Source organism: Poecilia formosa, unplaced genomic scaffold, assembly GCF_000485575.1.
Source record: "Poecilia formosa unplaced genomic scaffold, Poecilia_formosa-5.1.2 Scaffold64, whole genome shotgun sequence".
NCBI lineage: Eukaryota > Metazoa > Chordata > Actinopteri > Cyprinodontiformes > Poeciliidae > Poecilia > Poecilia formosa.
Window position 1 is genome coordinate 1,775,636 of NW_006800003.1, and position 72,089 is coordinate 1,847,724.

Here is a 72,089-nt window from a genome sequence, read left to right on the forward strand (position 1 = left end):
TTTCATGGTGGAAATCTATAATTTATGATCCCTGGCTAAGAGAGACTGTGAAATTCAAGCCCATGATTGTTGACTTTAGATATTATTTAGTTTTCTCCTTTCGTAATATGGAGGCAAACAAGCCTACAGAGTCTTTAGATTTCAGTGCAAGAAGATTTAGCGGGTGAAGTAATTGTTATAAAAACAACCCTGCGTTGCTGAAGTGTGATTAGATCTAATCAAGTGCAGATAAAGTGAGTAAATGGATCATTAAGCATCCGGTCCTTATGAATACAACGTAATTATTAGATGATTAGAGTAATTACACACCCACATGAATTTGAGGCCTGTCTTCATTATCATACAGTTCAATCAACTCCACCAGCAAAATGGAGCTGCCTGCTTAAGAAAAGATGCATAATGAGGTCAAAAACATACTGCAGGGATAAAATCGTGTTTCTCATAAAGCACCTCGAAATGCACCTTCAGTTATTTCCACAATGTGTGATTTTATGTTACTGACTAGCACAAGCAAGATCAAGACTCCCAGAATGAGAACTTTCTATAACTACCTCGTTGTTGTGAGGTACGTCTTCACTGGATTCCCACTTCCTGAGATGGAAAATTGTTCACACTCCTTTTCTTGAAAATGTTCAAATTTCAGTCAGACTTAAATGGGGAGCATTTTAACACAGGACCACACTTTAATCTAGACTATAATGTTGTAGCTCTGGTTATGTGTTTTGGCTCATTGTCCTTCTGGAAGGTTCATCTAGGTGCGCCCTATTCTTAGCTTTATCTATTTTTCCTTCAACTCTGATGAATGTCTCAGCATCCTGATAGGATGTCGTATTCTGGGTGATGTGCCACATTCCTTTTCTGGAACAGCTATCATCTTGCATGTAGTTTTGGTCTTATATTACCAGAGCACCTTTCTCCACATGTTTGAAACTGGGGATGGGACTTGGTATGGCTTACTTTCAAGAAGATGTTTCCCTCCTGATATGCACGAGTTACCATGCCCCAGTCAGTTTACGTAGATGTCTTCTTGGTCTGTCCCATAATATCCAAGTTAAGTACTTGGTTGTGACATGTCGCAATCCAAAGGATATGAATATTTTTGGTCAACCAAATGATTTTAATAATGTAACCTCAACATGACCAAAATACATACTTCAAAGTTCCTCTACATCAGGACGTCCAAGCAACTGGATGGCAATTTTTGTGAGCATAAAATAATGAGTGGAGTAGGAAGTAGGAGTAATATGAAGACAATTGTCACTGTGTCAATCAAAGTGATGTGAAGGGCAGGACCCCCGGGTGTGTTAAAGCATCTGCGATGTAGTGATGGAGGGAGAGAGAGAAAGCCTCTCTTCTCAAGCAAAGCAGACAAACAGTATAACACACACTGCGTATCTTGCATGCGCGTTTGTGTCTACACACCTCGGCAGAACAAAAAGACTTCTCTGCCATGCGTGGCCTTGAGAACCCTCTGTGGGTTTTGGGATCCCGGGTGGGTGGGGTGACGGGGATCTTTGGCTGTCCTTGAAGCTGCCTGTTTGTCTCTTTCCACACCGCCGACTAGCCAAACAGCAGGATCCTCCACCTCTCCCACGGGTCAGGTCCCTCTCAACCCCCAGTGAGCTTTGATCTGACACACAGAAGAAGGGGGTCTGAGAGGCCTTTGGGAACTCGACGCTTTGTGTATGCATGTGACGGGTTGGCAGGCTGAAAGCCAGAGGGGATGGTTGGATTCAGGTGAGGTCAAAGGCCATTGTCCATCTTCACTGCTCTCCAAAGCTTGGGGGGGTTGGAGGGGGGAATGATACAAAATCACATTTGGACACATTCAAAACTGCAGAAATTCTCAGTTTGATGTCATGTTTTTTTTTTTTATGTTTCACTCGTTTTCACTCCAATGCGAGAACCAAAAAGTAAAGATCTTTGTAACCTGATTGTTTCAACTCATTTTAAAAAAACAACTTTTGCATAAATGTTTAACAAAATATTTAAGTGTTCATGGTTATGGAGTGTTTCAGAAAACCTCTGACAAATGTATGAAATGATTGCTGTCCTGATCTATGCACAAAAACAGAAGAACTATGATTGTAAAATTATTAAAATGGGGTTGACTGCTATTGATTACTTGAATTTGAACAAAGATTCCTAAAAACATTTTTTGTAGATTATCATATATTAGCCATTAAAGTAACTGTCTCTTTATAATCAGACATGTTAGTTTGCAAAGCTTATGTAACAGATGTTACATGGAGCAAATGTAAAGACAAATTTCCAATCCAGCAAATTGTTGTTGAGCATATTTTGTTATGCTCAGAATTTTAAAAATATTTTAACCAATAAGTTTGTTGTCTGATTTAATTTAAAGTGAGATAGGAATCTCTTGAATTATAAGCACTGAATATATCTGCTTTTATTCGCACTGTTTAAGACAAAATTGATAAAAGCAGTTATTCAAAACCTCATCACAAATTAGTTTAAAAAAATTTCTGGTGGAATTAGAAATAATCAAATCTTTCTCAGACTAGTCTAAACCTTTGCTGGACTAGTCCAAAATGTTAATATTACATTAAGTCAGAAGAAGTATGCTGTTGAAATGAAAAATATACTTCAAAACCTAAATCTGCCCTAAGTATGGACAATATTGGATTTAATTACTTAACTGTATGTTTTGGTAGGACTCTGGATTGAGAGATTTTGAATGCAACTATACGCTTGTTATGAACTATACACAATTTAATTTTGTACTTCCATTAAATGAATAACATGTATTTTAAGTATATGTCAAATAGCAAATATTTGTTATTGTACCTGGGTGTTTGAGTCAATATAAACCAGAGTAGAAACTGATTTCAGAAATCAATCAATTTGATGGAAGTGCCTTGAAAAAAAAAAATCACTAATTTTGTTTAGTAAAAACCATAAATTCCAAAAAAATTTTTGGGGGGGGAATTTCATTCATGTAGTTGTCTTTTGCCATTCAACTCGTCACTTCCACATAAAAACAGAGCAGTGAAGACATGGAAATCTACATATATGCAACGCATTCAAACTATGCTGTTATCTGTACAGAAAAGATCAGCGTAATAAAACTTTTATCGACTTCTTAAGCTTATTTAAGACATGCTTTTCTTGGACTTACGCTTGTATAAATTACACTGTCAATTAGAAGAGACAAAACTTTCTACGTAAAATTCAGCTAGAGCTTGCATCCGTCTGCTCGTTTTCATTTCCAGCGAGGTAGCCAGGCTGTACACCTGCGCACTCCGTGGCTGCATGTCGAGCATCTAGACGTCCACATGTGCCCTTCATCTCCCTGTCTTTTCCCCACGGGCAACCTCTCCGACCACCACACAGCCATCAGTCCTCCACTCACTCCTGCCACAGGACAGCCCCCTTTTTGAAGGCTGAGTAATTAACGTGCCATCTGATACACCATCCAGCCATGGAGGCTCTCTCTGGGGTGGGGTGGTGGTGGTGGTGGTGGTGGTGGCACACATACGTGCACACCCACATTTGCTTTGAGACACGTTTGTCTCATGAACACACACACACACGCATGCAAGTCTGCGCAGACACTCTCCAAGGCTTACACGCACAGGTAATCCATCACACAGTGTTAACTGGCCAAGTGTTGCTGTCAGACGTGTGTTATGTATGATAGTGACCCGAAGGTTCGCCCAAAGAGACCATCATGAGCTGTAATGGTAATCCCCTCTCCACTGAGCTGACTGTGGATGCGTCATAAAACTAATCCTGAAATATCACGCCTGACTGAAAACCTCCGACTAATAATTAGAAATTTTATGTGAATGATTGCGAGTCGGGGTATTTTGATACTTAAACTGTTTTTGGGCCGCTTCTTATAATTTTTGCATATTTGTATTCATAGCTGCCTTTCAGTTATGATGTCTTTATATCTCAAATGTGATTTTTTTATTTATTTATTTTTTTTTTTGATAAATCAAGAAAACTAAATTATTCAAAAAGCAGGTTCACTCCTAAAAAAAACAAAAAAACAAAAAAAAACAAATGATAAAAATTTTAAATGTATGTGATCGGAAACAAATTACAGAAAAATGGTACTCTACATTACCAAACTAATGGAAAAAGGCTTTTTTCCTGTTTTGCACCTGTGCAAACAAAAGGTGTCTTCAGTTGCAATAAACAAGAAGGGATCTCAATAAATTTTTTTTTTCCTTCCTCTAAAACTTTTCGTTTAAGACGTCACGTTCTGCGTGATAAGCATGAAATCCCTTTGATTTCGGGTTGTGGTCACGGAAAGTTCAGGCCTCTTAGAGAAAAAGGTTGGATTTGGGATTTAGTTGCTTCGTCGTGGCAACCGAAGAGCCTTGACTGAATATTTTCTCTTGGAGGTTAAAGGTGACCCGGGGATGTCAAAATAAGACAGATGACGTGAAAAGATATCCTTCCTGACATTAATTTGGACTCGTGCAAACGTTCAAAACACGTACATGGTTTCAATAAAAGCCAAAGATTCAGCGAGATACGTGGATGAAAATAAAAACAAATAACGTGACAGCGAATAGGAACCACTTGAGCAAACAGTCGTTCATTTACACAAAGTTTCCTTTTTAATGTGGACATCGTCGCCACAGGGAACTTCCCCAGTGGTATTAAAAGAAGACGACACGAGAGAACAGGTAGGAGAATGTGGAAAAAAAAAAGGTCTAATCCGTACTTTGCAGGTGTGTTACACTGTTGTTGCCCCAGCAAAAGTTCACAACAGACTTGATGACAAAGGATTGGGCCCCACGTAACCCATTGTGGCCCAGAGAACAATACGTTGGCTGTGAATGGCTAATCCCTCTGGACTGCTGACAGGTCGGGCCTTAGAGCAACCAGGGGAATCATTTCTCCATTGGGCTGGGCTGCCGTCTGACGGGGATGGGAAAACCCGCGCTGCTTTTCTGAGCTTCGCCCTGAGCGGATACTGGGAGCCATTGTGGAGGAAAATATCATCTCCATTGTCAAGATGTGGTCGTCTTTGTAATGTCAGAAGATGAACTTGGGGAGAATACGGCACCGGAGGGGGAAGGCGCCGGATGAGACCAAGTCCATCTGTGTGAAACTGTTCAGACGGGTTAAGAGGGTTTTGCTCAAAAAGTCCTTGTCTCAAAACAGATTCTCCTGACCTCATTAGGATTACACATCAGCCTCGATCAAATCCATTCCTCATTCAAGCTACAAACATTTTCTCTCATTTTTTTTTTTTGTCTTTTTCATAACAAATGTATGCATAGATAACACCATAAAGGGATAGTTCAGGATCTTTTTAGTGAGTTTTTTTTCTTCTTAATGTTACAAGGAGCATCTCACTTGAAACAAGTGCCTCTCCTGGCATCTTCATTTCATATTAATCCAGTGTAATAGAAGTAGTTGTTCGTAAAGGTTAGAGGTTAAAGCTAGTGGCTCTTCCCAAGTGGATCCAAGGACAAAGTTGACTTCTACGATCACGTGGACGCTGATTTGTGAATCTTTAAATTGTTTGTCTTGTTTGGATTTGACGGTTATTTACAATAAAGCCAAAGACTATTTAGATGGCAAATGGTGGCAGGAGATGATGCGCCACCAATGCTCTTCCTGGGTGAAGCAAATACTGCTGGAGTGGGATCATTTTCACTGATCTGATGTAACGTTCCCTCTCCAGTGTGTTTTAATTGTTCTAGGATTACTGACCTACCAAAAATCACTTTCATAAAGTCTATATCTTAAAAAAAGCTATGAGGATAGTGTAAATTATGAAATGTGGCAAAAAATGAAAGTATTTTGGAGCTCAGTGGTTCTGGATAGTATAGAAAAAATTTATTTTAAAATTAAATTTTAATTTAATACAATTATTATGATCAGAAATACTTTACATGTACCGTTCTTGTTATGCGTTTCAACTGGGACAATCTTTTGTGATGCACCACTTCTGACCTCCACTTCCCCTGTTAACATCGATCAGGTTTTGTGAAGCTTACTACCCAATACAAACGAGACAATAGCTTAAAGGCTCATGAAATTGTTTTTGCATAAAATATTATATTTTTGAGTTTGAACTCATATGATGGTAAGAGTCCAAGTCAGTCTTTGCTTGCTAATGATCCCGATTTCTACTCAATGAAGCAGCCAAGCAAGTAAGACTACTTTCTGCAAGTAAGATCTGAACCGCCTGCAATGTACAGTTCCGATCAATCCCTCTGAGGTGAAAGTAAGTGAGCATCCAAAACAAGTCCGGAGAAGCAACCTTGTGGTGTGAATTTCATCGTTAGAGACACAGAAAGGTTAGGAGGCGATAATGAGCTGCAGCCACCGCCCAGTTCTTGTAAACAAGGCCCGGGCTGTCTGGATGACACCCTGAGAGCAAACACAAATATCTATTTCCTCTTGGCTCTTATTGGCAGCAAAGCACGAATCAGGACTCCACCCAAGCAGCTCAGGACTGATATTCTGTTCTCTGTCCTCCCGCCAAGTTATACTCAGACAATGGTGGACAAGACGGAGGAATGCCCGCAAGGCTGATGCGGACGCTGTTTCGTCAAGCTTTCCTACCTTTTCTTATCCCTCCATCTTTTCACATCTCCCTTCCAGTCTTTTCCCTGGTCTCTTTTTCTTTATGTCTTCTTTTCATAGAACTCAGCTCATCACGATACAAAGAGCGCCAGTCCTCCCCTGAGAGCAAGATCGTCAGTCACTCGCTGCAACCAAATCATCTGTGGAGTAGAGGAGAGTGTCTTCTACATGAGGAGCAGATCACTTGGCCAACAAAACCGTCCCTTTTTACACAAATATTGTGTACAGTGTATTTGCTTCAGATTTTCAGTTTAATTCCCAACAGTTTACACTTTGTTTACACTTCAGCAAAGAAAATCTTGGAAAGAAAACACTGGAGATCATTTTGTCTTCAGCTAAAAAGAAAACACAAGATATACAATAATAATTTAAAAGAATTACAACCAATGTCCCATAGCAACTGTTCCACTTATTCCATAGAGATTAATTATCTTGGAGCGCTGTTTATATTTTTGTCAATCTGCAGATACAGTGGACAATATCTGACCGAACAAATGTAAACATTAAAATCTTGTGTTGCATTGGCAAACGCCCAGTGATTACAAATATGTCACTCTTAGGTCTATGCACATGCTCCAAAATTATTACAAAAGTTTTTTGTTTTTTTGTTTTTTTGGTTGTTGTTTTTTTTCTGTCTCAGGTTCGTTTGCAATTGTCTTTGTTGCTCTGGGTCCTGATTTCATAGGACATTAGTGCTTGCAAACTTTACAAATAAATCTTATTAGTTTTGTGAGATCAGAGATTAGAGGTTAAAATGTCACTATCTGAAAAAAAGTATATATTCCCCCCCAAAAAAAGCAACGTGTCCATCAAATAAATATGACTGAAACGTATGAAATTTTAATAATCCTGGTCAAGTTAGAGTTGATAAGAAGTAGCAAAGCGTTCTAGGATTAGTCAGAGCACTTCGGGTGGATTCCTTCAAGTTTCAGGGAGCAAACTCGGTGCTTTCCTGGGTGTAGCTACAAAGGGAGCCTCGCTGAACTTCTCATGTTGACACTGGACACAAAGTACCTTCCTGTTCATGGAAATTATCTTTCAAATGAAAAATGTTTTTGATGTATGAAAACAGTGGAGCTGTGCCAGATCTTTTCAAACCGATGACTTAGAAATGCATTTGCTCGGAATTACTTTGTGGTTAAAAAAAACAACAACAAAAAAAAAACATAAACGTTTTGGATTGGCTCTGAAAGTTTTGTGGAAAGCGTAACTTCGTATGATGCGTCCTAATTCCGAGCAAATAGAACGCCGCTATCATGTTGACAAACGTGAGTAAATACTGACCTCTGCTGGACAAGAAAATTATAGTTCTCTGAAGTCTAATAATGTATCAGTAACATAACTCAGTGCTGTCTGGTAAAGATTCTGCACGAACTATCACTGTGAAACATTTGTCTAAAGGTGTTTTTCTTAAATACTGATAAATATAATCCAACTAAAGTAGGAGATAATTTGTGTTTCTCCATTTCTCCTCAAAGTAGACATCATTTGAAACGTGCAGCTGTCTATGATAAAGCTATCCTGTACTGAAATGTTTCCCCTAGAATCAATATGAAAAAAAATTCGGTAGCCGGCATAGACATAGGACGGATGAATGTTTGCAAGAAATGCAATATTCATATGACGTACAGATGCCCACGTCTATTCATTTCTTCTAAAAATGAAAAAAGACAAGATAACACACATTCATACCAGGTTTTCCAATAAATATGGCAGCTGCAGAGTTCAACTATCTGAATGACGCTGCAGTAAAATAAACCTAAACCTGAGAAGAAAGAAAATTAATTAAAACATTGTATTAACTGTTCTGTCTGCCTTTGTGATATCAAAGTCTTTGGAAGGGGGTGGGAGGTAGAAGGGAGTGGGATTGTTGTTGTTGTTGTTGTTTTTCTATCAATTATTGTTGTATCCAAGTGTTTACATTTTGAGTCAGTCTTGTGTTGGTTGTAGTTTCTGGGGGTCTCCTGTGTCTTCTTGCTGTATTCTGTAGCTGTCCCTGTATTTAGTCGTTCCCTTTTATTAGTTGTCCTCGGATGCCTCGAGCCTGCTCCTCCATCTTGCCTGTTACTCATCAGTAATCAATCACTCCCGCCCCAACCATCATGTAATAAACTCCTCTAGTATAAATGCCTCCTAGATTAGACAAATTGTCCTGTTTTGTTGATGCTTTTCTTCTTTATTGCTATTTTGTCCTCCCTCTGGTTGTTGCTCATCATTGCTCTCCTGATTTTGTTCCTTTGTGTTCTCAGCGGTTTATGTTACTGCGAGTACGTGTAGTTTTTTTTTTTTTTTTTTCCAATTCTTTTTCTACTCTGCTAAAAATGTGTTTCAATGTTGGAACATTTTTGATTAATTGCTGATGTGTCTTTTGCACAAATGTTAGGGATCAAAATTGACGCTTTGGCAAAAAAAAAAAAATGCATTGCAGCCTTTCTTGCTTTAGGATATTAGTCTTCATCAATACTGAAACACAACAGAAGAACTCAGCTTCATCGAACACAATCTGCGCTTTTTTTCGGTGGCATACTCTTTCTCCCACTCGTTTCGTAATCGTCACACTGGTTCCCATTTCTCTGATTATCCTCCCGTAATAAAATGGTAAGATTGGCATAAAATCACAAGGATCGACATTTCACTGTGTTGTATCACAATCAGGTCGTGTGAAACCAAAAAATGTAGACGGTTACGAACTCAGAGGACATTTTTAATTTGAAACAGGCTGTGTATAAGTCCAGAAGACGTTTATAACCAAACTCCAGCCATGACCCCAAAACAAGACAAAATGCTTTCAAAAAGGAACTCTCTCTTGTGAGTGGACCAAACTTTCTCAGTGATATTTTGAAAGAGATTGCATGCTTGATGTGAATCCATCCTGATGAATTTTTTCCCACCTTTCAGTGTTAGATGTTTGCTGTTCTCTTGTAAAGTCCAGATGGACAAACTGGATATTTTCAAGGAGGCATTTTTATTCTTTAAGCACTTTTCTAGCTGATGTCATCTTGTGGTTATTAGACTGTAGCCAGCATAATTAGAGACCTTAATTTGTTTTTTGTTGTTTTTCTGATCTAAAAAGTGTGTGGAGGAATCAGGTATCAATGTTGGGTGCAAGAGGCCACCAGGGTTGCATGAATCCAAAAACAACATGAGGAAGAGATGTCATTCCGAATTAATGTTTGTAAATTACATTTACGTCTTCAAAAATCTTTCCAAATAACCTTATTATGTATTTTGACATTGCTTGTCACCACTAGGTGGCAGCCTTGTAGCGTCAAAGACATGAACCTCAATGCGCCTTTCAATATAATTTAGAACGCAGCTTTGTTTTAGTATCCTTCACCATGCATCCTCCTTGTCATGAAAATGTATTTTTAGAAAATAATTTGTTAAAAAAAAAAACCTTTATCCTTTGAAAATGCACATCATGTGTGACAGAAATGCTAACTCCGCTAGACTCCGAGTTCTGTTGACATCTTGCCAGATTTGATTAATGGGAGCTCATTTTCGGTGCAGTCAAGTTGCACATCAGGCATTTAGAAGTCACTTTTACATTTTCGGGCCCCAACTGCAGGGAACGGTCCAAGAACAGAGGACAGTCGAGTGTGAGAAGGCAGCTCATTAGCTGCTTGGGTCCAGCAGTGACCGGTGTGTCCCAGGAGAACGGTTTAAGGATCTGGGAAACTCACCAAGATGGCAACAGCTGCAGCTCTGCACTAACCTGATGAAAACTCATCCTCTCTTCTCCCTGTTTCTGTGTTGAAACAGTTTTTTTGTCCGGGCGTCCCAGTAGACCGCCTCGGAAAAGATCTCGATCCATCTGTGCTCCCATCGTTGTGGGGTTTAACCAGATGAAAGAGCTGCAGCATCAAGAGATCACTAGTATCCATTCTGTCTACGAAGAGTGGAGGCTGTTGAGTGCAAGTTTGCACATTTGGGAATTGCAAGTTTGGCTGACTGAACACGATGCTCTGCCACTGACCTTCACCTTCTTCCAACTCAAACCTACAGGATGTTTTTATCCTTTAACTTTGTTTTGACTGAATTTTGAAAGTCTACATGGTCCAAGTTCTCAAGACCCCTGCTGGCAGATGAGATGTGAGGTCCAGACAGATTTTGAAAACAAACAAAAGAGAAAACACCACATGTGCTCCTCAAGATAGCTAAAGATGTATTTCCTGATATTTAACGAGCAGTCACTATTTTAAACATTTTCTAGAAGTTATGTGAGAAATAAAAGAATGTTTGCACCCGATATGGCGTATTACAGAATATTAAGAACGTCAGAAGTGGCAGACACATTTGTCCTTCTCATTTTATCGTAGGCTTTTTCTGTGTTTATTGTCATTTACCGCTGAAGTCTATGAATTAAAGAAAAATTCATAGACTTTATTTAAAAATGTTCATAATTTTCAGGAATGAACCATATCTGTAAACAAACAAACAAACAAAAAAGAAGTACACAAATATGCCAAAGAAAACAGGTTAACAAAAACAGCTGAAAGTATTTCTACACACAGACGAACCTTATTCCAAAAACAATCCCAACAAAGTCTCTGCTGAGCCTGGGGATCAGAATTGTTTCTAAATCTTTAAGGAAGGGCCTTGGGACAGGTGCAGACGTCTTTTCAGCTCTAAAAAGGCTAAAACTGACAGAAAAATAAAACTGTGAAAAGTTTGGGATACAGGACCAAAGAAATGACAGCGGGAGATTGGTGTATGATACAAATCCATCAGTTTGTAACCACACAGTTTACAGGCAATGGCTGTAAACTGTGCCGGACAAATCGGCAGTCCATCAGAGCACCAGCACAAAGTCCAACAGGGGACAACTATGAACTCTGTCACCAATCAGGTGAGCAAGAGTTTTCTCTCAGCTGTTTGAAGCTGTGGGCAGTGGAGCGCTGAGATGAGCTGAGCCATCCTCAAATGTTGCTTTGCATTGCAGAGGAGCTGGCTGAAAGAAGGCTACACTGGGGTGGCTGGAAATACTGCAGGTGACCATAAATACAACTCTTTATATAAAGACTAATGGAGGCCTTTTTTGTTTTCAGATTGTTTTCAAATCCATAAAAATCTATTGTGAAGCCCAAATGCACAATAGTGTTTTATTACCGTAAAGGGGTAGCTCAAAGTTTTGTTTTGTTTTGTTTTGTTTTTTTCTCAGAAGGGATTTTCAGTGACTTATGATGTGAAGCAGAAACACATCATGATAAAGGAAATGATTCAAACCAAACACTTTCACAACCGGCTGCTGTTACGTTATGTTAGTGGAGGCTGAGAGCTTTATCAATTTGCACAATCAGCTGATAATTAATTACTGAAATAAAAATGCCTTAGCACTTAAAACACAAAATCTGTCTCTTATGAAGCAAATAAAGAAATAATAAAATCCATTAGTGTTTTTTTTTCTCTATTTATTATTACACCAATGTAAATCCACAGTAACAAAATAGGCTTGGATTTGAATGTATTTGTGAAAATAGCACAAATTGTGTACCATAAGTTATTGCTAAAATGTTATAAGATGGCAATAAGATTTGAATAGCACTACACAAGCTTTGCGTATTTACCATAAACCTGTTTGTTTACTGATGTTAAATCAAACCCATGCTATTTAACGATACTCTGATTCAGCAAACAGACCAATATCATCACAAAAACTGAAAAAAAAAAAAACAAATTCAAATACAATTCCAAAACGCCTAAAGGCTAATAAACAAAGCAGGCCTGAACACAACACATGTACACAATAAAACATTGCAGTTCCTAGTCAAGAGTTGTTTAACTACAAAACCATAATATGCAGACAGGTGAACATGAAAGCAAATCTCAGAGTCAGTTCTGGAGATGCTTTTTTTTAGGTGAGAAGGGACGGACTACGCTGTAGTGCCACAAAGTCTTACAGCGGATGAAATGTCCTCCTCTGATCTTCCTGTCGACATGAAGGGCCACGTCTGAAACAATCCACACAGAACAATAACAGAAGAAATTAGATCAAATCTTACTCTCAAAAAATGATCAAAAAACATGAGACAGATGTGGTCATGATTATTTATTTCCCATTAAAGTATTTATTTATTTTTTTTACCAAGCACGGCTGTTGGAGAAGTTTCATACCAGACTGACTGGATGTGCAAAGCTGTCCTCCAGCCGGTCCTCCTGCAGGATCTGTCTGAGGTGACAGATGTAGCTGGACGCGAGACGCAGCGTGTCCAGTTTTGACAATTTGGTGTCTGCGGGAACCCAGGGCAGGCTCGTTTTCAGTCTAGAGAAAGCTTTGCTCAGCACTCTCATCCTCGCCCTCTCCCGAGCGTTGGCGGCGTTCCTCTGAGACTGCCTCGACTCCTTCTGGTGTGCCTTGGAGAGCCTGCTGTGGTCCTGCTGCATCCCCCTCTCCACACCCTCGTCTTCCAGATCTTTGTCCAAATACCGCCTGGCACTGAGGCGTGTGCTTTTCCTCATGCTTGCAGAGACACTTCCGTGGAATATCTCGTCGTCCTCGGGATCACTTGGAGTCGAGCCTGTTGACATGGCTTTTTAAAAGTGCAGCAGTTTCTTTTTGTTAAAGGTGAAAAACAAAAAGTCTGATTGGATCCTTGCCAGTTTAAAAATCCATGTAGTTACGATGTAGCTGCAGGGGGCCCAGAAGGCCAGCATTCAATGGACTTACAAAGTAATGAGTTACATTTCAAAAACTGAATGTAGACCCCTCAAATTTAAGTGTCGTGCGCTTGGTCTCTTTGCATTTCTCCTCCCCTTTTCTCCAAACGTCCATGACCCCAGTGAGATTGCAACTCTGTCTCTTTGTGGAAACTGTTAAACAGTTGACTTGCACATCTCCAGCCGAATAATTTGGCTAAGCACTGTGAATTAATGGCTGCTTTTGGGTAATCCCTGGTCACTGTCTGGGGATTGATGTTACCAAAGCAACACAGGATCCCCCGGTGTATTGTGCAGGAGGTTGCAACCTTCCCACTAGAAATGCGGCTGCTGCACACACATAGTAAATGTCCTTGCAGTTTGTTGCTCCTACAGATGTGCTTTAATAGAAATGTCTTAGGGAGCTTATCAAAAGCACCTAATCCTTTGCTGGTTTCACAGAGGGATTGGGTTTCTGCAGATGGAGCGGCCTTTCACACGCAGCCCTTGTGCACCAGCCCCAGCTGTTGGAGGTTCCCATGACATCTGGAGTGCTGGCATGACAAGGGTGTGGCAGATGCAAAGAGGCCCCATCTTCTTTCACATGTAGCAGCGTTTCTTTTTTAACTGCTGAACGTGCGGCGATTATGTGTTTGTTTTTTGCGTCCTCAAAAGGATCTCGTGTAACAATCAGCTTAAAGATTTGGTGTGGAGAGAAAAAGAGTAACACCTGTTGGGGAAGCGAAGAGGGCGCTGTTAAAAACCTGCTACCGAAGCGACTGACTGACCGGGAAAAGGTGACGGATTTGTGGAACGAACCATGTTTTTACTCTTTTTTTTTTTTTTTTTTTAGAATGTTTAACAAAATGTGCTTTGTGTCAACTAAAAAAAAAAAAGACGTGAAGAAAGATTTAGCCAAGAATGATCTACGTGCAACTGATATGTTTGTGTCTGGCTTTGTGGAACATGCCTTCATATTTGTCACAACACCTCCATATATATCGTACTTAAAAAGTAGCAAGAAGAAACCACTTGTCAAAAGGCAGTTCTGTGAAACACCAGATGCAATTGGTGCAGATTGCAAGAAAAGAAGGTGCTCCCTTAGACAGGATGATATTTCGGGGCTGCTCCGTAATGCCTATATGTGGCAGGAATCTAAAAATCCAAATAATCTTGAACACATTCCCTCTCCTCCCTCCCACAGTGAAAATTGCTGGGTGGTGCAGATGGAGAAATGTGTTGTGGGGATGTGTTTTATTCAGCAAGGACAAAAGGAGCAGAGGTGAAGAGAAGATGGATGGAGTTAAGTAGAGAGAAAGACAGCGAGGAAAACTTTTAGAGGTTCCAAAAAAAAAAACTTGACACTATAGGACAAAGATTCCTCTTCCACTGCATTACTGACTTTGATCACAACTGAGCTGCGATGGAACGATTTCGATTCAAGCGCATTGATGTCAAATGAATCGGTGGCAAAATTCGAAACTTTGAAAAAGTAACATTTACAGGCACCCTCCAGTCAACCTGACAGAGCTTTCCCATCAACTTAAATGTTTAATCTTATGAAGCATGTCAGTCATTTTAAAAGTAATCGACAGTTTTGTGACTCGGTCTTCCTTCTTTTCTAAGTCTAACGATGTTCCCTGAAGCAGGGACTCATTCCTTGCACATGTGCTTTTCCATGCAGCTTTCCAACAGACCAGCGATCGACCGGACCTTGCAGGGATTCCTGCTCTTAGCATATCCTTGGGTGAGTCATGACGTTGAGATATTGAGTTATGCCGGAATCATAGCGAGAGTTTCGGGCGGTCTGCCAACCCCATCCTCTATCACCGCATCCGTCAGCGAGGCGGACGGCCTGACTGACACCTATGAAGGTGCAAGCTAAGGGATTCTGCTGTCGGATTTACCGATCATCTGGTGAGCCGTCATCTTTTTTTTTTGTTTTTTTTGTGACGGACACAAAAAAGGCATCAGCTGTATGACATACGACATCATTCATCCTGGTGCTTCATTCACTGTCAGAGGGAGAACAGGCGGAGATAAAACACTGCGCTCATTGGTCATTCTATGCACACACTTCCTAGAGTAAAACGGGAAAAAAATATTACCCTAAACTTTGATGTAATTGATGGCTTTATGGTTGCTCTACTTGCCCTGGGGATAATTAAATCCAAGGCCAGTGGTAATAAATAACACTTTAAAGTGGACCTAAAGGCGGAGTAGGTATTTTTCCATCAGCAGAGACTTTGACGGGGGCTTGACCTCCACCAGAGGTCCGCTGCGAGAAGCAGAGGGACAGGTGCAGGCTCATGATGTCAGAGCCTGAACTCTGTTTGCGTCTCGTGGTTCCCATGATCTTCACCAAAGAAGTTTGCAGCACTGGACTCGAGGCGAAAAAAGCAAAAAAAAAAGTCAGATGTCTGATGTATTCATTCCTTACACTGTTCATGCGGTATCGTACGTGCTTAGATGAAAACTTTTAGAATTATTTGCAGCCGTGTTATGCAGGGTAATGTTATGCTTTATTTGGGAGTAGTGACAGAAATTAAGAAATATATTTTGTGAGAGTAGATGAGGCATATAGAGCAGTGGTTTCCAAACCTGCTCTTCAATTCAGCCCTGCCCTGCATGTTTCAGGTGTATTCTTACTTCCGTACACCTGACTTAAATCTGTGGCTGACTTAACAGACTTCTGCAACAATTAGTGGCAGAAAAGAGGTCATGCGGTCATTTGAATCAGGTGTGCTAGAACAGAGAAACGTCTAAAACATGCAGGGCAGGGATACTTGAGAACCGGATTTGGGAACCACTGCATTAAAGCATTACATAGAGACAGCAACAATAAACAACACAAGATTACATTCATTTCCATCCTGACTTATCCAATATTTCTTTCCTTTCCTTCCGTCTTTCAGAGAGCAAATATTGCAATTGAGGACTTGATCTTGATTTGAGCAATTACAGTCACACACATAGTTTTACATGTTAAAATGACAACTACACCTATGTATCAGTGGAAATTCACTGTGCAAATCAGAAAAGTTCATGCTGTGTAGGTCTCTCCTATTTGCGGTTGGCCTCGATGGCCTTAATCAGCGGGACCCAGCGTGACGTGCTGCGGCCCCTTGCTTTGCCATGACCCAAGCTGGGCCACATGCTGCCTTTCAGTGTCACGGGACCGTCGGACTCCTCGGCCTCAGAGGAGATTTCCATCTTCTGGATGATGAGCTTGAGCAGAGAGTGCTGCTTCTCCAACATGCCTGACATTTCCTTCATCCTGCCAAAAACGACGAAGCAAATGAAAACGGAAAACTGTCGAAGGCAGCAACTGTCCGGGTGGAGGTCTGTTAAAAATGTATGTCTCCGTCCAATCTGACTGAGATTGAGGTGTTTTGAGAATAAGATTAAGAATGTGGCAAAATTTCAGTACTGAGTAGTGCAACGTTTGACATGACTAAGCACTTGCGGGTGTGGCAAAAGGAGGATGTATACAGAATTATCAGGCATACATGCAATACATTTCAGAATAAAAGAATAAAACACGGACATATTTTTCCCTGAACTCCAAAATTATGCATTACTTTTGTAAAAAAAAAAAAACAAACAAAAAAAAAACAAAACATGAAAATACAATAAAGATTAGGGAAAAAGTGGAAAACCTATAAATACGTTCACAAGGCACTGTGAGTGTATCTTTTTACATTAAATACTACAATTATTCACCACTAGGGGACGCTCAGACATAACAAAATTAAGTGTGTTGCACCTCATAGCATTACCACCTTTCAGTGCTATACTATATTTTGCGATGGATTACTGTGTCCTGTATTTATGATGATTATTTCAAGCTTCCTTTGGCATCCCGAGGTAAATCATGCTTTTAAGCTTTTAGGCAATTAAAGAAATGAATTACTCGTGATCAGCTACTTGTAGGTGTCTCACCTGGCCTTCTGCTTTTTGAGCTCATTCTCCACAAACGTGCAGCTCTGCGATTTGGACTGCAGACGAGTCCAGACTTCGCTTCTTTCGTCCTCCCCAGAGATCATTTGTTTTAGGAAGTGCTGCAAGAAAGAGTGAATTTTCATATAAAAGCGGAAACTGACATGATTTTATTACAAACGTAGGCACGGCACACACCCTGGAGCACTTGCGATTGGGGTAGATGGTGACTGAGGGTTTGTCCACTCGCTTCATAAACCAGTAAGGGAGCTTGTCTTCGAGGGATGTGTGGAGATCAATCTTAGATCAGAGGGGAAACATAAACTCCACATTAGAAAACTAAACAAACGCAGTTAATCATTCTGAGACACATCTGCCACACTGATTGTTTTATAGCACTGCCTCATTGCCGGGTTTGTTTTAAGCATGGCAGAGCAGGATATTAATAGTTTACTTTGTAGTTTGCATTGATAGCACACAATTCAACATCTCCCGCTTCTTATAACGTTACTTGGACTTGATCCCAAACTTTAAAAAAAAAAAAAGGCCTCAATAACAATAAATTGTTACATCAACTGTGCACTTGATTTACAATCCTGGTGGCTTCAATGCACAGTCATGACAGTCCAAAATCAGAGTAAGCTGTAAAAAGCTGCAGCACATAAAACATTGTCAGGAGGGCCCATCTCCAAACTTACCTGCATCGCTATTCGTTTCAGGGAAGCGTTTCTTTGAACTTCAGCGATGTCTCCGACTGCTAAACCAATCTGCAAGGCAGAGCCACCAACGGAGCGTCAAACGGTGTATAGAAGCATAACGTGCTGTAAGCACTGTCAATTTAGTGAAAAAGATTTACATGAGGCATATTCCAAAAAACACAATGCAACACATGTACATGGGACATATTCTGAAAAAGGAGGAAAAGTCTGTTAAAGTTAAAGTAAGCACAGAGTTGTGGGTCACAAAACACTAAACAGTGGGGAATCTACAGACATTACATGAAAGACAGAAGTCATTGTCAAAAACATTTTTGCCAAAATTGCCACAAAAAAAGCAAAGCAGTGATCACGATTTTTTTTATTTTATTTACATAATAAAACCCCATCCATTATATAAATACTGTATTTATGTCATAGCTGGGGTAGTATTTGTCCTTCACTGTTAGACAGTTAGCTTGTAAGCAATTTTATAGGCATCAATAAAAAAGATGTATGTCTTGCAAGGAGGCTTTTGATGAGGCTGTTATGGCTCACTGCCCAGGGCAGTATTATCTGTGGGATGAACAAGTGCAAATATCTCAGCTATGATTATCAGGAAAAGTTTTGTCACCATGCTCCGTGTTAAAATGTATTTTATAAGCTTTACACAATTCCTTAACCAGTTTCAGAAACACCACAAGTAAAACTTTCTACCAGGCTACACTTCTAAAAAAAAAAAAAGTATGACCATTCTACTTAAATTTAAACAAATTATTGCTACTTCAGTAATTTTTTATATTACTTATGATAAATAATAATAACATATTAGGATCCAGTTAGTTTAGTTAAGTATGCGCATATAAAAATGTTTGCAATTCAACAAATGTATTCAGTTGTTTCAAAGCTCTTAAATCTCTAAAATTTCCCCTAGTAAATATAGAATAAAATGCACATCGTAAAGAATGCATTCAAATTATTGGACTAATTTTATATCTTAAATCCTAACAGTTTGATAACTTATGTTTTGAAGCGCATTTTGGGCATATGAAATAAACAACATTTCCCAGGTGCAATAAAAAAAACTAATAAATAAAAAATGCTAGCACGCTTACCATCAGGTTCACCAAGAGGATTGGCATGAGCAGAACAAAGTTCACGAAAATGACATACGTCAAGACACCAAATGGAAGCTCGTTGTTCAAGTAAGCATCCAGGAAGTTGTTCTGGTAGTTCAACTCTCCGACCATCATCACAAAGGTTTGAATCACGGAGAGCGGCACACTGTTAAACTCTTCCTGTTGACAGAGCAAAGTGACAATGTGTATATGTAGATCATAACACATAAACCAAAAACTTATGTCATAGCATGCACAGAATATGTACTATGCATATATATATAGATGTATGCACTTGCTAAGGTTTATTTGTGTTTGTGCTCTCACTTACCTGGTTGAGCATCAGAGCGTGGAACGCCAAGCTGAACGCCAACATCAGATACACAAACAGCATCACGATACGGAGCAATGTCCTCATGATCTCCCCAAACATCACGACATAAATGCCAACACCCTCAAACCTGAAGCACGGGGAAATTGTCCAACTTCAACAACACTAGAAAGACGTGACGGTAAAATACATGCAGTGCTAGAGTCGGAGTCAACGTGCCTCTGGAGATAAAGGAGAAACCCAATCCAGGAGTTTAAAATGGCCACTGCGCCTGCTTGCCAGTGCCAAGAACCTTCTGCGTTGACCATGAGGGGAACGACGAACAAAAGAGAGCTGATAGCCGACATCCAGTCTATCTGGTTCGACCCGTCCCTGAAGTAACTCCAACGCTTTGGGGTAGCAATGGATTATGGTGAATAAAGTTGTTTTTATATATATGTGTGTGTGTGTGTGTGTGTGTGTGTTAGAAACATGCAAAGTAAACAGTAAATGTGATGTTTACTGTTTTAGTTCACATTCATCTATCAAAACTGCTGCTAGGTTTAGTAGAGAAATATGTTTATGGAATAATTTTCTTTCATAGTTTAATGATATATGAGTAACAGTGTAACTCCAACCTGCTGTGATATCTGCACCACTTCTTTTCCAATAGAATAGACGTTAGTGATCAAGACCATCACCATGCAGAAGGACAAGAACATACTTTGCTAGGAAAAAAAAAGAAAAAAAAAAAAGATTGAAACAAGTGGTGTTAGATCACTACACATTTATTATTTGAATAGCTTAGCTTACGCTACAGGCCACTTCATGATACCTCTGAGAATGAAGTGGGAACCATGACGATGTCGAGTTCGCCTGTCTCGGTGGTGTTTACAGAGGGTCGAAGGGTCACTATCAGGTTTGTTAAGGGCAGCAGCCCTAACAGGTACAGAAACATGTTGAGCACATGAGCTTTGCTCCCGTAGGCAACCCTGTGGAGAGTGGAAAAAAAAACAAAAAAAAACTTTTTGAAATGAAATACGACAAAAGCACTTTAAGAAGTGAAATAAAGTTCAGTCCCTAAACTGTTTGATACACACCATTTCATTCCCAGATACTTTTTGCAGACTGGGTGGTTGAGGAGCTCGATGCGGTTATATTGCACCATCGCCTGCAGAAATTGTGAATAAAAGGTTTTTATTTTTTAACATAGAAAAGATTTAAATTGCTGCTCTCAGTAAGTACGGCTGTGGTCAAGTTACATTTATTTAACCCTTCTTCCTCAGCAGCATATAACATGCGATATAAGAGATTTTTAAGACCAAGAACCAGGTGCAGAAGTTTCTAGATTTTTACCAGTCGACACATATTTAGCCAAATTGCTTATGAACGGGTGCTAACATTTCTTGATATCAACTTGACACTTGACTTCAATCATGATCACTCACATAGTAGTGATCGAGGAAACTTACATTGACTGCGGCTAGAGGCTTAGGAGCGTAGCCCTGCTCAATCAGCTTCTGCGAAATGGGAGCCTGCAGCCATCTGAAATCATATTCAATCTACACAATATACAGAAATCTAGTTAGTTTGTTTTTTAGTTTAATGATGTTCGGGCTGATGTATTCATAGTGCATGTTGCAGATAAATTACATGGTAGTCAGGGCTGTTGTGGTCATCATCAGACTCCTTCACGCAGCGGTCAAGCAGATGCTGTAGGAACGAGTCACAGTGACAGAACTTTAAATTTGATCTCCAATCTTAGTCACAACAAGTCACGTAGCAGAAAATGGCATAAAGAACTTATTTATAATTCATGATGAAAGTTTTTTTTTTATTTGTAAAACCTTGCAGCCCTCAGGCAGAAATTCAATCATGTCAAGAATGGGGCATCGTTGGGTGGAACCGGGAACAAACAGTCGCAAAGCCTCCTCAATCCTGCAAGAGTAAAAGCGTATAGTTGAGTCTTAATGTTTCTATATTTAGAACGATCACAAATTTGAACAAGACTACCTATTTCTTTAAGATCAAGACTTTTTTTTTTCATGACTTGCCTTTCGCTGTCAATCACAGCGTTGACCACTTCTTTTCTCCCGTTCTGCAGCGCTTCATGAAGAAAGGAAGTGTCATTCTTGTTCAGCACAAGCTCAGCCCCTCTGACCAGCATCATTCTGACAGCAGCCACATGTCCAGATCTCGCAGCGATATGGAGTGCAGTGTTCTGGCATGTCAGTGTGACAACAAAATGATTACACGCTTGATAACAGAGCTAACTGTACAGCCTGGTAAAACTGTTGTCAAAGAAAAGGCAGATTTGTTTCTAAAAAAAAAAACAAAAACAAAAAACAACATTAATTTATACCCCATCCTCATCGGTTTTATCCAATAACTTGGGATTCGCAGAGAGCAGAATATCCATAGTTTGTGTGTATCCTTCAGAGGCGGCATGGTGTAGACAACTCCAGCCTTTGTAATCACTGAAAAACAAAAGTTCACGGGTTTGTATGCCATAAATTTACTTGCTTAACGTATCGACTTGTCTTAAAATATCAGTATCGACATGATCGCGTGTTTTTAGTCGTTACAAATGCTATGCACGCTGTCTGTAAACGCAACGATCCAGCATTTGGGTCGCACCTGTGAAAGAGAGCTCCTTTGCGCAGCAACAGCTGAACCACCTTGGTGTGCCCACCCTTGGAAGCCAAGTGGAGTGGCGTCAGGCCTCGCTCGTCACCTTCGTTTAGCAGACGAGAGTCTGTGATGGACTCCAGCAACCTGTGGCAGGTGTTGATGCGCCCGTATCTTAAAGAAATAAGGAGGAGGAAGGGAGGCGGGAACACTAATATGCCGTAACACGTATGGTGACTGTCTGACATTATGACGTAAAGCACAAAGGAGAGTAAAACATCTCGTTTCAAACAACAAAACATGCTGATTTAGGAGCATCATCGAAAGATTTTAACTTGGATTAAAATTCACAAAGACTTACTTGCTTAAAGAATGTGTTCCAAAATCAACATTTTTATTTCAAACTTCACTATATCACTACCTTCACAGTTGAGTACATACACCTTTAAAAACCAATATAGCCCTAACTGATTATCCCATCTGTACGTTTTACATCTTAGACAGAAGGTGTCTAGTCAAAGTGCCACACACTCAAGGCTTCAACCTGCAGTCAAAATACTACAGTGAAAGTCGGAGCCAGCCATCCTTAAAGCTCTGAAAATTGCTCCGCTGTGTTGTTAACAAATATTCTTCTGCGCTCCTGAAGTTTGTAAGAAGGTCAGCAGGACTTTGCATCAGCACAATAAATTGAGCAGTGTTTAAAACGGGGTTTCACAAAGATTTATAAGGATGACATCATAACGTGGTTTTCTTTTGCCCCCTCGAGTTCTAATTAAGCAGGTGTGAGTGATTGAAAAATCAATGCGAATAAATGCCTCATGTTCGTTCTTTCACAACATTTATTGCATTTACTCTCATTTCTAGGTAATTGAATTCTGTTCTTGTGACAGCACCTTCAGGTTTGTGAAGAATCATCGTGTGGTGCTGCAATTAATCTTTGCAAAAAGGTTACGATTTAAAAACAAAAAACAAAAACAAAATAACTCACTGGATTAAAAGATCTGGTGACATTTTTAGTTGAGTTGACACATGAATTTATTACCTGTCTACCTTTTGTTTAATTGTAGAGACCTAGTGGAAATCTCTGTTTTATCACTTAAAGTCATAGTTGGATGGATCTTCAATAACACAATCACTTTCATAATATGTGATGGACTCGATTCACAATTGTAAAGGTCTGAGCCACTATTGGCTTCGGTAGAAACTCAAGGCAACAGGATACATTTTCAAAGAAAGACTAAACAACTTTGAATCAAACTCCAGTTAAGTCGGTGTTTTTTTCTTACTGTGCAGCAAAGTGAAGAGCAGACTTCTTGTCTTTGGACTTGCATGCAAGGCCAACTTGACCCGAGAGGCCCAGCATGTTCTTCACTGAGTCATGGATACCCAGTCTGCAGGCGTAGTGCAGTGGCGTGCAGCCCTCGTTATCTTCGCAGTTCAGCAAAGCTTTCACGCTGCTATGCTAAAGTCGGAGACATCATAGACATGTTGGACTAATAACGCTCAAGTCCTATTCAAAAAGTATGTTGGTAATGGTAATGAAAGTGCTATAAAACAAACAAAGGTTGTGCTGAAATTGACTGCAGCATTTCAGACTATTTAGTGAATTTGAATTATCAGCTTTTCCATGATTTGGGGCATTTTTTTTTTTTTTAACAAATTTTGCCACAGTACTTACTGAAATTCTAAAAGGCAAACACAAATTGAAATTTCCTTTCAATTTTCTTGAAAGGAAATTTCAAGAAATTTCCTTTCTTGAAATTCCCTTGTTATCAGAGTAAGATTTTCAAGGAAGGCTGAGAGATATTATCATTTGTGAGTCAATTTGTTTGAGATCAGATGCATCAAACTTCTCCCATTATTATAAATTCCTGTTTCATATTGTAATAAATGCTCATTGTGAAATCTGTGAAAAAATACTGCTCATTCAATGAAATTTATAACATTAGAAATAATGTTTCGCTTTAGGGCTCAATATAAATTGATTACAGACAGTGCCTTAATTAGATTCCAATACGGTGATGTCTTCCTACGCTGTGATTTTTTTTTTTTTTTTTTTTTTGGAGCAACCATTTTTGGGTACCTGTAGCACTTCTTCTGGGAGGTTTTTCAGACCCTTAGGCTGCAGGATGGCCAGGTGAAGAAAGTTACAGCCACATTTGTCTTTCACATTCACATTGGCCCCTTAAAAGATATGAGCATATACTTACAACCTATTCCAAGTCAACATTATCGGAAATCTTAAGTGCTTCTGGTAAATGTGAGCGGCATTTTATTTCACCTTTGGACAGCAGCAGAGCTACAGTTTTCCATGCTCCACAACTGGTTGCCAACAACAAAGGGGTGTTTCCTTTACAGTCGGTGCTGTTCAGATCAGAACCCTGGGAAGTGAGAACACAAAAGAATTAACGTTTCGGACTCATTTTCACTGCAATTACTTCTGAAGACCTTTCAAAAGAAACGTGGATACGAATGAATATGTATTAAATGAAGCAACGTTACAGTTATAACTCTTCTGCCTTTTGAAGATGAATCATTTGTAGCTGTATCTATTACTAGAGCTCATTTGAATGAGTTCTGGATATGTTTGCTCTCCTGCAGATGCACAAGGGAAGAGTTGCATTTAGCAGGCCCTCTCTTTCCAAAAATCTTTTGTTTCATAGTAACACAAGGGGAAGGATTAGATTACAAACAAATCAACTTGTACAGTGCAATGTTCTCTCTATATCCTCGAGGCATTTTTCCTAAAACATGCAGCTTTCTTTGCTGGAATCCTTCCCATTGCTGTGGTGTGAAGGGACATTAACAGCATATTTAGATACAGCGTGGAGAGGTCAGCTGGTCACATAAAAGGGGTTTGGCTTAAAGATATAAATGGAGTTGCAGTTCAAAAACCGCTGGATTACCCTTGCTTCCAGACTACGTTAAACATATTCAAAAAAATAGAACAGAAAAGCTGATATTGCACAAATAAGAATAAATCATAAACATCTGCAAGAGAATAAAGTATTTCAAGCCACACACATCTGGAGGCAGTGCACCTTGGACGACGCTGCCACCGGTGTGTTTCATGGTGGAAATGGTGTATTCAGTGTGACATTAGTTTTAAAATATGGCAAACAGTCACTTCGCTATTGTGGGTGTCCATTTTATCCAATGATTTTGCACTTTAATATCTGAGCTACCAAGCAGAGACTGACCTCATCTCATATTGGCTACATCTCGGAAATATATATTTCTAGAGCTAAACGGGCTCAGGTTGATTTCCTGTCCTTTTGTTTTACGACAAAATGAGCTTACGTTAATAAACTCGGGTGTTTCCACTCTCATAGCAATTAATGTCTAATAAAAGAGTGTACATGTGCAACAGATGGTGGACAAGTGTTGCTCAGCAGCACCTTGAACTCAGCCCTGTGGTGACTTTAGAGTGAACATAATTGGTCAATAACAAACATGGGGAAGCACACAAAGTAAGCGATTAAATTGATGAAATAATTAACTTGTAATTTGGCTCGACTGCTCTCGTGACACCAAATTAAAAGTCAAAGTGCAGCAACAGCTTACAAAGAGAAGAAAGGTTAATCCTCATCCCAGTTCAGAATGTGTGTTGTGTGGCGCTTTATTTACCAAAGAAATCAGGTGCTCCGCCAGCTCCGCGTGGTCAAATATTGTAGCCCTGGAAAAGCAAACACAGTTGCTGTAAACCAACAAGCACAGCTGCAAGAGCTGGCAACCTTAGTCATGGTGGCCAGTGTTGAATAAGAGTGATCTAACTCAGGGTGTGACATAACTAGATTTCCCTTTGTCATCTCGCCTTTTATCTCCTGGATCGCAGTTGTGCCCTCAGATGACGCACATCAATCACAAATGCCTTGCAGTTTGGTTGGATTCTGCACGTGCCTCGGCTAAAGTAGTTTTTTTTTTTTTTTTTTTTTTTACAACTGTTTGACTGATGGAAAAATACTTGTTAATCCCCATTTCTATAAACCCTGAATCTGAGGACAGCAGGGAAAATAGCTGCTGCAGTAGGGTCACAGATTAGACATCAATGAAGACCTTTGACATACATTCTGTAGATAGATAGATAGATAGATAGATAGATAGATAGATAGATAGATAGATAGATAGATAGATAGATAGATAGATAGATAGATAGATAGATAGATAGATTATAGCAGCCCACGTGTTCAATGTCATTAACGTTTTCCTCAAGTCTAATTAACAAATAACACTGTGGTGAAATAGATCAAGCATCTGAGGAGAGCCCAACGAAGGCAAACTGTTGACATTAATTCTGGCTGGGATGACAGGAGAACACCCACCTATGCAGAGGGGTCTGGCAAGCCCCATCAGTCAGGTTGATAACATCTTCCACTTGGTCCACAGTGGACAGCATCAGCTTCACCACCTCTATAGCACCCTGAGTGCAGGCCAAATGAAGAGGCGTGCAGCGATCATTCTAAACCACAAAATATCACTGCGTTACCGCACGCAGAATTAGGAACGAACAATGCATTAATGCAACACGTATCTGCAGGAATAAGAAGTCAAACAAACATTTTTTTTGCGCATACTTTATGCCTCCCTAATGCATGTCCTGCACGTACTGGCTGACTTTAGTGCAAGCCTTTCATGAGATAACTAGGACTGACAGAAGAGGGGGTGCTGATTGCCCAACTCAGCTCCATAGTGTAAGTGGAGGTAATTTGTATCAATTTAGCCAACTGAAGCTATTACTATGCCCTCCATCGCTGCCGTGGCTCTGGGCACTAAACCTGAACTAGACATAACAAGCAGTCCCGGATGAGAGGGATGAGACTGACTTGTCCTAGCATAATTGCCAGTAAAATAATGTACAGGTGTAGGCAAATTGGTTGTAGATTAAAAAACTAAGCAAAACAAATGCAAATCTAACAAAGCATGCAATTGACAGACTGAAGACGAATTGGACCATTTGTGATGTGCTTATGAAAATGTCATCCTCGTATACATGAAAAGCTGTGGTGACAATTAAATGAACATCTGCGTTTTGATTGATGGTTTACACGCTTTATGGAAAGTGCAACTTTATGCAGACCGTCTGCATAAAGTATTGACATTTCAATACTATCTGTTGGTCACAGACCTGTTGCTGGTCTATTTTGGCCCCAGTGGCGATGCAGAGACGGATGGTTTCGAAATTCCCCCCACGCACGGCCAGATGGAGAGGGCTGCTCTTGGACTTGTCTAGGTAGTTGATGTGGGACACTGCATTGTGGCCGTGCTCTTCTCCTGCCAATGAATTTAATCAAGAGTTGCTTTGTACTGAGGGTTGAGGGTATACTGCGAACATACTGGCAATTCCCATTCAGCCTGTCTGTTGTTTTGCCTTCGTTTTGTTTTCATGTTAGTACTTTTGAGGGTGGAAGTAATAAGTTCATCCAAATGAATTGTCTGCTACAATCCAAGCAATCCAAACTGTTAATACAAAAACTATTAGAAACCTCATAAATATTTTGTACTGGAAGTAAACTTCCTCCAACAAACTCACATTTGGCAAACAATCTTCCCGCGAGTACTGAATCACTCCGAGGGACTGAATATACGAAGCATTTTTCCTGAAAATGTCTCCGGAAGCTCCCGTGGCAAGGTGAGCTCTTGTTATCTATCAACCTAATTTGCCATTTGGCCTTGCAAGAAACGTTTGTTACTGTCAGCACTTCTGGATTTTGTCGACATGTGTTATTTAATTCTCGTACCAGCCTTCAGAATGACTTCCATGGCTTTCTTCGCTCCCGCGAAGGCAGCAGCATGCATGGCAAAATGGCCTAGCTTGTTCTGTGTGCAGAGCATGGCCCCGTGCTTTAGCTTTAAAAAGAAGGACAAAAAGAGACGGTGTTTTGTTGGAGACAGATCTGTCATGGTGTTCCAATAAGGCACAGTTCTGTTGACATGCTATACTGGTGGTTAATGGAAAACGGAACATACCAGTATGTTCAGAGCTTCACAGTTGTTGAGAGAGCAGGCCAGTATTAGTGGGGTGTTACCAAGGTCTCCTTGCAGGTTGCAGTTTGTCACACTGTAGGATAAAAGCATCTAAAAGGGGCAGAGATTTAAAACAAAAACAAACAAAAAAAAACAGAGCGTCATGCAATCTTTTATATTATTTTGTGTCCTACCAATACACCTATGTCCTTCATTCTGCACTATGCTGTGTCAGGTTGTGGAGAAGAGCCAAAGACTGCATTGACCATCACCTGTGTATTTCTTATCGGAATATATAGATAGATTAAAGTAGCTAGGCTTTTTAAAATGTATGAGAAAATGTGATATATGTTAATAAATGTACTCTTTTATTTTGACTTAAAATGAATAAAATGTTACATTGTTAAGTTTAGGACCCAAGAAAGTTGATTTTGCCATTTGGCGATATGACGCATCATGCAAGTACTCATAGCTCTTAAATTTCTTCCCAGTCCATCACATTTTAACCACAGACCTTGATTAGTTTTGCTGCGATATTATGTGGTAGATCAACACAAAGCAATGTATATGTAGAAAGTACTTATACGTAATTAGATCGTAAGTAGAAAGTACAAAAGTTATTTTTATTTTAAAAAATGATAAATAAAAATCATAAAAATATGACTCATGTTTATTTTAGAGCATTTCCTACTCAAATAGCGCCTAAGTAAAAGTGTTAAACCAGTTGTTGTCTGGGCTGCACAAATCAATAAGTGAGATCCACTTGTTTATTCTACCACAAAAAAAAAAAAAAAAAAGATTCGGTAACACTTTATTTGAAGGGGTGTGAATAAGACTGACATGACATGACATTGTCATGAAGTGTCATTTGGTAAATAATGACAATTTAATGCAAAGTTTGCATTTTTAATAGACTTTCAATGCAAGCTTTAGAGCAACTTAACATTAAAAGTGTCATTATTCACCGAATGACACTTCATGACAACTGTCATAGACATTCATAAAGACTTCTTTATGTTCATGACAGGTGTTATGTCATGTTTTTGACAGTGCCATGTCAGTCTTATTCACAGCCCTTCAAATAAAGTGTTACCAAAGATTCTAACACTTGTTCAATAGTTGAAGGGTGACATGTAAATTAAAATAACAATGTATAAATTGAAATAAAGTTAAAAAGATGGGTTTTTATTTCCCAGCCACTAAAAATAAAATATGTGTGAGTTGTAAAGTGAGAAATGTCAAGAATGCAAAAACAACAAAAAGTTAGACTGCGACATTAACTGTGCACTCTCAGCCTTCTCACCCCCAGCAGGCTGTTGTGTCCGAGGCTGACCGCCAGGTGCAGGGGGGACAGGAGAGCATTGTTGAGGATGTTGGGGTTGGCTCCCAGGTCCATGAGGGCCCTGCAGCTCTCTGCTTTGTTCCTCTCCACGGCCCAGTGCAGAGGGACGTTGCCCTGGTCATCACAGCTGTTCAGCTCTGTGACACGACGCGCAAACACAAGTGAAAACACAGACATTTATGCAAATGTTTCTAAATCCTGATCTCTTTATGATGCGTCATATTACCGACAGTAGGGGAAAAAAAAGAAAAACATTTACTCAAAGTACCCAAAGACAGGATTATGATCATTCCTATTGAGCAGGAAGCAGCGCACTATACAACTGAATCACGCTTACCTTGTGGATCTATGACAGAGGTGATAAATCGAATGAGGGAGACGTGGCCCCCTGCAGCAGCATGATGGAGGGGACTAGCTCCGCATTCATCTTTCTCACAGAGGACCTCTGGGCTCTTCCTCACCAGGTTCTCTAGAAGCGTCAGGTCCCCCTTCTCTGCCAACTGCACAGAAATATTGATTGCAATATATAACATGATCATGATACTGATCCACACTGTGGGCGCTTGGTTTGTGTATCGGGTGCTTTTTTTTTTTCTTCATATTTGGCCCTAGGCTTTAATTTCTTGAAGCTGACTTTTTGGTGCAATCTGAGCTAAATACGTAGGTACTGACAGAGAAAAGAAGCTGTTTGTCTTCGAAAACATTCTTTCTTATTCATTGCTTATTTTCTTGGGAATTTTAGCAATTTCAATGATTTGCTCCCTTTGGGGAAATTGATTGTTTGATCCAACAAGAGAAAATTGCTAATGTCTTCAACAAAAACCTTAAGGTTTCTCTAATGAGCAATTTGGTCAAGAAGAATGTTTGACAGCATCAAACCGTTACACAACAAGCTTGGTGATGACCGTAAAAAAGTCGCACAACTCTTACTTGAGCCAGTAGACAGATTTTTGGCCCCTGCATGGAATAGGAAAACATCCTGCATAGTTGTCGACTGATGAATTATGAAACTACTTTTGCAAAAACAATGCTTCAACTAAATAATTAAAAGGACAAAAAAAAAAAAAATAATTGGGTATCATCTGCAAGCAAAATATTTGCGTTTCAAGAAAGTGCAATACTGGTTTGCAGTTCTTATTTCCCGTATTCTCAGTCGGTTCTAATTGCACAAATGAGAGCTTTCATGAAGAAACACGAGTTTGTGCTTTAATGGATCTAAAAAGTGAAACACTCACAAAATACATCAAAAGTCTGTAACACCACAAACAAGAAAGAACTTTTTGTTCAAGCTGGAAAAAAAAAATACAGCACTAATTAATTATTTAAGTCCACATTTAATAATCACAGCAATCTAAATAATAGCTGAGGATCAACAGGATGAGGCATGCAACTGGGGCTTTTTACGGCAGAGAGATCAAACCATTTGTTTGCTCAGTTCTCTGTGTTAGAGAAGATTGTAGCCAATTGGGGACAAAAAACATGGCAGATTTATAATCTATTCACTGAGGGAAAATCATGAGAAATAAGTGTTAGGGAATAGCAAAAGGACAAGGCTTTATTTTAACAACTTAATTTTTGTAGTCAATAAATCATAGAATATGATTAGCTTATATTTTTGAATTGATAAATAAAGATGAATGGTCTGCTAAGATGTTACAATGTTTTTTTCTGATTTTATTACTGTATAAAATGACCTTTCATGTAATAACAAAAATATGTGATAACTGAGAAGGGAGAAGGCTTTAAACCTCTTTATGTCTTGTAACCAAGCATTGACATTCATTATATTGTTAATATATTTATGGATAAAGATGTTTACCATCATTTTTACGTTTATCAAGTAAATCAAAACGTGAGTTTGAGAAACATCGACTTTGTCGACAATTATGAGCATCAGAATAGAGTCTTAGACCTTTAGTGTGAGTCAAGTCTCGAGTCTGTGTAGCAAAAATTGAAGTAAAGTCTGATGCCTTTATTGCGACTCATGTTTCAATGTATGGAATAAGGGAGTTAAGAGTTTTTCGACGAAAAACTATCCTCACCTCGACTGCATTTAGACTTGCCAGGGCTGAATCTTCATCCTCTATGACATACGTGTAACAACTGGTCTGGCGCGCCACATCTCTGCTGAAGTTCATCACTTAGCTGAAGACACATGAATTGTCAATGGAGAGAGCAATGACATCTTTATATTTGCGACACTTGTGTATTTATAACATCCAAACATCCAGAATGCATGAAACAGAAAACCAAGTCAATACAGTAGTCTCTCGGTGAAGTGTTATGACAAAATGCAAAAGCTTTACCAAACATGGCTACGAACAAAGATTTGGTCTTTGACGGGACATTCAGATCATGTACTTAGCCAACCACTTGTGTTGCCAAAAGGGGAAAGTATATGACTTTGTCTTTACCTAGAAAGGCATTCAGATCCACTGAGTATTTTGGAGGCTGAAGCCCTTCAGTTGTAGAAAACAACAATGTCCTTCACAGCTTTTTTGCAGCACGTTTGGATCCGTCCCAGGTGGCCGACAGGGTGATCCTGGGTGAGCAAGATTGAAAGAGACCTTATAATGTGTTGCATAAAGCCCATCGGTCACATCCAAAGGTCAAATCATAAATTACTTCTTGCTATGTAAAATTTCGCAAGAATCCTCTTCACATATTGCAGAAGCTTTGCTTTCAGAAACTGCTGCCGTTTCATGTGATAACATGGGCATTGGAGTTTCTTCTTCTTAGTCTGGCTGAAAAGTTACATCGTGGAAATGTTTTGTTTCTGCTGCCCGGCTGATTTAAAGCCACATTTCTGCACAGTCAGTGACAGTTCACAGCAAACATTTAGGCAATCTAACATGGACCAGTGGCCCTGAACATTGACTCTAACAAGGACTTTTCTATTAGGGTTGACAGAATGAGTCAGTTTAGATTAAAGTTTGATGGTTAACTGTAGGCTCAGCGAACTGTGGTCACCAAAAGCCATCAGTTTTAATCACTTCTCTTTGGGAGTTCCTGCATTCTAATAAAATGTTGTTCTGGTCCAACGACGAGAAGCACTCACAGTAAAAGTGCTGTTTATGCATTAACAGAAATGATAATGTCTATTAAGATGGTTTCCTTTTTTTTATTTTCACCTTGCAGCTGTAACCTATTTGCTTATTTATTGTCAGAACGTCCTAAACAGTGATTTTGGATCTATTTTAGCATTGTACTGTATGTGAGTTAACATTGCACTTAAGCATTACCGCAACTCTAGCTGATTCTCCTATCGAACTATCTTTTCTAGAACATCCTCTGCAGCAGAGGCGACTCCGTAATAATCAACAAAACCCTCTGTACAATTTGATTTTCTCTAATATTGTAAATTTGATAAAGAGACCAGAAAATGTGATCGCGCCCATCATTTCCTAGCAGCTGCGGTAAATGTGTGCCATTGGGTTCAGGCAACTGAGCCTGTCGCACATTTGCTTGAAGGAGCCAAGTGTCCAGGAAGTGCACTAATGGGCACTGGTTGAGCAATTTCTAAAGCAAAACAAGAAAACAAATTGCTTCACGAAAACAAAGATTTCCCTGTAAAGTATCTTGTTATGTCGTTAAGAACTAACAGCCTTACAAAGCTAAGTTTGCTGGTCCATATGCATTGGCATAAAACTACTTTTAAGATTTTCTTAAACAATTTATTATTATTTTCTGTTTTTTCTTCCTTCTTTTCTTTACATATTCATTTGGCATTTTCTATTTAGACCTTTTTTTATGAGAATGAATTACAAATCAAATATAAATAATAATACATTTATTACTCTAAAGCAACAACTAGGAGTCTTAAATAGATTAATAACTGACCAATAGTAGAGTGTCAAACGTAGAATGACATTAGAAGCCATAAAAGAATAGATATATTATTAGGCAATCATAACATCTAATCATCTCAGTCCAAATTATCTAAATGATTTAAAAATATCAGCCATAAAGGAATAAAAAAATTGATTATAATCCTTAACAAAGAAAGGAGAGAAACGTTTCTGTACTCAGATTGCACACTTATTAGATATAATTTATAACAACAGCACATTATTCTTAATCAAATTGCCGAGAAAAAATAGATGACGCCCATAAAAATCTATTTTTCTAAATAAAAACAAAATATTCAGCAATATCTTAAAGATCAGTAAAACTACATTCTAATCAAATACATTTGGTACAAAATGAAAGATATCCTTGGAGACAGGAGGTACTTACTGCACGTGTGTGATGCTGCTGCTGGTCTTGTCAATCTGGCTGCTCTCTTCACCACCACAAAAAGGCTTTAAATAGTGTGGGAAGCAAACCATTTCCATGTGTCTCGACTAATGCAGGCAATATTCTGCCCCCGTGTGACCAAATCACTCACATGATGTTCTTATATCCGTGGAGAGGTAACCTGATAGGGCATTCGACTGGCAGCAATGCAGTAAGACACCGAATGTGATACATTTTACGTTTTTATAATTTGTTTTAATGAAGCTTTCTGAAAACTGGATACTGGCTTAGTCACGAGTTTCCAGTATTTAACTAAATGACTTCAAGAAGTTTCATGTAAACTGGTTAAAAGTTTCTAGGTTTAAAGGTAAAACAGATTTCACTATGATTCAAATTTCAACGACTGTACTAACATTTTTAATAAATGAAAGGAAAGAGAAAGCTCTTTTCTTTTTTTTTTCTTGTATAGTTGTGGCACACACCTAAACGCCATATTATTGTGATCTAAAAAAAAAGATTAAACAAACGTCATATCCTTTTTTTATTCATTTATTTACACAGGTTGTCTCATTAAGATCCAAGATCTCATTTACAAGAGAGACGCCTTAGCTTTTATAAATTAGATTTGCTATAAATAATGTGACATTTATGATTAAAAAGAGAGAGGAGAAAAAACAACTGAGACACCAGTAGATTTATAGCAAGGGAAAACAGTGTAAGTGTTCACACTGTTAAACTCAGACTTTGTTGAAGCACCATTTGATTTAAGTTCAGCGTTCAGTTTTCATTAGCAACTGCTCGTCTCGTCTTAAGGGTCTATTTTGCCTTGCAGAAGTTCAGAAGTTGACGTCTCTAGTCTGCTGCCCTCTTCAGGTGACACTGCAGACCTACTGTCAGATTCATATTTACTCTGATCAGCCCACTTTAATTTTCCTCTCGTTGAGTCAGTCTTACGTGGTTTAAGATGGACAGAAATGATAGTGACTGTGCTGCATTAAAATATATTTATCCACGTTCAGTTCCACCTTAAGAAACGCAAGCCACCATATTTCCCTGAGCACGATGTTCTTTCGGGAATGGCGGGTTTTGTATCAAACAAAAAATTTGGAAATTGTGACCACAACTTTTAAGTGTAGTTTCGTCAGACCACAACATTTCTACAAGGTTTTGGGTTAATTTAGCCACACCTGGATGTCTCTTACGAAGAAAAATTTTCTACCTATCTTCCATACCATTTAGCGCTGACATATGGAGAACAGAGAGAGATTGTCGTCTCCTGTAACACACAACCAGTCCTTGTTGGAAACTTCTCCAGGTCTTGTAGTGTTGCTCTCTGCTTCTTGTCAGCTTTCCCGACCAGTTTGTATCTTGTCTTTTCACTCATTTCTGAGGAACATATGTTTATGCGGTGTTACCACTTTTCGTAGTTTTTGTCTCATGGTTTATCTGCATGGTGTTTCTCATACATTTGTTTCCCTTGACAGACATCATTGTACAGTGAAATTTTTCGTGATCCAATAAAACCTTTCGGTAAACAATGGCTTTAGCTAAGCGATGCAAATGTGGAGGAGTCAGGAAAATCCGAGAGAAACAGCTGAACTTTCAGTTAAATCTGATTTAATATTATTTATGGAATTTGTGAACCAAAGAAGACTGAATGCTTTAATATAATAGCATCTACCCACATCATTTCTTCTTTCTTTTTTTTTTCGTTAAATTGTGCAGATACAATTTCACAACATTTGTATATGTGGGAACACTTTTAAGAAAAGACATACTTTCATATTTTCACACCATAATAAAAATATCATTTTAAATAGGGATGTGAGCTGGTTCATCTGACTTACAATATCCTTTTGCATTTATTTATTTCTTCAAGACGTTTGTGCTCAGGCCTGTTCTGTTGCTGTTTTTTTTTCCTCCTGACTTGACACAATAAAGTCAAGCTCTAAGTCCTCCTTGTTGATGTGGAGGATTAGGGAATATTGCTCAGGGAATCTTTATCAGACAGGATTATCAGATAAGGTATATCATTAACTACGGATTATACAAGCATTTCTGCCATGAGAATAAGTATCTGATAGCAGTTCTGTCTCAGACTGTACAAATTGTGTATAAGAGCTGCCTTGCTGGTAGTACTAGATTTGATAAAAAATCATCAAGTACGAAGGTAGGAGACCCACAAAGCAAAGAAAGCTGAAAGTTGTCCCTTACCCTCCATTTACATTTTGGTTCAAAACCATTTAGAGGACACACTGATTGCTGGATAAATCCCATTCAGTCAGGGTACACCACCACTCCTCTGATTAGACAAAAAATAAAATAAAATAATAATAATAATAATTGGGGTGGCCACTGAGTTTGCTGATCATCCTAATTTCCTTTTTATTCATTGATGTGTAGTATTTATTTAAATGTTCCTTTTTTAAACAGTTAAAGAGATTCAGAAAAATCAGGAGAAAAATGCTTAATGAAGGATGAATAAAAACACAAGCATGTATAAAAAAATCAGGCTGAGAAATGAGAGAAAGTGTTCATATTTTCTGTACTTTTGAACAACTTTAGAAATATGTAAAATGTGTAAACACGTTTTGCTCATTCAATATGTAGAGAACAAGCATTTTGTTTGCCACACGCATATTTTGAGCTTTGGTTTCATTTTGTTTACATCCTGAAAATGAATGACAACAAATCCTGAGAGAGATTATTATTATGAATGCAGGAAAGATAGTCCTAATTGGCACAAACATCTCATTCGGTATTTGGACTGGAAAACAACAGCAACATGTTGGTCAAATAAGGTTTTTTCTCTAGCCAGAAGACTCGGGCCGATTCTGCTTTTTACAGTTTCAGTTGCTCTCTGTGTTGGGATTTGCTTTGTCCAAACAGAGGGGAAGAACAAAATGCAGTCGTTTCAAACACAAACTGAAAAATAAATAAGATGTATGGTCCATAAATACATAAAACTGAACTGTGGCCTAAATTTATTGAAGTCTAGCTGATTTAATCAGAGCGATAGTTTGAAATGGTGGCAACAAAATCCTAATTTACTTCAATAATATCTTCACAGCTGGCTTTCTAGTTAACCTTAAACATGTTGCATCAAATGCAGAATACAGAAATGACTATGGACAAATGGAGAGTGAAGGATTGCTGTGTTGACTCACCTGAAGGTAAGCCCTTAAATAAAACTCCCCTTAGGTTACTTTTACTGGGTCAGTGCGGCTTGTGGTATTCTCCTAGACCACTTGTTGCAGAGATTGAGAAAACAGGAGAAATATTTTTAGTACCATCTATGTATTTTTGTTGGTGCCATGCTCATGATTGTGTTGCTTCCCTAACTTTCCTTCTAATGCCACCTCGTGGCAATTTTCAGTGAGACGTCTTCATCGATAATTGGTGGAGGTTCAAAAAGTTTTGGCCCAATTTCCCTTGTAACTTTGATCCAGAGTGTTATGAGAAAAAAATAATCTTTGGCTCTGGGACTTTGGTAAGAAATACATTTGTTATTATGTATATTAACATTACAGATATATTTCCCCTACAATAGTTCAATTATAGTTCCTATAATTGAACTATGATACATGAAGACTATTGGTTTCCCAAAACACTGAAGATTACCATAAAACCCTTGGCATATAGGCCTTGGAAACTTAAGAAAAACCTACTTTTTATATTTGTTTTGAATATTTTAGAATTGCAACAAATATAACCTTCTCCCACCTAAAACTCCACACTGGGGTCTGATTTCTGGCAGGCAAATTATGAAATGAAAATAAAACAGTATTTTTATTTTATTTTTTTTAATTAGAGATCTTTGAGGTTTATTCTCCTGGAAGATAATAATGAACAAGCCAACATAATAAACGTATACAGATATAATTCATACATGGCGCCCTATCAAACGATTTATGGCACAAAGCTAATATTTGCTCAGTTATTGTTCTTTCAGGTCATCAGGGATGTAAGTTCTCCAAGCGCTATGTGTGCAACAGCCACGTGTGTGGATTCAGCATGACGAAGCATTTTAAGCATTGTGGGTTTTTTCTGCCAAGCTTCATGGGACGCATGAATTGCTGCCAGTGCCCGGTTGCATTTGTCAAACAAATATTTGCCAGAACAATATGGTTGTGTTTGCACTGAATGGTAAATTACGGCATAAAGCAGATGAAGGGGAGACGAGGAAGGATGGGTGATGAGAAAACGAGTGTTGTGACTTAATTAGATTCAGGGGTTGACTTTACTAATGTGGCCATTTGTCTAATGACTATCTAATGATAATTTATTTTGAACTTCATGTCATTCAGAAAGGGGGTATGTGCACTTATCTGTTCAGATAAGATGTCCAGATCCTGTTCAACAATTTATTTGGTAATAAATCAGTTTAACTACTAGAAAAGCTCTTAAGGGACTACAGTAGTGCCCTGTACAGAGGACCTACTTTTATACAGCAACAAAAAACTGAAAAATCACTAATAATTTATATCTATTTTAGTACACTGTGTAGCTTTATCAATGTACCACTTGTTAAATAGGGAAATGTTTCAAAATTAGCAACATGTGTCATATTGTTCCTTTTTAAAAAAAAGGATGTAAACACTGAAGATTTCTTGGTAGGGAACAGAGTGGAGTTCTCAGTCCACAAAAAATGATTACAAGCTGTCCGTCAGCTGTGTCTGTTAACAATAATAACATAAAGTGACTGAAGATATCTTATGCTTTGTGACAGAAGTATTATTGAATTATTCATTCATTCAATTATTTATTTGTTCCTTCATTTATGTCCAGCTTTAACTTTTAACTTAAACTTTTGCCCCGTTTTACAAACTGCTTGGTGTCCAAGTCTGCTGTTCTTATGCAGTGAGATTTGAGTACGTGAATTTTAGAGAAGAAAGATGTCATATTAACTGTCTTTCTTCCATAAAAAAACCTCTCTTACTCATTTATTTAAAAAAAAAAAAAAGTAAAAAGTGGGACATAAAAGTGGCTGAGAACAGCAATATTCAGAGTGCATTAATTCAGACCTGCCGGTCAGAAGTTCACAGCAGACTAAATGCATATGTTGTGTGTGTCCGTGCGTGTGTGTGTGTGTGTGGAGGTGTGAAGTCCCAGTAACATGTGCCACTGCATAGGTGTTCCATCATTTATTAAAAAAGTTTCTTCCAGAGGGGAGAGAGCAGCTGGCCTGATGCCAGATTCCCCTTTCAGACTCTATATTCCCGGTTGGAAAGCCTCTCAGCAGGTTGCGTTTTTATTTGATTCATCGCTGAATTCCAATAAAAACACAAAATTGTCTTTCAAATCGAACCTTGTGCAACAGTTACTGTCTCTGCCTCGTAGGGATTTTTTTCTGCTTGGCAGCGACGAGCTCGACAGACAATGCAAATAGCTCTCAAACGGGGATGCAAATTGGAATATAAATGTGTTTGCACTGGGAATCTCTTTAGTCATACTGGGGATTAAGTTTCTTCTAAGCACATAATTAAGAGCTCAAAGCAAGCTTTTCAGGCATTTCTCAGTTATTGAATGAATGGCAATGCAGACATTTTCACATAGATTTGCAGGGAACAAATGTAGAATGCTAACAAACTCAGAATTATGTTCATTGGCCAAGGTTGTGAGCACAAACAAGGAATTTGACTTCAGTTTCAGGCACTCAGTGCATATATATATAAATGTACAACCATTTTTTTAAACAACAGAACAGGAAAAAAGGCAGGCTGTGGATGTCCAAAAATGCTTCATTTGTTTTGCAGCAAAGTGGCTGATTACTCAGGGTGTAGGTATTGATTGTGTAGAATTCCCTAGCTCTGAACTCAAGGTAGGAGTTTAAACAGCTTGTGTCCAGTGTGTGGGGGTTCTGCAGAGGTTTGTTAGAGAACATCCGTGAGCAAACATCATAAAGACCAAGAAATATGGCAGACAGATTAAGGATAAAGTTGTGGAAAAGTTTCAATCAACATTAGGTTTATAAGCAATGCTGCAAGTTCTGAACATCTCCCACAAAACTGTCCAGTCCATCATCTGAAAATGATGGAATGAGAGAGTATGGTGCAACTATGAACTACCAAGACATGGTCATCCTTGTAAACTAACAGGCTGGGCAAGAAAAGCAATAAATGGAGAAGAAAGTAAAATGTCAACGGACTGAATTTATGTAGCACTTTTCATCTTCAGGAAGAAGACCCTGGAAACTCAGTCAGAGCCGAAATGGTTTTCACTACCATGTGCTTTTTTAATGATGCTACTGTTATGTATGCATGTATGTTGTTTGTTGGTATGATTTCTCAGACCAAAATCCATCAAAGAACCTTAGTCAGGATTTAAAAATTGATGACTGCAGATACTCTACATCCAATCCGAATTAGCTTGACTTGTATTGTGAAGAAGGTTTGGCAGACATTTCCATTTCTGGAGGTGCAGAAAAGGACTCTCAGATGTAATTACAACACAAGGATATTTCCTCAGAGGTTCTGCAAAAAAAGAAAAAAGAAAAAGCACAAAGCAGGTAACAAATCGAGGAATGGGACAAGAAACAAGAACATAAGGTGAGCTTTACTAAACAGATAACTGACTTTCTGCAAGAATGGAAAATTGATAACAAAAATCATGAACTTTAAAAAAAAAAAAAATCTCAGAGTGATCAAAACTACAAAAACAAAGTTTTCAAGTGTTAGGGATGATTATTTTATCATTTTTCTTCCCTTTATCTTTGTTTCCTATTTGTTGTGGCTGCTCTGAGTAAAGCTGAGGCCAGCTCAACTGCATTATCTGGAGACTATTGTGGGCATTAAAACCGCTGGAACCCCCTGGGGGTCTAAATCCTTCATTCTGGACCCTGTGATGATCTGTGTGGAATCGAACAGCCCAAATTGTGGAAAAAAAAAAGAAAAGAAAAAAGAAAAACAATCATAAGCCACACACTCTCACTACTGCTTGTCAGAGACAGTATCATTTTTATTCCATCCCAGCTAGACCATCTGTTCAGTTTGTAAGGCCATGGCCTCACACACTTGGGGAGCGCGTTATGCTCTGCAGTTTTTAAATATCTTTATTTATTTTTAGAATACATTTTCTTAAGTTTTCTAATTGAGTTTATACATTCTTTTCTTTGTATAATTGTTCTGTTCCAGAAAGGTTGTTGAGGCAGATTTCATTCGTATTGGCTTTAATTGCTGCTTTTTATTGCCTTTACAGAAATACTGGATCAGGGCTGACGAAGAGAACAATGTGCCTTGCAGCTGCTTTTCCCAACACATCCTTTGATGCACCTGAAGGACCACTTTCTCCCAAGTCGGTTCATAATCCGCATTAACAGTATTCATCCATCTGTCAGCGCTGTGCCTTGTGCAGATGGTTAACATCGCTTTCACACTTCAGGGAGTGACCTGAAGGGTCATCATCTGTTTCAGAGGCCCAAAACAAATAACTTTGGCTTGAAGTCAGAGAACAACCAGCATTAAAGAAAAAGTACATTTATCTCAAATGCTATTTTTCAAGCTGAACTGCATTAATAATTTTTGTTATTGACATGTCATGTATATAGTTTCTGCTCTCTATTATCTGCATTATTTTTCATGTACTGTATATTCAGTTTCTTGTGGAAAGAAAACCTTAATTTAAGTCCTCCTATAAACGCTCATCCCATCCATCCATCCATCCATCCATCCATTGTCCTTCACCCTTGTCCCTCAGTGGGGTCGGGAGGGGTGCTGGTGCCTATCTCCAGCTCACGTTCCGGGCGAGAGGCGGGGTTAAACGCTCATCCCATTAAATCTAATCAACTTCTCTATTGGAGAAAAGATTTTCCAAAAGCATGATATTCCCATTTTTCACCATGTGGATGGTGCTCCGGTTGATTCAAAGTTAGTATTACACACATATACCAAATTGTAACAGAAACATCACGTTTTGTCTCAGCTGTGTTTATTTCCTGTTCGCTGCGTCAGTTATGTGGTTTATGGCAAACACTAAACAGGACCTCTGTTAAGGTGCAGTTAACAACGTCCATCTTTGTTTTTCTTAATTTGTTAAATATCTCTTTACAGTTTTACTGTTTAATCTTTGCCTTCCCATGCCTTGATTTTTTTATAGTTGTGTAATGACGGTTATTACGCGCAGCTCAGACGTTAAAAGATAATGACTGAAAGACAATCAAACACTGAGAACCAACACTCACTGAATCTCTACCTTTAGTCTGACAATAAGGAAAACAGTTTTTGTCAGAGTACACCCTGGACATGTCGCCAGTCCATCAGATAGGTTTATTATGTTACGATAAGTTTTTAGATTTTGAAATGAGTGAGCAGAAAGGGATTGCTTATTGAAGTGACAGAGGTGGATTTATGATTGTGTTGAGGGGTAGCAGTGGTACCACATCTTTCAAATCACCATTTATTAAAAAAAAAAAAATCTTGCAAAACAATGCAGTTTTCTTTCTAGTCCACAATTTGGCACTACTTTTTGTAAGTATATCAAATAAAAACCTATGAAAAAAGTATGGTTGAGAGGGTTAGTATTTCTGTGGATTAATTGCACGTAACAGAGGCATTTAGCCAGGAAAGGGTCAAACACTTAACGTTGACTAGCCACAAGTAAAAGTTAGCATTTATAAACTGCTGCCTTTTAAATTTCAGCAAAACTTTAAGTGGCTTCTCCTCCAGGCCAATAACTGTTCAACTCTCCTACTTTTACTTGGACACTTCAAGTACAGGGTGTGCATTTGTAAGCCGATCATGAGTCAGGGTTAGTTCCACTTGTTTGACATGGACAAAGCTTGTTAACTCTGACTCGTGCTGTACACTCAGTCGTAAGTAGAGCCGACCATCTCCGCAGCACGTCCCCAGACATGAGAGCGGTTAACGGCGACTGAAATGTGAAGTCGCTCATCACTGACTTTCGGATGCAGCGAAGGATTTTTGAAGATTAACAACATCAACAAACTAGACAAGCCTGAGTTGCATTGCAAGTTTGTGCATACAAGTTCAGCTGATGGTAATGTTTGAGAATAATGAGCAACGAGACAAAGAGGAAGAGATTATTAAGCTTGAAGCCTCGGCGCATTGAGGAAAAAAAAAAGAAGAAAAAAAAAAAACAGGGGCAGCCAGGAGATAGAGATGAGAGTCCGCTCACCACTCCAGGACGCTCTATTTGCTCTCTCTTATTTTGTGATTGATGATACAAAAGCTCGTGGACTGACAGCAATTGTGGATAATGAACTCACTCTACACCACAGCAACTGTGGCTTTAAAGGTCAGTGGATGGGTCAAGGCAGCTACTCTTCAAATTGAGATAATGGCTTCGCTGTCTTTCTTCACTGAAGTGCTCTCTCTCTGCGAGGAAATGAGAGAGGCTTGGGGTTTCACCATGCCGGGTTGCAAAGGTCCTCTGACGGTTTTAACTGGCCATCCTAAACATTAAAAAGTACTCACAGGCTCATGGAGCCCTTTTAGGAAAATTATGACAAGTGCTTTTCAGTTTTTGACGTAGAATTAGATGCTAAAACAAGATAACGTGGGTCACTGCAGTCAGATCAGCTGTCAAAATGAGCTGCAACATTCAGCTAATGAAAATGACACCACCTTGTGGAGACAAAACAGATTTCTGACTTGGAGGCGAGCTGCAAACGCTGACTTTTGTATTCACCAACACTGTGCTTGGCTTAAGCCAGCAAGCAGATAATATTTTTAATTAGAGGGGAAGGTGTTTATCAGAAAAAATGCCCTAATATGCCTTTGGAGTGCAGTGTCCTGAAAACTGTTGTACCCTTTACTAATCTTAATTTTTGCCTTCCAACCCTGGGGACATCATTAATCCATGTTTTCCCCCCAGAACACAGAATCAAGGACATTAGCTTCTTTTTTTTAATGTATTCTGCATCACTTTTTAAAGAGTAACACATCATTAAACCTCTTCCTTTCTCGCCCCTTCATGCTTCAGTCACAAGTGATGAATTTTGATCTGATGGCAAATTTTCAATCCATGCAGGACATTTAGTCAGCTGATGTGGGGTAACACTGGAAAAAAAAATGACAGGGAGGAGGAAGAAGGGAAAATAGAAGGAGAGAAACAAGGATACAGTGGTGGATTTATGACTTCTGGTTTAGAGCATACTGCTGAAACAGACTCATAAATGTTTTTTGACGGGGAGGAAATAAATTACTCCCAACTTGTCGGCTCAGCGGACAATAAATAATCCTAAAAAAAGCGTAATTATTTTCCATGCGTCACATACGTTTTGGAGATATTTATATGAGCTCATATATACTGTACATGTCGGCTCATATACAGCTAATATGGCACCTTAAAATCGATGTGATGTGCAAATGTTGAGCTTGTGGCATAGTGAGAAGCTTTAAGAGACAGTATGTGCAATTTTCTCGGCTTGCTTCCCAGTGTCAGAAATGTACATACAGTTATCGTCTGCGAGAATGGCATAGTTAGTTTGTACTTGTCAATTATGCATTTGAACTAGGAGTGCACTGATCGGTCGGTTTTCTGACCGATCGCCGATCTTTAGAAATTCTGACCTGCCGATTCCGATTTTTGAAAATGCCGATTTTGTCTACTGAAAAGTGACTAAATGTAGCCACAAAGTTGTTAAGCTGGTAACGTTGTTGTGACTATTGTCAACAACGATGTGACCAGCTGAGGGGCTCTGTGAGTCTAAGATCGACGAATAAGATTGGTTCCACATGTAAGTATCAGCCGATCACCTATCCCTCCAAATTAAGGAAATCTCAGACAATTTATTGTTCCACTCCTAATTTGAACCTTTTTTTTTTTTTCACATTTCACTGATAATATTCAACTCAAATAAACATTCAGGTTAGAATTTCTACATACTCCAATATTTTGACCGTCTGTCCTTCAAAGTGTCATGAAACACCGTCATTAAAAGCTTCAAATGACATTTTCATCGATAATAAGTGAATATAAACCTTTGAACATCATGGGTCATTGTTATGAAGCTACAGTAACATGAACGAATGTCGGTGAACATCACTGGCCATGTTGTCTTCCCTAATGTTCACACAAACTAAAGATCGTAGAGAAGAATATTTGCTCTCCTCCAATAGCAATTTTCATAACAATCATAATGTCCACTGTACAAATATCAGAAAAAACAAAATCACCTAGTTGCATTTCTGTTCCAATGCACCTCTTTAGACACAACGCAGGCGATTGCTACTTGCTCATCCAGAAGGAGTGAATGCCACAAGTCAGTAATTGCTGGGTTTCCTTACAGTGTTATTATTATTATTGCACTTTTTGATAACTAGGATCAATTGGAATGTATGTGTGACTGAACCGAAATTACGTTTGTATATATATACAGCACCTTGAGATAATATTTATTGTGAATTTAATGTAATTCTTCATGTACAAGGTGTACATAGCAAACATGCTGCAAGTCCTCTTAGAGCTTCCTGAATTTCATCACTGTGTAGGCAGACATTTGCAGGGATGTTTGCGGTGTGACTTTCTGCGAATTTGGCAGCGGTTTCCCCAGAGAAGCAGGAGCAACAGAGCTGACCTTGCAATAAAAAATAGTCCATTCTCCCCCATCCACTGCCTTTCTACAAATTTTATTCTATCTACTATCAGATGTTCAGCTTTTATCTCAGCGGTTTTAAATCGTCTCTTCCTCTAGCCTGCCAGACTATTGATTTCTCCAAAACACTCTATCATTTAGTTTAGGACACCAAGATTGAGATCAGAATTTATGACCTTATCAGTGTGCTTTCAGCGTCGCCTCATTCATGGTCGAGTAGCAGTTTCGAACATCTTTTAGCTTAGCCCAGACTTACAGACTTCACTCTGTTGTGCAAATTTATTTTTTTAACCCTTTAGTTTGATGCTACTCTAAAAATGACTCTTATCAGACAAGCTCCAGCTGGCAGCTTCAGACAGATATCCTGTAGGTTTTCGTTGCAGAGAAATTAGTTCGATAAAATACAAAGAGGGCAATAGATAGCAGACAATTAAACATCTTGGAGTGAAGACAGCTCAGCTGTATTTCAAATGACTGAAAGCGTAGACTGATGGATGCAGCAATTAAAAACAACAGTTTTTAATACAATTTCAATAGACCGTAAACACACAAGCAGCCAGCGGCAGGAGGGCTTTGGGTGAATCTCCAGGAGATTTGTTAAAATTGTATGTTCAAGAACAGACTTTGTTTATGAGTACATGCCTTAACGTAAAGACAAAAGTAGTACGTTTGCTTCTGATTTAAATTATTCACCGTCCAGAATTGAGCTAATTCGTTTATAGTAGAATGAGGGACGATGGCTTTCATTTCAGAGTAATGTTTCATTTCAGAGTAATGTTACTTTCAGTTCCTCGTGCCAAAAAGGTAGCAGGAGTAGGGAGTCTGACTGGAGCTGATTGGGTTACACAGGTTTACAGAAGAGCGATTGCAGACTGTAGTTCTTGCTTTTCTCAGCTGACTTGTAGCTGGTACGTATCCAGAGTTGGTACGTTCTCCAGAGTCGCTTTGAAACTGTTGTTCAGTGATCCCTTTGGGTTTTTCAAATGTCTCACTTCAAGGGACCAAAACTAATACTGCTCACAATAATTAAAACAAAATGAACTTAATTAGCTACTCTTTCCTTTTCCACTGTCATAAAATTGATAGAGTCCAGTTGTGCGCCAGCCTTTACCTCAGGTGAGAGAAGCAGTGTACCAAAGGGATGCCATTTCCCTTCCTGCCAAATGCCTGTGCGGCATTTATTTGGAAGGCTTCATTTCTCTCTTGTCTTTCGGAAAGGCCCAGAAAGATTTTCAGCCACAGGAGTTCGCTATCAGGGGCACCAGAAATGGTATTCTGATAACAATGACCCACCTGCCCCACATGAAAGTATAAGCTTGTGCCTGATCGCTGCATGGGAAGGTTAATGTGGGTGCAATGATCCAAAGAGCAGCCATTTGTCCTCTTGGGGGGGGTTGTCCTTTTAGGTGACAGCAATATCTCATCTTGATACGTCTCATTATTACTCCACATTTGGACGAGGGCATAAGATACACATGACTGCCAAAAGCATGCTGCATGATGGATCAGCACTGAACTTGGCTTGTCAATAGGGATTTGTATGAGTGTGATTTTTAAGCACGGCAGAAGAAGAAAAAAAAAATCAATCATGGCCGGCGTTTTCCTAAATCGGTTTCTGGGCTAAAATGACGTTACCTCACACATTAGCCAGACACAATGATCATTACACCATCCTTAAGAAGAAGGGAATATTCAGTCATTTAGACAAGCAAATTGTATGTTCTGCAATCAAAACATGCATATCTGAGGCTATATTCAGAACACACAGAATTTCTACTTATACATACAATATTGTCTTCTGTAGGCAAGAAAGAGCTGTGAAGAAAACCTATTGCTCAAATGAGCATTAAGAATTTCACACTAGTGAACTTAGTTCACCCTTTTTTTCTGGTCAATTACATGCAAAATAGATTGCTGTTAGGTTTGTATTTGCATATGAGAGTCACTGAAAGAGAGCGAGAGCAGGGAAGCACACAGAAAAGGTAGTAACAATATTTACTTCTCAGAAGAAATGAAAAGGATTTTCTGAGTCGAGCATCTTGAGAACTTGCACCAAAGACAAAAAAGAGGAAAGTGATGCGTTTGTCAACGGTGTTTGTATTAATCCCCCATATGAAGGTGTTTTTGTGTGTTTCTTGCTTAGGTGCTTGAATAAACATCTGCAGTGCATCTATTAGCCCTGCCATTCCCATTACTTTTTGTGAAATATGTAAACACATATTTCACAAAATTCTTGAGCACAAATTCTTGAGTACCTTGCCCCTAATTTGCATAGTGAGGGGAGGATTAAATATTTTATGCAATACTTATTTGGTATTCTAGACTGTGGGAGACTTGCAATGTTTACGAAAGAAGAAAATATGCAAAGCTACGGCTGTTTGCCTGTTGAAGCCTGACATTTTAACATTTTCTGCAAATAACTTGTGTAATGTCACATCTTTGAATGCTTAGACTTTGGAAGACCCAAACAATAGGGCACACAGTGAATTTAAATAGTATGCACGTTAAAAACTAAAAGCAGCAGAAATAAATTGACTCACTGTTGAAAATCATTTTCAGTGCCATGCAAGTGCTTACAACTCGAAAGGATGTTCACACTTTGTCACATTACAACCACAGAATTGTATACATTTTACTGACATTCAATGTGATGGATCAACATCAAATGATTAATTATTGGAAGTTCAGGTAAATGGTGTGCAATGTGTTTATATGCACCTTTCCTAAGTCGACACAACCAGTTTTGCTGCAATTACAGTTGCAGTGTTGTTTGGGGTATGTCTGTTCCAGCTTTGAAATCTTTTTTTTTTCTTCACAGAAAAGCTCAAGCTTAGTCAGACACACATCATATGGAGATAATGTATGAGCATTAATTCTCAAGGATTGCCACTCTATTTCATTATAGAGGGCGCTATAATGAGCAGCAGTTGACGGGCGAGACGTGGAACACACCCTGGACAGGTTGCCAGTCCATCGCAGCTTTTGTATGCATGTGAGCGATTTTTTGGTAACTACCTTATTAATGTGAATACGTTCAGAGTTCCTGAGTTTCGAGTCTCTGCTGTATTAATTTATGTCTTGTGATTCTGTGTTCAGAGCTGAAGAGAGGCATCTAAAGTAAACGTGTCAGCCATAAAAAAAAAAGCTAGCAACAACTCACGCTTCTCTTGCTTTTCTTTAAATGCATGAAAACTTCAGTAAACTGGATTTTATTCACAATGACAACATAAGTGAGATAAACAGAAAACACAGACTACTTTTGTGGGGAAAATGGTAGTAAGAACTTGTAAAATTAGGACAGGTTGCTTGGAATTGAGTATTTTAGGAACACGTGTGTGTTTAACTGAATAACATGTCAGATTTAAGTGCTGCTGTGATGGGTTATTTTTCACAATGATGTGTTTTTCTCAGAATGCAATGCATTTTGTGCGTCTGCACCAGTTGTAACTTTAATCTGTTTCCGTTGCTCGTTAAATCTTACAAAGAGATGAAGTGAATGAATGGGGATGATTATAATTGCGCAGATGGCGGATGTAAGGTTAAAATAAGCAGGATACTGGGACGATTACAGAGCGTCAATCTACTGAAATGTATACCTCTGGCATTGCACCGTTATGAGTTGGAACAGGAGCTAGCCGATACATTTTTAAGATATCAACGTTTGCTATGGAACTTTACATGGTTATAAAAACCATAAGTTAAAAATGCCTAAAGATGAACTCAATGTGTACTAGCTAAAAAGAAAAATCTTTTATTTTAACACCACCTTTGTCTTATAAATTATTATTGTTGTTTTGGGGGCTGGAGATGGTCTTTTTTTTTTCAAACAGAATTATGAATAATAAGTGAGAAATTGAGATCTAAATCAAGTATGAGCCTTTCTGGTGAGCATGATCAGATGAATAAAAGCTCTTGTAACTTCGGGCTATCTAATTATATGCCATAGGACACCAGCCACCACCACCCATCAACATGCTGAAACTCTGACCCTTGAGCACTTAGCAGTCATTACTGTCCTATTATGTGGCTTTTGTGATCCCGTTGAAAGTTAGTCTCCTGTTTTTTCTTTCAAAATCAGAACTTGCTCTTCAGATTCATCTTTAAGACATATTATGTCTTTGTTGACAAAATTTAAGTGTATGCATCGTTTATGGACAAGCTCAGCTGAGTTGCCTGATTGTTTACCTAGTTATGCAGAATATTGACTATGTTCCACATTTGAATGGCCTGTTCTGTTGTTGTTGTTGTTGTTGTTGTTGTTTTTGAGTTTCTGGGAAAAATATGATATCCACACCATAGAAAACAGGGAGTCAAACATCACTAATTCAACGTTTTCCGACAATTTGAATAGTAAAAATAAATAAAAAAAATGAAGAAAGTTTTGTTATGTTTGGAAGCCAGGACGAGGTAGAAGCTGAAGTAGACAAAGAACTCTTAACAGCGTTTATTCAGAACTCGCTCAGCAGTACAGTAACATCAGGTATTCCTTTCCTCCATTTTATCTCTTCTTCTTCTCTCCCTCAGTCCATCCTATTCTCGTACACCACCTAGTGGTAGACACAACAAGTTTTAAATGCTTCTGTTACATCTATTTTGTGTTAACATGTAGCTTTTTCCACTCCTGAAAAATATTCTCAAAAGATGAACAATTGTAGAGGTTTCTGTATATATCTAGTTAAATGTGTATGTTTACATTTACACAATAAAAATAAATGCCAGGAGAAAAAAGCTTTTTCTCACACAAGTGGATCATAATGTGGACATTCTGCCATTCCTTGATGAGTTTTTGTTCAACATTAAATTTTATTTGCCTGGAAAACAATATACACTGTTTTAGTGATTATGATGCAGAGTTCAGCAAAGTAAGGATTTATTGACCTTTTTTTTGAGAAACTCAGCTAAAACATATATAAAAATATAAATACAGACCATTCATTTGTTAAACATTTATTGTGACTTTTTTTTTTTCAGGATTTTCAAAGGAAAGAAATGTTGAGAAACCTCTGACTTTCCAAATAGTTCTGAGTTCCAGGATAGATTCCTGATGGTTCCTACTTCTCAGCATAAATAAAGGGAACTATAATTTAGATTTCACTGTGTGACATTGTTCTGAACACCACCTTTTATATCTTAATGTGATGATGGGTCATTAACTGCATGATGCGTAAAGGAGCAGCTACATCAAGAAACGCATTAGTTTCTTCTCTTCAACCTGCAGTTTTCGAGAGCTTTGTCCTCTCCGGAACAAAAGGTTCAAAAGTTGTAACCTTTTTAAAGGATGACATGTCACCACTGGATTCTCCTAGCAACCATGCAGTGGCTGTAGCAAACAGAAACTTGACGAATTGATTAATGCAAATTTACGAGGTCACCACACACACATGCACTGTGTATGCAAGGCCAGCAGTACTGAACCTTCATTGAACATTGAGAATGCAAAGAAGACAGAACAAGGAGTGTGGGTGGAACATAAAGAGTTTGTACAAGGAATCTGGCACTATTTTTATGTCACAACTATTACTGCTTTATTTGACTGTCCTGCTGGAGTCTTTAAACTTTGCCCAAGTCATCAAGCTGAAGAGAAAACGCTCCCACAAAATCCTCCAGAAGAACGTTTGACGTTAAATACGTTAATATTAAACCAAGCTTGGAACACCACCAACATAAGCCCAGCATTTCAAGTAAACTGCCACTACTCCCCATCCCTTTTATGTTAAAATTATTTTAACATAAAATACTTTTCTGTATTGAACACAATCTGTCATTTCATGTTTTGAATAGTATTCACCGGTCTTTCTGCTTTATCTGTGCTGAGAGAGAGAGAGAGAAAGAGAGAGAGAGAGAGAGAGAGAAATAAAATCCACCGCCATCTTATTATCCCTCCCTGGAGTGAACAAAGTTTGGGTTTCCTGTCCAAATGATTAATCTTTCACATTATTTTCCAGAGAGACTCATAACACCCGGCACTACCTGTGGACCCAATTACACAAGCGACAACAGCATTGACGCAACTCCCTGACTTATAGAAATGTAAGCATGCAATTTTTCTAAACTTAGAATGAAATAAATGTGATTAGCATCCAAGCTTCCCTGTCCGCATATCTGGTCTGAATTTTACAAACACTCGTTATGGCCATAAATGTGACATTTATCTGGGACTTTTATTGATTTCTTTGATCTGTGGGCTTTTCAGATTGGAGTTTTGATCTCATATATAAAAAAAAAAATGGTGCACAACTTTTTTCAGTCCAAACAGGGTCAAAAGTATGCACAAAGGGTCAAATCTGCACAAACCACTCACTAATACTGGTACTATGTGCTCATAGTATTCAGATTTAATGCTGCAAGTAAATGAATCAATGCAATCTGCTGGGTTTTTATAGAGAGAGACGTTTTAAAACCACCACACACAATTTGGCGACAAGATATTTGCCACTCTATATCAGAAATCTAAAAATATATATAACTTAAATTAGTTAGTTTCCTGTTCAGACTGGTTGAGGTCAGGGTTTTGGACCCAACTGTGTCCACCTTTCAGTCATTAAACTGCTAATTTGTAGTAATCTTGAAGTAGAGGTAGCCCCCCATCTTCATTTATCTATTCTCCTTGTCCAATACAGCCGTACTACTGGCAGCAAAGCAGACTCCAGCATTATACTACCAACACCATGCTTAACAGTTTAATAGCTGGAAATTTCCATTAAGTTTAAATGTTTCAGCTTGAGACAAGGTCTTCTTTCTTTCACCGATTTGGTCCATGGTGATGCAAAACTCACTTCCCTAAATGACGCTGGTGTTCCTGACCATCCCATAAACCTCTTTTCATTGATCAGAGGGTGAAGCTGTGTGTCATTTTCTGGACGTGATAAAGTGACATGCCTCAAACATTCACAAAAGAATCACAGCAACACTCTAGAAATGTTTTGTTGATTAGGAAATAACATTGTAACATGGTACAAAGCTAAAAAAAAATAAAAATAAAAAAGTCAAATTTTCATAAAACACCCCTTTTAACATAGGGCAGAATGGTTAATGCCTGCTGCACATCCAAAATATCCAGCTATTTTCTTACAAATTCAATGGACATTAATATTACAGGTTGAGCTCAAAAGAGTTACAAATGTAAGGTAAAGAATAACAATTCAATACAGTCCAACTAACCTGCCAGCAACATCACCGTGACCTCATTACTATGCATCCCATGGCCTCTCCTGTCTGTCTTCCACTTTAGAGTACAACGCACCGTGATCACCAGAACAGGCTCGAGGTGTTACACATGCCCGGATTGCAAAAAAGCTTTTCTCATAAGATAACCTCCAACAGCACCAGCAGGTCGAAAATGCCAACACAGGTGCTTTTGCTCCAATTAGCCTGACTGCATTATTTTCATATCACCACGCTGCCACAAGCCCTTTGGGTTAAGGAGCAGCGATCTGTATCTCGTCTACCCGGAGAGGAGGTACCGTTCGCCCTGATGAATGCTGATGAGTGCGCTACAAACTCCTGAAATCCAGAGGTTGTGCTGAGCTGCAACAAAAGAAACAGCGTTCCCTCTTTGGTAAACAACAAGGCTGAGGTGGGCAGAGATTTGCATCTGTGTGTGTGTGTGTGTGTTTTTTTTTTTTTCCTTTGTCTGACTGTGGTAAGAGTGTATGCTCTGGACAGCATGACTGCGAGCATATCGAACAGTCTACACGAGCAGAGATGCCAGTGACAGTAAAAACACCAAACGAAATCCATTTCATTTGTGATCCATGGGCTGGGAGGTATTATGCAAACATAACCAGCCGGATGAAGTGGTAATCAATCACATCTGTGTTTGTCTGCTGCACCACAGAGTGCTGTGGACAGTCACATGACAAAGTTTTTTTTTTTTTCTTTTTTTTAAGAATATTCCAGGACATAGTTCCCTCACTTTGATTGATAGCAGAGTGGAAAGATAATAAACATGAGGAGATGCAGAGGTGGATGATATATTGCAAAGGTCCCGAGTTGGATTCAAAGCAGGGTTTAGTAGCTGCGTGGTTACACAGCACACACAAAGACCCCTAAGCCCCTGAGGAGGACCCCTACATGCTACAGTTGTCTTTTTGCACAGGCAAATACCAAAGCGTTCTTATTGTGTGCTGGGTATTTTTGACACAATATGCCAGGCTTGCAACATCACAGGGGAACAGGTGCCTTTGCGGGATGAATGAAGACATGACAAAGATTAATGGGTGCGACGCAGATCATTATACTAAAGCCGCCCACACTGGGTGGGTAGGTAGCTGTGTGTGTGTGTGTGTGCGTGTGTGTGTGTGTGTGTATGTCAGTGTGGACCTTGACATGGGCAGCAGCTAAAAATAGCCAAACAGAATAAATAGTGTGTGGAGCATTTCCTCCCTCTTCTGAACTACAACACACACACATAAGTACACGCACGCACGCACGCACACACGCACGCACGCGCACTTTTACTTTAATTTTACCAAAAATGTTTAATGAAAAAAAAAAGACAGCATGGGATTTCCATGGAAGAGAAATTAAAATATTCTTCAACCATGTGTTATTTTAATTAGAACCATCCAAATCAATTCAAGCATTCCATTCGTAGAACTGTATTCCAGGTTGATTGAATGCTACTTATTGTTGTTTAAATCACTTTGACTTTTGCTCTTCTGCCCCTGTAGAAGTTCACAGGCAATTCCAGCATTCATGTGCCTCCCCAGTTTTGTCCCACTAACACAAATTGACTTTTTGGATAATATTTCTTGTCGGGAGCAAACAAAAGGATGCCAACCAATGACCAATGCAGCTTTGCAGATGCATGTGAATACATTAAAATATTGACAAAAAGTGTATCTATTTCTGAAAATAATAATAAAATGAAATATGTTTTATAAACGTACAGACGACACAGAGTAAAATATTTCAAGCAATTATTCTAGTTAGTCTCGATGATTGTGCCTCGTAAATCAGACGATTTGACAGTTTTCACACAACAAATTATAGGATCAATGATGATGTAGCCTAATAGAAAGTTAGATGGAAGGAAAGAGTGGATTTTCATTTTTCTCCAACTGTTCCTGGTTTTTGTGAACCCCGGTTGGCTCCATTTTGCACTGCGATCCATTAAATACGCATTTTACTTGTTCTGACAGCTTTTAGGTCCTTCAACAAAGCATGAAAGAATTGGCCTTCCTTCACAATCCTGTCAAGACTGTGGTTATTCCTGCATCTAGGGGATAATTTAGTACCACATGTTTTTTTCTTTCCACTACTGCTCCTGGGCAGAGCACTTTGTGAACAGCCAGTTTGTGCCTGTCCCTTCTTTTGACAGTCCTCAATCATTGCCGGACAGCTATCAGTTCAAGTGTTCCCAATTGTTGCAAAAGCAAGCATTTCTGTATTAAAACATTTCTTCATCTTGTCTTAACATATACTAGGCAACTTGCAAAGCAATTCAAATAAATGTCGTAAAACATTTTAGTGAATTCTATGTGTAGCTCTTTGAATAAAATGAAAAACTTAAGTCAAATTTCTCCAACATTTACCAGCAAGGGATATTAAGATGGTCTGTGCACTGCCCATTAGTGCATGAGAATGTAATGAGTAGATGACAATATTTTTCTCTCTGAGATGCTGACAAAATCAGTAGGAGCTCTAGAGATGAAGGATGAAGATGAAGGATGGAAGTGACATCATTTCAACTAAAGCTGTCTACTCCTACTGTTAGCTTACTCATTTCTTATTTTAGGTGTTGGATTAATCCAAGATATAAACACAATAGCAGATATAAACACCTTAGTGTTTATATCTGCTATTGCTTAGGCTTCCTTCTGGTTCCCGCTTTATTGTCCTCGCTCAGTTTGACGTTTACTTCCTTTCCCCAGCTGCTCGTCATCTCCTCATTAGTCTCACTCACTCCCTTCCCCAGCTGCAATTAGTTACTTTCAATTACTTCCTTTGGCATCTTCACTATCTCTTCTATGTATCTATACCTCCTGGACTCATTACTCCTCACTGGCTCCTTTCGTTACACTTTATTGTATGTTACATGCCATGTTCCTGGTTTCCTGTTTACGTAAGTTTTTAATTATTATCATTATTTATTTATTTAAACATGGCTCGCATAGCAATTCCCCTCCTCCTGCCTCCATTTTGGTCCTGCTCCAAACAAACCAACCTTCACACAAGAACATACTCAATAGTACTGATACCAAAAATGCTTTTATGTAAAATAAGGAAAAACTCAAAATAATCAGATGTTTGGACACTTAATTACTTCATCTGTTTCCCCCCTAATATAAGTGGTTAGGACCAAAGAAATATTTATTTCCAACTTTCTGCAAGCATTAAACTTTCAGAATAAAAACCAAAACTATCAACAAGAAACTTCTCAGAAATGGTGCAGCCTGGTCCCAGTTTCTAGTGGAATGAAAAGGGTTGTACAAAACCTTTCAAGATTGCTTCAACACACAGAACTGTAGGAAAAAATACCCAAAGGCAAAATCCCCAGGTAAAAGAGCCTCAGGCTGATCTCAAGCACAGCTAAAGATGAACCACTCTAAGCACAACACACTGAACCAAGTAGAACACCAAGAAAGTGTTCATGTTCCAAAATGTTTCTGATTTCTACTCAGCTGTACATATTTTACATAACTTCAAACAAACTTAAGATGATTTTTGTCTTTTAGATCACAGGCACTAAAACAGGCAGTTTATAATTGGTAGGTGATGGCAATCTTTGTTTGTATAGCTTGGATGTAATAATAAGCAATAATAATGCTTTTTTTTTCAAAAGACAAATGTAAAACTTGAACTGCTAAAGTGAGTCAGAGAAACAGAAAAAAAAAACAAACAAAAAAAAAAAAACAAGGGAGGTAAAATTATGATTAGATGCTGTGATCCAGAGAGCAGTGTGACATTTGCAAAGGAGCTCTGTTTCACATTGACCGGTTGCTTTCTGCATGGTCAGGGGCATTTTGATAGATATTCTTTGCCCACTGGCTCTAAAACAAGTATGCTTCACAGTGAACCCCTGTCAAAGTCCAACATATTGCAAACGTACGAGGCTTCCTATTTTAGCAAGAAAAAAGAAATTCAGTAAATACAAAAAAAGCAAGTAGCCAAAAACATATCCAATGGACAAAATGGATGAAGTGGAAAATATTTACAATTATTTTCTATTGTGTAGCAATTCAAAACAAAACAACCTTGACCTTTAACGGTTGCAAGCAAGCTTGGCCTTCATTTATCTATTTTTTCCTTATATCACAAAACAATTTTCTATGTTAACAAGTTGGTTGAAAAAATTACCATCCGAACACCAGAGGTCACAAAATCAAAATGGAACTGGCAACACCGACAAAAACAGTTAAACAGGTGAATTTAAATAAATTGAATAACATAGAGAAAAGAAGAAGAGGAGAAATAAATTTAAGATAAAAACACGGGGGAAAAAATGTTCCTGGATTCATAAGAGTGGTGTATGGCCTTTCATATAACAATGAAATACTTTGTCCATTAAACTTTTCTGGTCTTTTTACCCTTTTTTCTGTTCTCCCACTAAACTAGTCCTTTAAGACAGTCACCACGTTTTAATTTTGAACATTCCTCGCGCCACACCCCCACATTTAACATGCTGGTTACCTACTACAGATAAGATACTGAGTACTAATAAAGCCCTCACAGAACCCCTTCTGCACATTCAAAGTTTTCCTCTCGGCCGGCCTCCGTCAGCCATATTAAATTTAACTGTACAGCTAGTCCTAATCTAAATTCCACTGTCCAAGCATTGCAAGTTGTACAGAACCTGTGTCCATCCATACATTCTCATCTTTATTGAACTTTCATGCCATTTAGACTTAAGTTTAATGATTCAAACACTCGTTGCACTTATGAGGCCACGGGAGGCTAATTGAAAAGAAGAAAAAAAAACAGCTGATTCAGTCATTTTGTTTCGGGGAATGACTGTGAAACTGTCGGCTAGCTGATTTAGCCAACTGGATATTAAACTCTCTCTGGCTCTCCGGTCGAATTTGCCTCTTTAACATTATGCTACTACTTGGGTTGCTTTAGCAACAACCCACTCAAGCTCGCATGGCCACATACTACATGGAAATGACAAAAAAAAATTATATCGTCATCCTTTCAAACACTCTGGGAATAAAACAACACATTACAATTATTCTGATCCATTGCTAAGATAGTAATTATGGATATCACGCTGGTAAATAGAGTTATTCCACCCACACGGAAAGAAGATGCAAAAGCTGCCTTCAAGTCTCTGGAGAACCAGTGCATGCAGGCTGACATCCACAGAGGAGGGAGAGACATCTATTGGAAGCGTGTCCCACACTGCACGCTCCGAGTGCAACAGAAGCTGCGGTGCTCACTTTGGTGATCATTTCCAGTGAAACATCAGAGCAACCTGGTATATCCGTGACTCGTGGGATTGCCTGATTGGCTGCCAGGTTGATAATGAAAATGAATGAGAGTGGACACAGGCAATTACCCCTAATAATCTCTCTGTCGCCTAATGAACAACTGTTTCATCAGCAGTTTTGTTAATATCTTAAATTTCACAATCGGGGCTCGAGGTTGCTACCCTTTTACCAGAATTGGGTGCTGCCATGTTAAATTATGTTCCAGATCACAGAGGAAATTTAATATCCACATCACATCTCTTTCTAACACCTGGTAATTTAAGTAATAACGTTATGTCTGGTATGCTTTAGGTGACCTTTAATCACCAGAAGCTGATCGTGAGCCACAGAACAGTGACCTTCCAAACACGCACTACCCGTGGGGGTTAGGACATGGGCAACACAAATACAAAGGGCTGGTTTAGTCAATGCAGCCTTATTGATTGTTTGTCAAAGGAAAGAAGGAACATGGAAGGCAAATCAATTACACATATGCAATGTGTAATTACATTTCAACAAAATTGCTGAGGTGTGGAAAAAAAAAATTCAGTTGACATTTATGCTAGTCTGGTATCCATGCAAACTGAAGAAAGCAGATGCATAGACAGAATATAAAGAGTTGGGGAGGTTGAGTGGAACAGACAGACATGAAGAAATACGTAATTTTGAGGAAACAGCATCACAAAGACCAGGATGAGCCAGGAGTAAAGTTGTGGAAAAGTTTAAAGTAATATTTGGCGAAAAAAAAAAAACTAAATCCACAGCTTTGGGAACCCCAACAACAATTCATTCTGACTGTACCGATGCAAACAAAGAATAGGCAGAAACTTCAATCTAGAAAGTGACATAGGCTACCCCTAATACCTTGCTGCATGTTTTCCCATCGCCTCTCTAGAGTTTTGGGAGACGTAGAAGTTGAGGATCTACACTGAATTTTAAGTTATTAGGAAGAGTAAAATAAAACACCTTTTCATTTGTTTTACAGAAGATCCTTCGCAGCTGTGCAGAAGGTGCAGACTTTGTTCTGCATTTCGAATAGGAGCAACTCTACATTTCACGGTCATTACACTGCTGAAAAGTCTTCTGCGGCAAAATGCGCCTCCATCATACGAAGAGGCATTGCGTTATGGTACACGCGGAAGGGTGTGTGTTTGTTATTTCGCTTAGTTTCCGCACGTCTACATCTGCTCCAATCACACATGCGTGGTTTTAGATTTTCTTGCGTGTCGAACAATACAAATAAAACAACAAGCAACAGTTCTGCGAAGCTTAATTCTTTTTCGCTTGGGGTTGTTTTATTAAGTTCACTTGGGGAGAGCAACCTGCTGCCGTGTGATTTGGTCATCACCTTTGTGATGCGGTGCAGCCTGTGCAGCGCGCCCCTCCGCTCCTCCTTTCTATATAGTACACAGCGGGACACTCCGCAGTTCGCTCATCCCGCTCCTTCCCCTTGCCTTCTCTTTACGCGCTCGACGTCTCTGCATAGACAGCGCTTGAGAGAGAGCCACTCTTCTCCAGAGCTTTTTAGGTGCTGGAAAGGCGCAGGGCACTCAGCGTTCCGATGGCGAAGCGGTCCATGTGGTCGTTCATAGAGAAGGATTAAAACCTTTTTTTTTTTTCTTTCTTTCTTTCTTTTTGTTTTCCCTCCCTCCACCTCTTTCTCTATCAGTGTGTGTTTTCTCTTCACACTAATTTTCCACATAATGTGGGACGCGCGTTGTGTGCGCGGAGTGCTCCCCTCAGTCGTATCCGCCTAACTGAAGGGGGGGATCCCGGCTCGTTTTTCCACCTCTGCTCCCTTAGGACACAGAGGAGTTTGCATGAAAAGGCTGGTTTACAGCGGCAAGGTGAGGCTGGCTATTTAATGCGACATTAATAACATTGTTAGCCTGTCGTTACTTTACACTGAGACCAAAAGGAATTTGTGAGCTGCAAGAGAACTGATACGGGAGGTAGGTGGTGGATTGTGAGGGGGCTCAGAGTGACTACTGAACACTTACAGTGTAACAGGTATGCTGCAGTGTACACACACACATTCATATATATGTATATGAATGTGTATGTGTTTTTTTAATTGTTTTTTTTCCCCCCACACACACATAATATACCTTATGAAACAACAAGTCCTGAATCAAATTTGTTATTCAAAGTGGCCAAGGCCAAATGTAACTAAGCTAAAAAAAAAGAAAACATGACAGATGGACAATCTTCCAAAGTTTCTGCCACATTTACAGATAAATATGTAAGGTTGAATTTTATTATGGTCTGTTATAAGAGTCACACTGATGTGAGATTAAAGCCTTACTATGAAGAAATATTGATGGATCATAAAGCAAAGCAGCTACCTTGACTGATAAAGTGGAATCATTGATTTGGTCCAATGCTTTTTAAGAAATGTGATGAAATAGATCAATAACACTGTGCAGCTGTCATAATGCTTGACTGGATGTTTGCAACCTGATGGGAGGTGCTCTATGTTGGATACGTTTTATTTCTTCTCTGTCTCAGAAGTCTTCTCTTGTTTTTGTTTTTTTTTCAGCCATGGAGGGACTTGCCTAAAGAGGATCCAACTTAAGTCAAAAGTTTCATACTTTTTTTCCTAGTTTTAGTCTTCGCCAGTTGTAAGATCTTCCAAGAAGTTTCCAATTTCATTATCATGGCCGAGAAGCTTGGACCGGCGGGGCCTAAACCCAACAATGTCCGAACTGCCCCACCACTGCCCCCCGAGCCCATTGAGATCATCCGCACCAAAGCCAGATCGCGCAGGGTCCGCCTTAATGTTGGGGGTCTGAACCACGAGGTCTTGTGGCGGACCCTCGATCGCCTGCCCAGGACCCGGCTTGGCAAGCTCCGGGACTGCAACACCCATGAGTCCCTCATGGAGATCTGCGACGACTACAGCCTGAGTGAGAATGAATACTTCTTTGACCGGCACCCGGGGGCCTTCACCTCCATCCTGAACTTCTACCGCACGGGCAAGCTGCACATGATGGAGGAAATGTGCGCCCTCTCGTTTGGCCAAGAGCTGGACTACTGGGGGATCGACGAGATCTACCTGGAGTCCTGTTGCCAGGCCCGCTACCACCAGAAGAAGGAGCAGATGAACGAGGAGCTGCGGAGGGAGGCTGAGACTATGAGGGAACGAGAGGGAGAAGGAGAGTTTGATAACACCTGCTGCCCGGAGAAGAGGAGGAAACTGTGGGATCTCCTGGAGAAGCCCAGCTCTTCAGTGGCTGCCAAGGTAAGAATCCAAGACTAGAAAGTGAGATTGTACCGCCTGAGTCTCACATTTCCTGCTCACAATCAAAGCCAAACACTCTGGTTGCATAATAACACATTGCAGGCATGCTTGTTAAAGACCAACTCCCACGTGCGCTTCAAAACATGCTCATGAGTTCATCAGCTTGAATCTGATATGGTCAGTAGAAACAGTGGCTAAGATGAAACGGTGAAGCTTTTATGAGTTTATGACTAAATGCAGAAGGCCAAAAAATATTTTCGTGTCAATCAACTTAATTTTATGTCCTTCATAAGAAGAGATTCATGTTTTAATTCTGATGCGACATTGTTTTGAGTCAGTCTTAGTGGCTGGATGGTAGAACAGGATTTTCACAGGTATATTATTGCCTTTCTAAGCATTTATTTGAGTTAAATTATATGATTTTATTCAAAACCAAGGTTCTCTGTCTACGAGACTGTTGTGTTAGTTGGTTCAGTTTTCATTTCATTTTAAAATTCTCTTCCTATTGAAAGAATCTTTAATTTGATACATCAGTTCTAATTAAAAAAACAGTTATTGAAAGTAGACTTACCTTTTTAAAATACCGTACTGAGGATTGCTTATATACCATTATAATCACCAGTTTTGTGTTTGCATGTGAAAGTCAGAAACTGTGTGACTACAACACCATCACCCTAAGAACTGTACCTCATAAGAAAAAAAACATGCTGCAAGTTTTCTTTCCTTTTTGATAGATTACTGTCTCCATTTTATTTTTGCAATTTATTACTGAACTCACTAAGTGCATCAAAAACCAAGATTTGCCATTGTGCAGGATGGAAAAACTGATTGTTCAGTTTGATGCATTTATTGAACAAGAAAAAAAAAAAGACCAATTATGGGGGGCTTTATGCGTTACTGGTCAATGCATTTTGTTTACATCTCTATTTAAACTGTAAGTGAAAACGCAGCCAGCCTACGTAGAATAATAAAGCAGATTGTATTCTGTTGTAGGGCTTTTTGATACTGGAAGCCCTGAATAAAATAAAAAAATATAAATCTGATTGATTTTTATAAACCTTTGGAATGTTATATTTTTTCTAATTGTAAGAAGACTATGTCTGATCTGTTATATGTTCTGTTTATTTGCCAATGCCAATACAATAATCTCTGTTTAAAGAAACAAAAATAGAAAAGAAAATCAGATTGTTTTCTTTTGTCTTTGATCTGTTGATTGGTGATCAGAGCTGATTAAGGGAAAAAAGACTGATTTCAATCTCTTGCCTATTGATCGGTGCATCTCTAGATCCTGCTCTTTTCTCTCTAAATGAACAATGTATCTCTTGACTGTGCAACTTGGCAAACTAATATTAAAAACCTTTTGAGTCGTTGGTCAAGAGTTAAAAGAAAAGATGTGACACCTCTCATTGGATGGAGATTAAATTTCTTATTATTGGCCATTATGCCGAGTGTTCCCCCTTCCTGCATTATTGGCATATTCCCTATTTTCTATGAATCAACCATTGGTGGTGACTGACAATGATCCTGTCTCAGCTTGATTACAGCATTCATCCTTTATAGGGAAGCCATGTATCATATGAATTAATTAGACAGAGACTGCCGATATCTAATTTAGGGCCTAACTCATGTGACAGCACTTGAGTAATTTGCTATGCTGTGCGATGTCTGAAGTGATTTACTCCTCAGTGGAGTTCTTTTTTTGACTCTAGACACATTTGTGTATTGCTGACTTGTACACTAGCATGAGGGGGGAAGCCCTCGGTTCATCGAAGGGAAATTCCATCCTAAATCAAATTGTATTAACATCCTGCTGACAGGGCTACGTGGAGAGCCTGATCATGACTCCAGTAGCTCAGGCTATCGGCAGCTGGAAGTCATACAGCAGAAGTACAGTGGTGGGGCCGCATACTTACAGCAGCTCTCTGAGTTCAGGGAAGCCTTTTACGGCTCATACGTCGTGCAGTGAGCTCTTTTGAAAGCTCCTGACTAAGGAAATGCCATTACTAAGTCCACTACAGTGCCACGTGCTTTCATACAGACAACCAAAACTCTTTGTCAAATAAAATTTGCCTTCTGGCACACACATTTCCCCTTTCCTAGTTTCTTTTATTTTCCTTTTACTCAGTCTTCTTAAGCCATTTGTGCCAGTTTTTGTGCTTTATGCCACCTACAGCCCTTTTGGCTCTTAAATGAAATGTAAGCATGAATGTGGTGACCTTTTTCACGGGGTCAATTAAGCCATGATTTTATTCAACAAGGCTTTCATGGCCTTGGCTTTTAAGCTGAAAAGATAGAAATCCAATACACATATAAAACCTAGTGGCTAAAAGCTGTGGAAAGAGGTTCAGAGGAGAAACCGGCAGAACAATGCCTTGAGTGATTTACCTGGTGCAGTCATGTACGTTCTGCCCAGGTTGCTGAGCTTGATGTTTGCAAACCTTTAGCAATGAATTATGAATGAAAGGGTAAAAAGAAAAATGCAGTAGGTTTTACGTGTTACTCTGTTTTATTTTCCTTTTGGGAGAAGACTGGGAATTTAAAAAGTTAATGTGTCTAAAACTACTAAATGCCTGTTTTTGTGAAAAGTTTGAATTCATGGGAAAGAAGAATAGTTTATCTACACATAAAGTCTTTTTTTTATTTTTTACATTTATCAAGTTTGAGTGGATGCCAGGTTTCAGGGTGGAAATTAAGAGATGATTTTATTTATTTATTTATTTATTTATTTAGTATTATGTAGGTCCAAAAATTAAAACACCAAGTTAATTGAAATACATTTGTTCAAAGAATTTCAGAAAAAAAAAAAATATATATATATATATATATATATATATATCAATTAGTATTTTTTTTATTAGTCACAAAGATAATTGTCTAACAGATTATGGAGAATTATGTTTTATTGCCTTTGGTCCTTAAGATATAGTTTATAATATTCACATAGAATATTTTGTCCCTTGTACATTTGTGACTTTTGTTTTACAGGGACTAAAGGATGCAGTTGTACAAAAACGTATCAAGCTTAGGAGGCCATATTGCGGTTGTGTCGTTGCTGTAACAGAATAAAACTGACATGATTTTGTTTGTGTGTATTCCTTCCTTATTTTTATGCGAAATAAACTTTGGTCCTTTTTTGGTTGACATATATTTGCTGGCCAACGTGAATGGAGATAGAGACGACAGGAGGACTGCAAAATATATTGTGAACTTAAAAAAACCCGCTTGCTACAGTTGGCTGCAGTTACTAATAAGCTGTCTATATGTTTTAATATGCAATTACATTTTTCAGTTAGAGCTATTAAGATTTTGGTGGCGCAAAGCATACATCCTTAATAAATTACATGACAAGATTCGGAGCTGTAAACATCTTTAGGTCGCCTTATTGATATCGGGCTGCCCTAAGAAATAATAGCAAAGGATCCGTGAGCGTTTTAAAGAGATCAGTGCTTCTTCCTTGCAGAGTCAGCCAGCCACACACACCCCCACACACACCAGCCGTGTCCAGCCTTGTTCTTGCTCCTTAATGTGGCCGTGCTCCATTACTCTCCTTTTTATCTAATAAGCTAGTCTAGCTGGTGGAAATAAGCAATGGGCCGGCATGGGCGCAGCCTTTTGCTGTTCGGCTCTGCCGTGCTTGGACGCGGCCAAAGCCTCTCCGACCACAGACACTGTTGGCAAGCTCTTGTGTCATTTCTCAGGGGCGTTTGCTTCTGATCACGACGGGCTGCCTTCGTCCAACTGACTGTTATCTTCCACGCATAAATTCACTGAGCCAAAGCTTGCAGGTACACTGATGTAGATGTGGAAGCTGGAAGAGACCAAGATGAGGAGAGGTTGTGTAAGGGGAAAAGATGTAAGAGCCCTTTAGTCCGCCTTGAGCCAAATTGTCTCAGAATTAAATCCAAGGAGCTGTTTTTAATCTTTTGCAAATTAAGTTACTATGAATCTTTACTTTTGTACAAGTAAAGATGTTATTTTTTTTGCCATCTTTCTGAACATTTATGGGTTCAAATCCGATTTTGCACCATCCTTTATAGAATTTTACTAAAACTTAGTTATCTTTACGGAGAAGCTTAAGGTAACACAAGTCAATTGGAGTTATTGTCTTTCCTGGCCTGGAGCGAGTCATCCTCGTGTATTACAAGAGCACAGTTTAGGAGAAGCACACCTTCTTTCACCCCCAGTTGTTTCCTGGTTGCATAACCCTACCAACAGACCTCTAATCAGTACAGCCTAGCATTTAGGCACTAGCACCTAAATCCTCTTTACTCGCATTCATAATCAGATAAGAGAGAACCTCCTCGATTATAGGTGGCATGAGTTCTTATGGCCCCCGCATGGGAGTTGAGGGAGCAGCATTTATCATCTGGATGTTCCAGGACACACTTAAAACCCAGTCCCTCGTATACCACTCGCTTTATTTTCTCCATATACGTCAGCTGCAAAGTGGAGATTTTTTTAAGGTTGGATAATTTCTGTAAGGTTTTGGTTAAATTTAGAGAAACATAAGCACTCAGGTTTTAGCTATAGCCTCCAAACGGTTGTGACCAGGTGCTTTTTTTCTTCCATCCTTCATCGTTGTGAATTAATGCTATGAAAACAATAACTTATTTTATTAATTAATACTGTTGTGAATACTTACCACAACAAAACCAAATTGTCTTTGTGGTAATCAAACATCTAAATAGAGTCATAATTACTGATACAATTATTAAAAAAAAAAAAAATGTTTTCCACTTTTCCAGACAGTTAAACACTGCTTTCAAAAGGAGAATAGATTAATCATAGTTTGCCAGGATTAAGTTTTATTGAAAATAAATCATGAAGGAAGATCTTATAGTTTACAAAAGATTGCAGAAAATGCTACGTGGCTAATTCCTATTTGATACCTGTTGCTGCTTGTGTTGTACAAGAAGGAAGTTTATTTAAAAATGACAACTAAATTGAGAGGGTGTCTAATTCTATATTTTGAGTAAAAACTCATAGAGTTTGACTTTAAATTTTCCATCTCAACTTACAATTGAGGTGTAATTTAGCCCTTGCTGATCATGATGTCATTAGCTAAAAGAAACATGAATCATGCACTTGTGGCAATCATTTCAAATGTAGCTGACATTGATTTGTAACAGAATGACAGTCAACTTCATTGTTTTCTCACTCTCCATGTTTGTGTCTGTGTCAAAGTATAATTATTAAAAATGGTAAATGGATGTGATACAGTGAAACTGTGGTATTTTTGCCCCAAATTGTCATGCTATTAATGTCAAACTAGAACAGGTCAATAAAGTATATTCTGTTCTTTTAATCTCATTGTAGCCCATGGCTTAATATGGCACACAGAAGGAAAAAACCCTACAAATGAACAAAACCCAAGCGTGGCATTGCGCATTATGATTCCGCGTTGGATTTTGCATGCAGAGGAATTAACGTCAAGACGCATCTCAGGTGTCTCAAAGGAGCCCACTGGACTGTCTTAGAGCTTATTGCACTTGACTGTGTGCATTATGATTCACAAATGGGGGGCATCATTTGGTAAATCTCATGAGGCACAGCTCATCTTAAATATCCTCACTGTTAAAAGAGGCAAAATGTGCGTGGGGGAGGGAGAACACGTATGCTGATGAAGGAAAACTCTAGCATAAGTTCATTTTGTAAACAACACAACCAGTGTAAGCCAGGGCTAATGAGAGAGGCCAGATGGTGTTGGAGGCCAGGTTCTACGAGTAATTGCACCTGTCATCACTGGAGCATAACTACTGAGGATTTGCTAACTAAACACGCCTTTTGCTCCAGTATTACAACCCGAAAAATCATTTTCATGGATGATTTAGCTGTCTCAGAGCCCACATGGTTTGCTTTTCTTTAATACAGTCTTTAAAATAACTAACGACATATAATTTATGGGGAAATAAAGAAGCAAAAATAAATATACTTATAATATTTTAGATGGGAAAACAAAACACAGTAATTTCGTATTGATTTATGTTTTATCCGTGTATAGATCAGAGACGTCAATGCTTCCCATATCTACTGTAGATTGAAAATAGCCAGAAAAGCACAATACACATAATTGTTTACCTACTTAATTTTTAGAGAATTTGATGGCAGGGTGACAAAAAAAAATATCAGTAAATGCAGACCAACTTATTTATGAATAGAAAATACTTATATTACATTTTTTTCTGTAGTTCGTGAGGGGATTCTAGAAAATTACTTTAAATCATCAAAGAAGATGCAAAACTTCCCTGGAGAGTGTTCAAATTAAATCAGTATCTGTTTGAAATGAGCTTTGGCACCTAAAGTACCCGAAAAGTCAGCTACAAAACAGTAAAACCTGCAAACACGCAAAAAAGTTGATGCAGTAATAGTTATCCAATGAGATCCTTACAACTGGTTTTATGGTAACCGGAAACTTTTTCGACAATTAGATTATTGCAGGCCATGAAAAATGGCAATGAAGGTTGTATAACTCTTACACTGGGTAGTCAAGATTTCTTTTGTTTTTACTTTTTTTTTTATTTCACTTAAGCGTTTCAGATTATTAAAACTGTGATTCAGTAGACACAGTGGCTGTTTTGCAATCTGAAAGGCTTTAGGTTTGTAAGTGTGATTACCACTAAATAAAATGTAACCAATGTTTTCTTTTTGTCCATCACTATGAACGCTTTTTTGCCCACTGCAGAATTGTTTGAATTTAGCCAGATTGGACAGTTTTCAAGCACGACCCACTTGTTCACAGCACAGCATTTTATTTGGATTTGCTTTGACTGGGTCACTCCTAAACTTGAATTTAGTTTTATTTACTCAGGGATTCTTTGTGAGATACTCTAATTTGTTTGGTGATTTTAAACATTTATGGACGAAAATGAAAAACAGAACGAATTAATCCGGGACACAGATTTTTTCATGGCACCGATTAAAATCCACCAACAGTAGAAGGAAGATTCAGTTTCTTGACATGGTAAGTATCAGTTCACAACCTGTCCACCGTGTCATTTTTGTAAAGTCTTGGACGTCCAGCAGAGCTTTACAGCTTCATTTCAATGAAAGTGACACTAGACAATAAAACTATTAAATTTGATGACGTTAAAATGTCAAAACCCTTCTAATAACCGATGATTATTTTTATTTTAATCTCTCCTTTATATCCAGATTCCATTTGTTTGCGCGGTTTACTTATTCAGCTAGCAAGAAGTCAAGTAGACCAAACGGACCAAATGCTCTCGATCCACCTGCCATCAGATTAAGACATAAATCCCATTGAAGGCTAGCAGAGGCTCTGTGTGGACCCACAGCAAGTAGCAGTGCTGCCAGTTTGAGTGACACGCTGAGTAAGAGGCTAATGTGTTCCTTCCTCCTCCTGCCCTACTCGTCTCCTTGCTGTCCCCCTGATCATTGCTCCCTCTGCTGCCTCGAGGGACGTTCGTTCATCTCGCTCGCTGCCGTTTTCCCATCCCAGAAGGCATTGGGAAAAGCGTGAGATGGAAAGGAGAGGGATGGGAGTTTAAAGGAGTCATCATTCTAAATGCTATGAACACAAGGTCTCCATTACATGCTTCAGTAATCTCTCTTCACTCTCTCAGCTCACAGCCAGCCTTCCACATCCATGCACATTCATACAGTATTACATATATTATGCCTTTACAGTGTGTAGTACACAAGCTGGTGCTCCCATTCGCTGAGGACACACACTGAAACATACAAACCCTTGGATATTGCTGAACTGGCTTTCTATAAGTACTACAACGCATCCGTTGCCATGCTGTGTTTCCTTTTCCTATCTCCATACTGTGTCTGTTTTTATATTCTTCAGTTTTCTCGACTTTCATCCTCCAGTTGTGCTCACACAGTCATTTTTACCCTCACTTCCACCACCTCAATGACAGTTCTACATTTCGTCTTACGTCTCCCTTTTCCACCTCTCATCTCTGTATTTTTCGTTTCCTGCACATTTCAGTCTTCAACTTTTTTTTGGAAAACTGAGTTATAGCACTTTTTGCTGCTTCATCTTGAGAGCTCTGACAGGGGAGATCATTGATATTCATTGAAAGGTTCTCACATTTGACTCCTCATCAGTCTTGCCTTTGGTCGCAGGTGGATCGAGAAGTTTTTCAGTGGCCACTTGGCCACCTTCTCTGGAGCAAGAAGCATGTGCTATTCTGAAAGCTTGATACATTATTTAATTTTACGTTGTCTTTACAAATATTTCCTAATTATCATTTTTGGCTTATTTCATATTTTCTTTTGTTTTTCCAAGAATCATGGGATTCCAAACAAAACAGATTTAATAACTATTCTGCACCAGTGGGGGGCAAGAGCATTGATATGTGATTACTGTCAAAAGGCTGTGATACCAATTCTTCACCAATAGGTGGTGACAAGGTTGACGTTAACGACATCAGAAAACAAAAGAAAAGGATCACGAATATAGCTAAATTGATAATAGGCTAAAGATGTTAAAAAATCAATTAAGATCAGGATTGTCTTCCAAAATACAATCATAGGAAGAACACAGTTCTTTCCAGCACAGAAAATAATTGGCCTGAATGAAATGCACCTTGAGAAAATTTGCTTAATGGGACAAATCTCAGACGGAGCACTGAATGGAGATGGGGTTTAATTGCATCAGCAGGCAGTGGTCAAGCTAACAATGGTGGAAAAACCCACAAAAAATGTTATATATGACCCTGACTTTAATAATATACTCACATCAATATGTTTAGCTTATACACAATGTGCAGTTGGATTGTGTTCAACTCCAATCCACTCCTTCTGCTGAACAGTTTAAAATAAATAAATGATTGATAAAGCTTATGATTCATTGTTGAAAGACCTGGGTTCAAAACGTTTTTCGAAGTTCTCAATGTTCCAAGTGATTTAAAGTACCTCAGTAAGGTTTTGTTATAAACGTTAGCAAAACAAGCCGAACACACGTTGAGCGTCTGAAGAGAGAACATGCAATAAACCCTTTACGTACATGTCCTTTAATTGAAATCCCGAGAGCCTCACTAAATAGTTATAAATACATGAGTAGGGGTTTTATTTTAATTATTTTTGTTGTGCTGCAGGTTGCATTTTGTACATATACTTAATATCTTAAAGGGCAAATCTTTAAATTGTATTCTGTGGTTTTTAAAACTTGAGAAAATGTACTGTAAAAATTAATAAATTGTTTATTTTGAAGTGGCCTTATTTAAATAATCAATTTATAAATATTAGGTGATACTTTGATTGACATATATAGTCTTTAGTGGCATCGTACTACATTCATCCATAGCTATTCTGTTATAGTTTTTCTCACTATAAACTCTGTATATGAACAAGTAACACAAATTACGCACAACATCTCACTTTTACTAAGTGTTTGTGTTGGGGTGGATAGATTCTTTAATCTATAAAGCTTTAGCCAGAGATATGATTTACAAACTAAACAGACAATGAAATGCATTGGTGGAGGTCATGCAAACTGAATATCCCCATGTTTAAAGGTGTATCCCTCACGGGTATGTTCAACCAAATCAATAATTTAGTTTCAGTGTATCACATTTTAGAGACTGTTTATCAACTTAATTTTATTTCCTTATTCTGAAATATTTGGCTTTTATGGTTTCTGTGGCAACCAAGATGTGCCATGGTGACATGCTGACACCCAGGGAGCATTTCCTCTCCATACTGGCTGTGTGAGATGTACAGCAGCTGGTAACTCAGCCCCCACAACCAACCCCGGATGCAAATTTAAGGGAAGCGCTTTCGCTCTGTCTCATCAGTACTTTCAGTGGGTAAGCATGTGATTGAATGACCAGTTTTTAATGTTTTTAAAAAGTTGGTTGGCTTTTAGTGTCATTTATAACAAATGGCTCTCAAACACACTGAAACGGGAGTAGTTCCTGGTCAGTGGTGCTGTGTTTCGATGAGTTCACGCTGTTGTCTTTAGTGTAGCGGATCCAGCAGACGTCACTTTTGTACAGATTCCGTGACAGAAATGATGAAGATGTGAAATTGGCCTTTCTTGTGTCTCGGCTCTCTAGGCCAATAAGTGGATCAGAATGAGGGCTTCGGTTTGTTGGATTGAACAGATTAATTAAAAACCTCTGCAGTGTGAAGGAGCCTCCCAGGACATATGAAGGAACACTTGTTATCCTGACTGATACTGGGAGAGCTGCGACAGAGAAAATGTATGTCACTGCATTTGCTTCCAATCGCCACACACCTCCACCTTCTGGTCCTCACATTCACTCATCAATTTCCTTTTTTAGCTTCTCTGCTGGAGCATTTATTTCTCTATTTTTCAGCACATTTGCTTTTTTTTTTTTTCTTGTGTAATCATGCTGTTGGCGTCACCGTGGGCAGAACTGCCAGCTGTTTGCCGTCTCCACGCTCCCCAGGAAGTGACAGAGTAAATTATTATATCTCCTGCTCTTTGTTGTGGAACGTGATTCCTCTTGAGTCACCAGAGGGCCTCATTTCTGACCAAAGCAACGTACACATGTAGTAATGCCCTTCATTTATTATTTCCCCCTACCTGACATCCACAGTACTCATTCTTCAATCTTTTCTTTTTTTGTCTGTTTAAAAAATTTTACAATAAGTTTTTATAAATTATTAATTTTAATTTTAAATGTATTAACTATAGACAGATCAGAGTTGACCTTCTACAGACATTTAAACTGTATATTTGCAATTTCACCTTTATTTTACATGTACCATTTTACATTCTGTCATTTTTTTCTTTTTGATTCTATAACGTTGTATCCTATACTTACCCCTCTAAGAATCTTGAAAAAAAAGTACATTTTAACATTAGGAAATGTGATCAAAAGTGACAGAAATATTTTTTTTTGCTATGGCCATCCAGTTTATTGTCTGTGTGGAGAGGAGAGCCAGCAGATGCAGAGCTGAGTATTTAAGAGCCAGGTACAGCAGCAATAACTGGACCTGCTGATCAGCTTTTTCTTCATTTTAATGACGATTGGCAAAAAACTATAGGACGTTTATGTGGTGCAAACCACATAATTACCTGTTAATGTCTTTTTGTTTTGTTTTGTTTTTACTGAAATCAGAAGGATTAGACATTTGAACAACAAGTAATATAATTACATTGAAGGATGACGTATCAGGATGTTTATTTTCGGTAAACGTCCTGATCCTCTTTGCTTCTTTAAATGTGGGATTGAATCATTCCCTGCAACCGGTAAGGGATTCATAAGAACTGCTTTTTGATAGATTATTACGCAGATTCTGAGGCCAAATAAAAGTGATTGTTTATATACATTGATATCATTTAAAATGGACTCAACCTATATGCATCTGTGCCAATTAAATCCTGATCAGTAAGTGCTTCCCCAACTTGAACTGTCAAGTCATCCGTCTAGTCAGCCAAGGTGACAAGACACAGCGATACTGTCCTTTTAGCTCACTGGTGCGGTTGTAATCAGCTTAG

At 38.8% G+C, this 72,089-nt stretch overlaps 3 protein-coding genes across 3 annotated transcripts in view; 1 reads left to right on the forward strand and 2 right to left on the reverse strand.

Moving 5' to 3' along the window:
• Positions 1–11,998: 11,998 nt before the first annotated feature.
• Positions 11,999–13,254, reverse strand: msc (musculin (activated B-cell factor-1)). The gene is made up of 2 exons (XM_007554637.2): positions 12,691–13,254; positions 11,999–12,527 (listed from the first exon to the last, which is right to left on the reverse strand). Exons 1-2 carry the CDS (start codon positions 13,102–13,104, stop codon positions 12,450–12,452), a joined length of 492 nt encoding a protein of 163 aa, XP_007554699.1. The 5' UTR covers positions 13,105–13,254; the 3' UTR covers positions 11,999–12,449.
• Positions 13,255–15,106: 1,852 nt separating this feature from the next.
• Positions 15,107–33,633, reverse strand: trpa1b (transient receptor potential cation channel, subfamily A, member 1b). Its single transcript, XM_007554599.2, has 29 exons — positions 33,445–33,633; positions 31,623–31,750; positions 31,251–31,353; positions 29,546–29,708; positions 29,170–29,345; positions 27,870–27,977; positions 27,641–27,749; positions 27,028–27,173; positions 26,225–26,361; positions 25,530–25,578; positions 24,184–24,283; positions 23,986–24,086; positions 23,189–23,364; positions 21,912–22,076; positions 21,637–21,751; positions 21,329–21,495; positions 21,122–21,212; positions 20,928–20,987; positions 20,747–20,836; positions 20,375–20,445; positions 20,110–20,266; positions 19,913–20,002; positions 19,515–19,684; positions 19,296–19,425; positions 18,962–19,144; positions 17,850–17,918; positions 17,350–17,451; positions 17,155–17,273; positions 15,107–16,489 (listed from the first exon to the last, which is right to left on the reverse strand). Exons 3-29 carry the CDS (start codon positions 31,344–31,346, stop codon positions 16,276–16,278), a joined length of 3,354 nt encoding a protein of 1,117 aa, XP_007554661.1. The 5' UTR covers positions 31,347–31,353; positions 31,623–31,750; positions 33,445–33,633; the 3' UTR covers positions 15,107–16,275.
• A 24,985-nt stretch (positions 33,634–58,618) lies between these two features.
• The window catches only part of kcnb2b (potassium voltage-gated channel subfamily B member 2b), a 107,496-nt gene continuing 94,025 nt past the window's right edge, over positions 58,619–72,089 (forward strand). The window contains exons 1-2 of the mRNA XM_007554601.2: positions 58,619–59,255; positions 59,948–60,649. Coding sequence (XP_007554663.1) covers positions 60,065–60,649 — 585 coding nt within the window. The 5' untranslated portion in view covers positions 58,619–59,255; positions 59,948–60,064. The remainder of the gene's footprint in view (positions 59,256–59,947; positions 60,650–72,089) is intronic.

What these genes read in the sequence shown, in the direction of transcription:
- msc (XM_007554637.2), bottom strand. Translation starts at nt 13,104, where the DNA reads ATGTCAACAGGCTCGACTCCAAGTGATCCCGAGGACGACGAGATATTC. An exon ending in TTGCACATCCAGTCAGTCTG is followed by an intron (nt 12,528 to 12,690) that starts GTATGAAACTTC and finishes GGATTGTTTCAG; the next exon opens with ACGTGGCCCTTCATGTCGAC.
- trpa1b (XM_007554599.2), bottom strand. Translation starts at nt 31,346, where the DNA reads ATGAACTTCAGCAGAGATGTGGCGCGCCAGACCAGTTGTTACACGTAT. An exon ending in GTGAAGCTCTGAACATACTG is followed by an intron (nt 27,750 to 27,869) that starts GTATGTTCCGTT and finishes TTCTTTTTAAAG; the next exon opens with CTAAAGCACGGGGCCATGCT. An exon ending in ATAAAACCGATGAGGATGGG is followed by an intron (nt 21,496 to 21,636) that starts GTATAAATTAAT and finishes CTGACATGCCAG; the next exon opens with AACACTGCACTCCATATCGC.